The sequence below is a fragment of the Pelobates fuscus genome, chromosome 8, assembly GCF_036172605.1.
Source record: "Pelobates fuscus isolate aPelFus1 chromosome 8, aPelFus1.pri, whole genome shotgun sequence".
NCBI lineage: Eukaryota > Metazoa > Chordata > Amphibia > Anura > Pelobatidae > Pelobates > Pelobates fuscus.
The window spans coordinates 97,836,395-97,908,483 of NC_086324.1; positions in this window are offsets into that span (position 1 = coordinate 97,836,395).

Sequence of the window (72,089 nt, forward strand, 5' to 3'; positions counted from 1 at the left end):
CAAAACAGAAAGCAATCTCTGTATTATATGGTGCAGAATATGCCAAAAACCTGCACTCTCATAATACCGGAGGACAATCCGTTAGCCGTACCATCTCCAGGAGTGTGTGTAAATAAGTGGGAGACTACCCCTGTTATACCTCCGAGTATTTCTCGCGTGTTTTACAGTGGTCCGGATCCCGTAGATCCATTACAGGAGATAGAATAGAGGGATCTAGTCTAAACATGTAATTCTTGCATGACCAGGCAGTCCTTTAGAACGAAGTCAGTAGCGTGGATGTCAGCTCTAATTGAATGCAGGAGGGACGCCCCTCTATGTAGTCATCAATGTCTATCGCAGGTAAAAGCCTGTGTGATGAACAAATGGCCGGTACTGTAGAGCATCGAGTGTATGAGAGAGCCGCGCTCTCTACTACTGTGATCGCATACCGTGATAGCGTCCGGCTGCTAGCCTGAGCAGGCCACACCCGTTAGTAACCAACAGCAGAGTCTACATCCGTGACCGGTTCTCTCTATGAGAATGGGTCCTCCCAACCTGTCCTCTGTATCCAGCCCAGTATCTGGTTGAGGTCGAGTGAGGGGCTGCGCCCTCTAATAACAAAGTTCTGTATGAGAGGGGGTCGCCCTCTGTTCCTGAAAATAAATCTACTCGGATCGAGGTGATGGAGGGCCACACCCTCCTGTGGTGCAAACTAGAGTCCCTAGAGATTGAGGGTGACCAAACTGTAGGGCGCACCAATCATTAATGTCAGCATAAGGCTGAGGGCAATCTTCGGAAACAACGATGGAAAACTATCAACCGACTATCCGGATCCCGTGCGCGTGCGCGGGCTCCAGGTAGACCGTTGGTAGTCTGAGGAAAGCTGGATACGTTCTCCGCAATCCACGAGTGCCCGGGAGGTCGGAGGAGGTCAAGTCAGGCCTCACGACGACCCGAGCGAAAAGGAAAAGGAAGTCATGTCATGAAAAAAACAAAAATGCAACAATTAACGTAGATAAGAGAAAATACACCAATTCTATCTCAGATAGAATGCAAACCGCAGGCCGGAAGGTAAGAAAAGTAAGTCCCACTGGACAGGGCCAGAAGCTAACCTAACGCGGGAAAAAACTACCGAACCTATAAGGACTCCGGGAGGCAGATACGGAGTAGCTGGTAAAGACAAGGAAAAAACACCGCTTTCTCCTGTAGGAGTCTGAGTACCGGTCCTTGCCTGTGCGAAGTTCTCCTTGGAGATGTGCCGTCGCCGGTTTGGAGTAAACCGTGGATGTGTCCGGGGTCTTCATAAGAAACTTTGCCCTTCAGGCATGAGGTTTAGGGCCTTCACCCTTCCCACCATATTCAGATGGCCGTATACTGGTGTCCTCTTGAACACTATGGCAATGGTGTTTGTCTGGACACCTGCCTATCTCCATGTCACTGGTTGGCACTGGGTTTTCCTCAGTGATATTACCCCAGGCCTGCGGCCAAAAGGGGTTCGGTACCAATAGTGTAGGCCCGTCAGTAGGGCACAGGCCCAGCAGGCCAAACGAATGGACACAGAAATGTTAGCCAAGCAAATAGTCACAGACCTAGCAGGCCGTTCAAGAAGGCACCGACATAGCAGGCTATTCAATGGGGCACCGACATAGCAGGCCAATCAATGGGGCACAGACATAGCAGGCCGTATTAATGGACACAGACATAGTAGGCCGTTCGTATGGGCACAGACATAGCAGGCCATTCTTATGGGCACAGACATAGCAGGCCGTTCTTATGGGCACAGACATAGCAGGCCAATCAATGGGGCACAGACATAGCAGGCCAATCAATGGGTTGTGTATTACCATAATATGATTATTAACATGTATTATATAGCGCCTTCCAATTCCGTAGCGCTTTACAGTGGGTATTGAATGAGTAACGGGGACCTCTGAGTTCGGGTAGAGGTCCCTAAAAATTGTAGATCTTCAGGGCATCTTGTGACATAGGACCCTTAGACAAACAACCCTTTTAGACAGCGTAATGCTGTGTGAGTAACTTGAACCGGGACTGGCAGTCCCTAAGTGCCCAGCAGTCAAATAGTGGTATTCCAGTTGTATTGGGTATAAGCGGAAGTATTCCAGTGACCTTCATGTCCATGAATGTAAGGTACACTGAGCACTACTGTCCATGAACTGTGGATAGGTATGCGCATGCACACACGGATCTGTGAAATATCTTAGCATATTATAGATTACCATCCTCCTACCACCTGAAGGGTATCGTAATCACGGACACCTCAAGGAGTAGGGTTAAACGACAGCCAACACAATGAATTCCCCCAAGAACCTGATAAAATTGTGTCGTATCAGTGTAGACTGGTCTCCCATACCAGTTAGAGTCAGAGCCAAGTCTGTCAGCTTATATATATGCCATGGCCAGAGAATTCATACCAGAGTAGTCCCATCTGAGATCTCATAGCTGAACCAGAAAAAATATAAATATACTGAGAAAGGATATGATCCCTAGAGCTAACTGTCACTGCATACACCCTGTACAGAGCCTGTATAACCGAGTTCATATACACCTGTAATTCACAGTAAACTGATATACCCTGTCGGGAGAACTCACAGTAACCTGTGATATATCCTGCCAGTAGAACATACAGTAATCAGCGATATGCACTGTTCGCAAAACTCTCAGCAATCTGTGATATACACCGTCAGCAAAACTCTCAGAAATCCGTGACATACACTGTCAGTAAAACTAAATCCGTGACATACCCTGTCAGTAAAACTAAATCTGTGATATACACTGTCAGTAAGACTAAATTCAGAAGCACACAGTCAGTAAAATTAAATCTGAGCTATACACAGACAGTAAAAACACACAGCATCTGTGAAATACCCTGTTAGCAAAACCCAACAGTATGCTGTGATATACATTTGACAGCAAAAATTGTGGTGGAATCTCAGTAAAAATGAATTTAGAAGGCCGAGATTACCACGTGGCATGTGTACGTGCATATACTGGTGTATCGGTCGGTTGGTTGCACGTGGCAAAGATACAATCAGTAGTGTACGGAGCATGTGCGAGAATACCGGATGTAGTATTCCCCTCCTCCATTGTGCTGGGCAAGCCATGCGGTCAAACAGGAAGTTAGTTCTTGTTCGATTGATTGGGTAAGAGTATGTGTGGGTGGAGCTTATTATGGGAGGAGTTACATGTCTATATAAGGAACCTACACTATTGTCCGGGGCTCAGATCTTGTTGTATTTTGGTGACATTAGTCCCTCTGAGTCCCGTTCGGTGAATCGAATAAATAATCTCTTCCTTCCTGAAGAAACCTGTGTCCATCTCTCTATGCTTGGCTTCCGTCAGTTTCTCCGGTATCATTTGGTGCACTGGCCGGGAAGCTCATCGTTCAACGGTAGCTGAGAAGCAGAGGCGTGCGTTCTCTACGGCTGCACCCCTGAACTTCTGCGTGGACCTCCCTTCGTCTCAGCGCCACTGGTCTGTTGTCCAGGAGATCATCGGCCTCTACGTAGTAAGTGCTGGGGTGTCCCCGTCGATGAGTGTGAACTCAGGTTCAGGAACGAGGAGGTAAGACGACCGCTGTTTTAGACGGCGGACCCACTAGGGGTATTGGATACCGATTGTGCGGTAGGCCCATAAGGGGTTATTTGGAATCTGCCCCCTCCAGTGGAGGGAAGGAGCGAAGACGCACCGCTCAATTAAACGCCCTGTAGTCAGCCCGTTTAATTTTGGTTTGGAGTCAGGCGGGGTTCTGGTGTAAATAGCCCTAGCCGGACACCGGTGTCTTGTCTAGACTAGCGTTCTAGGGTGTATATTTTGTTCACTAGGTCGGAGGGACCGGGAGACTAAGCGGCGCCTGTGTAAATTCGGTTCGCTAGATCTCAACCTATCTTGGCTAAGTGGGAAGGTGTGTAAATTTGGAACCCACTAAACTATTGATAGAGTAGATAGACTAAGAGGGTACTGTTGTAAATTCCGCCCTCTAGTTCGCTATATGTGGTGCTTGGGCAGTGTGGCTAACCAAAACGTATGTAGATAGTTTTAGGTAGTCCATCAAGGTACTGGCCAATAGATTAGTTGGGAATTGTAAATGTGCTAAAGATTGTTGTAGTAGCATGTATATCTTGCTAGATAGCGTGAGCTCTGCCGTCTAGCGAGAGTGTGAATAGTGTGTAACTGTATTATAACGCACGGTACCATAACCATGTATAATTACTGACACTGTAAATAAGTACTAATAATTGTCGTCTACGTTGTATGTTTAACACCATAACCACTACTAATTGAACTGTGACTTTAAATTGTACTCTAACCACTGCTAACCGTACTATAACTACTGTTTGTAAAGACGATGTTACTGGGGTATGTTATAGACGGGTAATTCAGATATAGGGAATTATAGCGTGGGTGACCATATAGTTTCGCCAAAGGGCACAGTATTAGTTATTTAGTGACTGGTGTAACAGCTGTGTGTACGGGAATTCCCTGAGTGTTTTGTTGTGTGCGTTTCGCTTAGTAACTGTACCACGTGGTGCTGTTGCCAAGGGAACGGGTGTGACCGTTGGAAGAGTGTTTGTGTAGTTTCTGTTGGAGACGACGCTCCATTGTTAAGTATGGGCGCATCAGATTCAACGATTTTGGATCCCTTAGGATGTATGATAAAAAACTTTAAAAAGGGATATACGGCATGTGATTTTGGGGTAAAGATGTCTCCAGCACACCTGACTATAAAGGCAATCATTGGTTTAGTAACAGCCGCATGACTAAGTATCAAGCTATGTTGTGTGAAAACCCAAGAGTGCATCTAGAGACTGTTAACACCTTAAATCAAGCTACCCTTTTGCCACAACCTATTGAGAGTCAACATGATTGCCTGGAGGTGATGGATGAAGTGTTCTCAAGTAGACCAGATCTTCGTGACTTTCCCATCCAGAACCCTGATGTCCAGTACTATACGGACGGCAGTAGTTATGTGAAAGAAGGGATTCGCTATGCAGGATATGCAGTAACAACCCTAGACAAGGTGATAGAAGCTCGGCCATTGTCAAAAGGAACATCGGCACAGAAGGCAGAACTAATTGCACTAACACGAGCATTACAATTGGCAGAAGGTTTAAGAGTGAACATCTACACGGACTCCAAGTATGCGTTTTTAACCACTCATGCCCACGGAGCTTTGTATAAAGAAAGAGGATTATTGAATTCAGAGGGTAAAGAAATCAAGTACGCAGCTGAGATATTACAACTACTGGAAGCCGTGTGGGAACCAAAAGAAGTTGGTATTATACATTGTCGGGCGCATCTGAAAGGTGATGGTGATGTAACCAAAGGAAATCGGATGGCAGATAATGCAGCTAAGCGTGCCGCTGAATAAGGAAGACAGGAGTATGTGGAACATATAGCTGCTCTTATACCGACTCCATTGTCTCAATGGACTCCAGTTTATACAGCTCAAGAAGAAGAGTGGTTAAAGACTGAAGCTGGAAAGTACCTGGAGAACAAATGGTATCAGTTAGAAGATGGAAGAATAGTTATTCCAGCACCACTAGCTGTAGAAATTGTCCAGAACTATCACAACGGGACAAATTCTGGAAGAGATAGTATGGAAGAATCTCTCAGGAAACATTTCTACATACCAAGGTTGTCCAACTTGACTCAAGCCATTGTACGAAGATGTGTGATATGTGCCAAGAATAACGCAAGGCAAGGACCAGTGAAACCACCGGGAGTCCAGTATATGTGGGGAATCCCTATGTCTGATCTTCAAATAGACTATACAGTAATGCCTAAATCCGGTGGACATCGCTACCTACTAGTAGTTGTGTGTACCTACTCAGGTTGGGTAGAAGCATGTCCTACTCGTACAGAGAAAGCAGGAGAAGTTGTACGATTCCTGTTGCGAGAAATAATACCCCGATATGGACTACCATGCTCTATAGGATCGGATAATGGTCCAGCCTTTGTTCACCAGTGCCTACAACAACTGACTCATATGCTTGGTATTAAGTGGAAGCTTCATACGGCATATAGACCTCAGAGCTCTGGTAAAGTAGAAAGGATGAACAGAACTATTAAGAACCAATTGGCAAAGATGTGTCAAGAGACTCAGCTTAAGTGGAATGTTCTTTTGCCCATAGCTCTGTTGCGTATTCGTAGTACATCTACCAGAAGGATGGGTCTCTCACCTTTTGAAATCATGTATGGGCGTCCACCTCCCGTACTTGGTAACTTAAGGGGGGATTTGAGTCAGTTGGGAGAAGGAATTACCCGGCAGCAGGTTGTAGAGTTGGGTAAAACTATGGAGGAGGTACAGAAATGGGTACAAGATAGATTACCTGTGAATATTTATCCCCCTGTTCATAGTTATCATCCAGGAGATCAAGTATGGATAAAAGAGTGGAATAGTGTACCGTTAGGGCCTAAGTGGAGGGGTCCTTATGTTGTTCTTTTGTCTACCCCTACAGCTATAAAGGTGGCTGAAGTTACTCCGTGGATTCATCACTCCAGGCTTAAACCAGCAGCAGTAGATTCTTGGCAAGCCACACCAGATCCAGAGAATCCCTGCAAGATCCGGTTAAAGCCCAGACTCAGTCGGAGTGACGAGGAGATATCGGGATTTCAAGTGTGTTTAAAGAGATCAGCAAGTGAGTGTTTTGACGGCCATAATAAAGCCTGACCACTTACCCACGTGACATAGCCAGGGTGTCTTGAAGGGACCTCTGTGAAGGGAAGAACGGACCTGCAGAACTCCATTCCTTGCAGCCCTTACATCCTGGAAGCTGAGGTGCCATCGCAGGGACGAAGAATGAGGATGAAAACGTCGAAAGAAGTGCTCTCGATAATGTATATTTTTGTGATTTTAATTAGTCAGGAAGGTAGAGGTACCGACACGCCTAGCTGTGAGGTTTGCATTAAGACTACTAAAACAGGTAATCATATTTCCCAGACCTTATTTGGCATTCACAATATGAGTGTAAAGGATATGTATCTAGGTGTAGATACTTAGGTATAGATTATAGTGTATGCCATTTAGGAGTAGGAGAACCTAAGTGCTTCAATCCAGAGTATCAACCCCGTACAATTTGGTTGACCCTCCGGAATGGAGACCCACAGGGGATCCTAGTAAATAAGACAGTATTAGAAACCGTACATTCTTCGGGTGTTCTGCTATTTGATGCATGTAAGGCGATATCAAGTGGTAGAAAACCGTGGAATGTATGCGGGGATCTTAAGTGGGAGAGAACGTATGGGTCTAATGATAAGTATATTTGTCCCAGTAGTAAAAACAAGTATGTAAATCCAAAATGCCCAGATAGGGATTATAATTATTGTTCATATTGGTCTTGTGTGGGGTGGGCAACTTGGGGACAGACAGTAGATAGGGATATGATTGTTACTAAGTTGCCTACCAAACCATATTGTAAGTCTATGGAGTGTAACCCAGTCCATATACTTATTAATAATCCTGAACAATTTATAGATAGGTTCGGAAACTTATTTGGGTTTCAGATATATGGGACGGGTTTGGATCCTGGGACAATATTATTTATAGGGATAGAGACCGATACCGTAGCATCCCAAACTCATCAGGTTTTCCATTCTTTTTATGAAGAGATGAGTGTAGAAAATAAGATCCCCCATAATGCTAAAAACCTGTTTATTGATCTAGCTGAGAGTATTGCTGGTAGTCTTAATGTGACCAACTGCTATGTGTGTGGAGGTACTAACATGGGAGACCAATGGCCCTGGGAAGCAAAGGAGGTAATGTATTCTGGTTCTGAGACAATTGAACAAATAATATCTTCTCAAGCCGATTATCAAATGAGTGTTAGAGGTAAATCTGAGTGGCGATTAAAGACCTCCATTATAGGTTAGGTTTGCATAGCAAGGAAAGGAATAATGTTTAATACATCTGTAGGAGAATTGACTTGTCTAGGGCAAAAAGCTTATGATGATAATACAAAGAATACAACCTGGTGGTCGGCTTCAAATGTCTCAGAACCACCTAACCCGTTTGCAAGTTATACCAATTTAAAGGACGTGTGGTTTGATCTATCTATCACATCTAGTTGGAAAGCCCCAGCAAATTTGTACTGGATCTGTGGTAAGAAAGCCTATTCGGAGTTACCACAGGACTGGGAAGGGGCATGTGTGTTAGGTATGCTCAAACCATCCTTCTTCTTGTTGCCTATTGAAACAGGAGAGACTTTGGGAGTTAAAGTATATGATGTAAATCATAGGAAGAAAAGGGGACCCCTAGAGATAGGTACCTGGGAAGATAATGAATGGCCTCCCCAGCGTATTATAGATTATTATGGGCCAGCTACATGGGCAGAGGATGGTACTTTTGGATATAGAACCCCAATATATATGCTCAACCGTATTATAAGGTTACAGGCAGTGGTTGAGATAATTACCAATGAGACATCACAAGCGCTCAATCTCCTAGCGAAGCATAATACTAGGATGAGGACAGCCGTTTACCAAAATAGATTAGCTTTGGATTACCTATTGGCAGTAGAGGGAGGTGTATGTGGGAAGTTTAACCTAAGCAATTGCTGTCTTCAAATAGATGATGAAGGGCAAGCAATAGCTGAGCTTACTAGCCATATGGTTAAACTAGCGCATGTGCCTACTCAGGTATGGAAAGGGTATAATCCAAGTAGTTGGTTTGGTAATTGGTATGAGCAGTTTGGAGGACTTAAGGTGTGGTAGGTGGAGTCATGCTAATCTTAATGCTGTGACTTCTCCTGCCATGTCTTGTTCCTTTGGTAGTTAGGTCTGTGCAGGGCATTATAGAAAATATAGCAGAAAGAAAGGCTGCTGCACAGATAATGGCCATATATAGATATGAGGCTCTAAATCAGGGAGAACCAGTGCAGGAAGAGGAATGTTGAGGGATTCATGTCATTAATCGCAAAGTCTGGTCTGGTTCATGGCAACCTGAGGTATACGCAAACTATGGTTAAGTGATGCCTCCGGAATTGTGAAAAATATCAGAGGCATCAAAGGGGGGAATGTGGTGGAATCTCTGTAAAAATAAATTTAGTAGGCCGAGATTACCACGTGGCATGTGTACGTGCATATACTGGTGTATCGGTCGGTTGGATGCACGTGGCAAAGATACAATCAGTAGTGTACGGAGCATGTGCGAGAATACCGGATGTAGTATTCCCCTCCTCCATTGTGCTGGGCAAGCCATGCGGTCAAACAGGAAGTTAGTTCTTGTTCGATTGATTGGGTAAGAGTATGTGTGGGTGGAGCTTATTATGGGAGGAGTTACAAGCCTATATAAGGAACCTACACTATTGTCCGGGGCTCAGATCTTGTTGTATTTTGGTGACATTAGTCCCTCTGAGTCCCGTTCGGTGAATCGAATAAAGAATCTCTTCCTTCCTGAAGAAACCTGTGTCCATCTCTCTGTGCTTGGCTTCCGTCAGTTTCTCCGGTATCAAAATCACAGCACACTTAGGTATATATACCAACAAAAACTTTGTCATAGAAACTCAGAAACTGACAGGTAAAAAAACAGAGAGCTGTGAGACTTACCTGCAAGAAAAACTATTATACAGATCTTAAGGAAAAAACCTGACAAAAACTGAAGCACTCCGCCGGGGAATCCCAGCAGGGTGACATAGCCGATCTCCGAACCGTGGGCGGAGGAGGGGCCACGAGTAGGCGCACTCTCCTCCACCCGGTCGGCTGCCCGCAGCTCTGAGAAGAAGCTGAGCCCGGCGGGCGGCCATGTGGCGAGCGGGGCGGCCACGTGGGTGAGCGGAGCGGTCACCGGGTACTCGCGTCCGACCGCGAGTACCTCGGTTGCCGATAAAGTACAAGGGATTCGGGGAAATCAGGAGACAGCCAGAGGCTAGTCTCCTGAAACCCCAAAACAACTCCTGCAGCCCGCGGAAAGAAATGGCAGGACAAGGAGAGAGGGGTAGTGAAAGGAGGGGGCGGAAGGCATACTGAAAGGAAAAAACCCCAAGAACTCCCCTAAAACCACCACAGAAAGGAAAAGTCTCCCCAAGAAGACGGGGGGAAGCAAAAAATATAAAAGGCAGGAATCCCAATCATAAACAAATTATCCAAATACAATGCAAATAACATACATATAAATATAAATAAATATCTAGAAGTAGAAAATATGATGTTAAATAAATAACTAAGTAAATATATGAAGATATAAAAAATATAAATCCAAGAAATCATAAATAAATCCCAAAGAATGTAAGGAAAATGTCTTTTTTTTTTTTTCTCTCTTATTATTATTCTCGCTTGAACGCAAGGTAACTCGCAGATTTTTTATACGTTTGACAGAATTGTTAGTATATCCCATCATCTAACCATATAGGGTGGTTAATTTGTAAATTTCTTCCCTCCTGACACACAGGGGGAAGGAACGTAGGGATATTTATGGCTCCTATGGGAAAGGAACCATTTATTTTAATGTTAAATGTAGGGGTGCAATGTCTTGTATGTTATGTTATTTTTTGGTTGTCCAGACTGAGGGGAAAGGGGTCAGATAGAATTAAGTTATGCTTAGAATAGCATCTTTGAATGTAAGGGGGTTAAATACACCGCAGAAAAGAGTTATCCTCACCGATTTTATTAGGAAGGAGTCAATACACATATGTGGAATACAAGAGTCACACTGGCTAAAAAATGACAAAGATAGGTTTGGCTCAAAAGAATTTCCACATATTTTTAGGTCCTCTATGCCCAAGAACAAGAAAAGAGGGGTAGCAATTATAATTTCTGCGAAGATAGATTTTAAGTTAATACACCAAGTTTCAGATGACGAAGGAAGAACTCTCATAATAATTGGAGAGATAAACAATCAGATATACACAATTGTAAATCTATATGCGCCCAATAAAGCTCCCACAAGGTTCTTAAATAAACTGGTGAATAAAGTCGAAAAAATTAAACAAGGGAAAATAATATATATGGGCGATTTCAACTGTATATTAGACCCTGATATGGACAGAAATAAATTTTAAAAAAATGAGAACAAGAGACAGTTAGAACAATCCTCCCAAAAATTTAATGAGGCAATTAAAAAGGCAGGCCTAATGGATATTTGGCGCATATGGCATCCTATGGAAAGGGATTATACTTGTTTTTCCTTCCCGCATCAGGTATACTCAAGAATAGATTACATATTGACAGAAATAAACATTGTTAGAAGGGTAAAGAAAATTCTGATCACTAATATCCCATGGTCAGATCATAATGCTCTAATTCTAGAAATAAAAGAAGAATTTGTTAAAACTAGATCTAACTGGAGATTGAATGAATACTTGTTAAAAAAAAAAAAAATGTGGACACAATACAAAAAGCTATAGAAGATTATTTCAGAGAAAATAATAATTCTGAGATCTCCTCATCTACGCTCTGGTGTGCGTTTAAATGTACAATCAGGGGAAGTTTTATAAAAGTGGGCACAGAGGAAAAAAAAAGAAACTTACAAAACTTGGCACAACTTTATATAGATCATGATAGATTGGAAAAACAGAATAAAAAAAAAATATCGCTTGAAATAAGTAAAGAATTAAAAAAAATAAAAGAAAGTATTAATAATATTTTGATAAACAAATCTAACCTTGCGTTAGAACGTCTAAGAAGAAACTGGTACTATAAAGGGAATAAAGCGGTAAAACTACTAACAAATAGATTAAAAAAGGAAAAAACTAAAAAAATTATTTCTAAATTAAAAATAAACGGAGAAGAAGTAGTTTTGTCGCCAGAGAAGATCGGTAATGCATTTCGAAAGTATTACGCAGAACTATATAATCTACCCGGGGGAAATAGTACTGATGATATTTCCAAATTCTTTACAGAACTCAAACTCCCATGTATAACAGAGGCTCAACTGAAAGTATTAAATGAACCTATCTTACAAAATGAAGTAGAATCTGCAATTAAAAAATTAAAATCAAAAAAAGCACCAGGACCTGATGGGTTCAGTAATTGCTTTTATAGAACCTTTAGGGGTAATATAATAGAACCACTTACCAAACTATTTAATGACTTTATGTCATACGGAAATATCCCCAGCGAATTGTTAAAGGCCCACATAGTTCCACTTCCAAAGCCTGGGAGAAATTTGGAACTAGTAATAAATTATAGACCTATTTCATTACTTAACAGTGATATTAAAATCTACTCTTCTGTTCTAGCAGATAGGTTATCTAATGTAATAACAAGTATTATTCATCAGGACCAGGTGGGGTTTATACCCAGTAGAGCCCCAACTTCTAATATTAGGAGATTGATAGATGTGGTAGATCTGGCAACCAGACACAAGATCCCCCTCCTTGCCCTGTCATTAGATGCCGAAAAGGCCTTTGACAGGGTAAGGTGGGAGTTTCTGGAGAAAGCCCTATCTGGCTTTGGAATTCAAGGTAATATCACCAGGGCTATCATGGCTTTATATACAACTCCAACAGCTAGGGTAGTGGGAAGCGGATTTTCTTCCGAATGGTTCCAGTTAACAAATGGAACAAGACAGGGTTGTCCCCTGTCCCCACTCTTATACCTGATTAGTCTCGAACCATTAGCACACAAAATCAGAGCTGATGACTCTATAAAAGGAATAGAACTAGAGAAGGAATCATTAAAGCTCACAATGTATGCAGACGATGTGGTACTTACTCTAAGAGACCCCGTGAAATCCATGGAAAAGGTCATGGATTCTATAGAGGAATATTCATTCTATTCAGGATATAAATTAAACTTAAGTAAGTCTGCAGCACTTTCATTCAATCTCACGTTAAATATTAAGCAAAAGTTATTTGACAAATTCGGATTTAATTGTGAAAAAAATACCATGGAAGTTTTGGGCATAGAAATTACTAATGAACCGAATAATATGATGGAACAAAATTTTTTAAGGCTAATGAAAGATACAGCAAAAACCCTGAATAATTGGAAGGGAATTGAAGTATCATGGTGGGGAGAATAAATATTATAAAATTCTATATATACCCAAAGTGGGTGTATCTCTTCCGCATGCTACCCCTATACTGTTCAGAAAGCTGGCTATCTTTAGCACAATCAATTATTAATAAATTTATTTGGGGTCAAAAACGTCCTAGATTAAGTCGAAACCATTCAAGGTTAAAGATAAAATCGGGTGGACTGGGAATTCCACAATTAAATCATACTTGGAGAGTTTGTAATATAGCACAAGCAATAATAACCCAATCCGATTTAGCAAAAGAACAAATCTGGTTTAAAATGGAACAGAGTCTACTTAACGATGAAATAAAGGAGGATATATATTCTCTTTTCTGGAAGACAGATCATAGGAAAAACCTTAGACAGGGCAATTATGATAAGGGCTTGATCCTAAACAATATAATCCCCATATGGTATAAATTAAGAAAAGATCTAGACTTACAAGACAAACTGCTTACTAGCATTGATATTGGACAGCTACAAAAAAATATTATGGACCTGAACATCCAGAGCTGTATTAATGCAGGGGTTAACAAAATTAACAATATAATAGACAATGGTAAGATAAAAGATTTTAACACTTTAACAGACGAATATAAGCTGCATTCTAAAGAGATATTTACCTATATAAGAATAAAGGGGTATCTTAAAGAGCACTTATTAAAAAAATATTCAGCGAAACATTTAATACTGGAACAATTATTAAAAGACCATAATATTATTAAAAAGTTAGTTTCAAAGTGTTTTAATTTAATCGAAAGAGACCCGGAAGAAATTATTGGTCTAGTAATATCAAAATGGGAAAAGGAAATAGACAATAACATAAGATACGATGACTGGACGAAAGCATTGAATTTGATCATAAAAAAATGTACATTGTCTGAACCTAGTGGAACTCCAATACAAAATCATGAATAGATGGTATTTAACGCCAGATAAACTTGCTAAAATGTACCCGGATGCATCGGATAAATGCTGGCGCTGCGGGGAACACAAGGCAGGAATGCTACATATATGGTGGGAATGTGGTTTAATAAAAAGATTCTGGTCTATGGTAACTATGAATATTGAATCATGGACAGGAATTAATGTTGACAAGAAACCACAGTTATTTTTGTTACAACTATATATGTCTCAGATTTTTGATCAATATGTTGTCTTGATAATCCATATATTGTTAGCAGCTAAAATATCAATTGCTAGGAAATGGAAAACCAGAGAAACCCCAATATGGGAGGAAGTAAAATCACAATTAATCTATCAGTTGAAAATGGAGATAGGGCTAGTTAAAGAACCAAGTACTTTGAAAAACTGGCTAGGTATTATTCAGGAAAACTAGTCTATAGATAAACCCTGCTTACATTCGATATAAAGATAGCTTGATGCTATAATAGGAGTGTAAAATTACTAAATTAAAATCTATTCTGACTCAAGAGAGCCCTCAGTCTGGACTTTTTGTTAATTTTTGTTAATTTTTGTTAATGTATAGTTAATGTATTGTATGTCAGATATGTATACACTTGAAAATTGTATCACGCAATGCAACATGAGGAAATGGTAATGCATATGATGTTGTATATGTTTTATATAATAAGAAAAAGAATAAAATATTAAATAAGTAAAAAAATAAATAAATCCCAAAGCCACCCACTATAAGCAGGAGGCAGTGGTACTCTGACCTGTACTGTCTGCGGAGAAGCAAAGAAAGAGGAAATGATGCATGGGGAGGGGAGTTTTATAGTACCTAACTTTTTTCTCATTGGTTGTTTTTCTGTGCTGCTGTGGAGTTCTAGTATAGAGAGACTTAAGCAAATACGAAGCCTCCTGTCATGTTATAAAATTATAGCATGCAAAGTCTTTTCAGACACACCTCCTCTGGTATGGAAATGTTATACTTACAAATCATAGTTTCCCCCACATTACCTGTGACATATAAGAAACTTTGATATTGTGATGTAAAGGGAACTGTACACCTAACCACTCAGTCATGCAGGAGAAAAATGGAAACAGATGTTTTCATTGACTGGCGTCAATTGACTGGAGTGAGGAGTGATTATGATAAGTACGTTCATTTGGACATTACAGAGTAATAGCATTTGGCTTTTTAAAAAAAAGTGGAGTGTTTACAATTTCATCAGTCAAACTCTTAACCCCTTCAGGACGGGTGATGGACGAGGTCCGTCATCCAGGGAATACCCTTAACGACGGGTGACGGACCTCGTCCGTCACGCGATAAAATCAACCCCAGATCGCCGCAATCGCGGCGATCATGGGGTTAATGGTGCTCCGGTCTGCCTCTGTATTAGAGGCAGACCGGGAGCACCGGATCGGGCTGCCCCAGTACATGTGCATGTCAGAGCGAGCACATGTGCTCTGTATACTCACCTCCGCCTCCCTGCACTTCCGGGTTCAGTGTGAAGTGCAGGGAGACGGTTCTTCAGTGATCCTGCCCCCTGGTGTAAAAAAAAAAAAAAGTAAAATTAAAATCCCACCCCCCTTTACCCATTTTAATAAAAAATTAACCCCTTCCCTGCCAATTGATCACTGACTACAGTGATCAATTGGCAGGGATTACATTTTAATATGATCTGCTTTTTTTTTAACCCCTGAGGGTTAATTATTATTTTTTTTTTAACCCTCAGGGGTTAAATTTATTTTTGTAATTAATTTAAATATTTTAAAATTATAAATTTAGCTAGCTGGGGAGGGTGGAAGTTAGTGGGGAATTGGGGTATTTAGTGTTAGGCTAACTAGGGGTTAACGTTAAAAAAGTTTTAAAATAAGCTTTAAAAAGTTAAAAAATTAAGTTAAAAAAAAGTTTTAATAACGTTTAAGTAAAAAATGTAAAAAAATAAACCCTTTACCCAGTCCAAATAAAAATTAACCCCTTCCCTGCCAGTCTATCACTGCCTACAGTGATCAAAATACAGATCACAGTATTATACTGTGATCTAATTTTTTTTAACCCCTGACGATTAACTTTTATTTATTTTTTAACCCTCAGGGGTTAAATTTATTTAATTAATTAATTTAAATATTTTATAATTAAATATTTTGCTAGCTGGGGTGGGTGGGAGTTATGGGAAAATTGGTAATTTACTGTTAGTGCTGCTTACTGCTAGTTAGGGGTTAACGGTAAAAGAAAAAGCTTAGAAAAATTTTAAATCTGTAAAAAAAGTTTTACGAAAGTTTAGGAAACTTTAAAAAAATTAATAAGCAAAACAAAAGTTTAAAAAATAGTTTTAAAAAGTAAAAGAAGTTTTAAAAAGTAAAAAAATACATTTAATAACGCTCATTAACACTACACCTGGTACAAGCTAGCGGGAAAATGATCCCACGCTAAGGTTCAAAATATGCCTTTTGAAATACCCTGGGATGTCTTCTTTAAGAAATTGTATGGCTTTATGGGGTATTTGGATTATATAGCCTGGTAAAATACTCTAAAATGGGACATGGGCACAGCATAAAAATGTAAAGCTTGAAAAAAATGGAATGGCTGTGTCCCAAATGTGCCCCTCCGATGTCCACATATACCTGGCAAAGGTACATACGGGGGTATTTTTGTACTCAGCCGACATAGCTGAGCAGCATATAAAGTATTATAGAGTGGTGGTACACATAAGGTTTGCAAAATATACTGTGCAAACTCACTTTGTGTGTCAAAAAGGCAGAAAAAACGCTTATTACCACTACACCTGGTACAAGCTAGCGGAAAAATTATCCCATGCTAAGGTTCAAAATATGCCTTTTGAAATACCCTGGGATGTTTTCTTTAAGAAATGGTATGCCTTTGTGGGGTAGTTTGAATTATATAGCCTGGTAAAATACTCTAAAATGGGACATGGGCACAGCGTAAAAATTTAAAGTTTGAAAAAAAATTGAATGGCTGTGTCCCAAATGTGCCCCTCCGATGTCCACATATACCTGGCAAAGGTACATATGGACGTATTTTTGTACTCAGCTGACATAGCTGAGCAACATATGAAGTATTATACAGTCGTAGCACACATAAGGTTTGCAAAATATACTGTGCAAACTCACTTTGTGTGTCAAAAAGGCAGAAAAAACGCTTAATACCACTACACCTGGTACAAGCTAGCGGAAAAATTATCCCACGCTAAGGTTTAAAATATGCCTTTTGAAATACCCTGGGGTGTCTACTTTAAGAAATGGTAGGCCTTTGTGGGGTAGTTTGAATTTAAAACCTGCGAAGATGCTTGGAAATTGCACATAGACCCAGCGTCAAAATTCAAAGTTCTGTAAAAACTGATATGGCTTGGTCTCCAATATGGCACTGTAGCTTCACAAAATAGTGCCATAGACATACAATGGGGGTGTCCTTTTACTCAGAAGACTTAGCTGAGCATAAGTTGGGGGGTTTGAACTAAGTGGCACATATGAAATATACAAAATGCCCAGCAAAAATGCAATCCGTAAGTAAAAAATGCACAAAATTATTTTTTACTACATACTTTGGCATGTAATGGTAAAAAAATGGGGGCATGTTAAGGCACAATATGCACCTTATGAGATACCCTGGAGTGTCTACTTTTACAAATGGTAGGCCTTTGTGGTTTTTTTTTGAACAGTCAAACTGTTATAATAATGATGCAAAATAGAACAAAAAAAGGTTGCGCCTAAAATATACAGTTAAACATATAAGAGTGTATATAATAAATAATATAAAATAATACAATTTAATATTAAATATTAAATGAAATATAAATGGATAATTGGCAATAGTCCAAAACACTTATCATAAGTCCATAATGGTAGATACCATGTATAAGAACAGGGATCCTGAGGCGTAAAATGGGGTGTGTCTTCACAAAGGTGTCCTTGAAATCCAGTGAAGTAATATGTGGAGAAAAAAACAAGAGGAACTCCAATGGCACAGTATATAGATGAATAAAATGGTAAATAAAATAAAAGTAGTCTTACTCACACTTTTCAGAGCTAGAACCTAGCTCTGATATAACGCACGTGAAGTGGAATAATCCCCACTCAAGGATATGCGGAGTAATATTGATTGGCGAGTATCTGGCTCAGATTCAACGTCCAAGTTGGTATTATTCGACCCAGGGAGATAAAATAAAGTATATAGTGCTCTCTGTATAGTAATTAAAAGGTATAAAAAGAGAATAAATATACTACTCACAGTATATAGAGCAGGCTTGTACTGCTCAATGTAGGCGCTTGGGTGGTATCATCCCCACCTAAGGATTCTTTAGGCTTCTCGTCAGGTAGATAGTATATGTATAGTCAGGTGAAAAAGAAATCAAAATGGCTATAAAATGTTTTATGCCAAAGTATTTTCTTTATTGTAAAGTAATAAAATTAATATCTAAACGCGTTTCGCCGCAAGGGCTTCTTCAAGTAGATAATAGTAAAAGAAACTGTTTTAAAACTGTTATAATACCCCAAATGGAAGCATAGGCTCATTAAATCCGTCTCTCAAAATTCTACTGTGAATACTGAAAAGGACAGGTCTCCTATATGGCACTGTAGCTTCACAAAATAGTGCCAAAGACATACAATGGGGTACCGTTGTACTCAGCAGAAGTAACTGAACACATAATAAAACTTTGTACAGGAATAGCATACACCAATTTTACAAAATACACATAAGAAGTTATTTGTTATAAGTTTGTGTGCGAAAACCCCCAAAAAACACAATTTTACTCCAATATTTAGCAGAGGTTGGCCGGTAAAATGGCTAAGTAGAAAGTGTCAAAACAACCTTAGGTAAATAGCCTGTGGTGTCTACTTTATATAAATATATACTTTTGTGTGGCAATTTTGTTTTCTTTTATGGCTATTAAGCTTACAAGACAAACATACCAAATTCTAAAATCGCTCCACATTAAAAGTTTATTTTACTCCTTGTGCTTTGTGACCTGTAACTACCAAAAAAAAAACCTAAAATCCCAGACACATTATATATTCTGTAAATCAGAACAACTAAATGAATTTATTTTTAATTACTTTCCTTAACCTGCACTAATTTTATAACATGACAGGAGCCTTCGTATTTGCTTTAGTCTCTCTTTACTAGAACTCCACAGCAGCACAGAAAAACAATCAGAAAAAAGTTAGGTACTATAAATCCCCCTTCCCATTGCATAATTTCCTCTTTCTTTGCTGCTCCGCATCAGTACAGGTCAGAGTACCACTGCCTCCTGCTTATAGTGGGTGGCTTTGGGATTTAGTGTGATTTATTTATGATTGTTATGAACTCTGCTTGGTTGTGAGATTTATGTGCCTTTCTGGCTCTTTTATTTTCTTTGGGGAATGTTTCCTTTACATTACTGATAGTTTTTCATGTGTTTATTTATACAGATTACTGGTAGTTTGCTATGTGTTTATTTATACAGATTACTGACAGTTTGCCATGTGTTTATTTATACAGATTAATGACAGTTTGCCATGTGTTTATTTATACATATTACTGGTAGTTTACCATGTGTTAATTTATAGAGATTACTGGTAGTTTGCCATGTGTTTATTTATACAGATTACTGGTAGTTTGCTATGTGTTTATTTATACAGATTACTGATAGTTTGCCATGTGTTTATTTATACAGATTACTGGTAGTTTACCATGTGTTTATTTATACAGATTACTGGTAGTTTGCCATGTGTTTAGTTATACAGATTACTGGTAGTTTACCATGTGTTTATTTATACAGATTACTGGTAGTTTGCCATGTGTTTATTTATACAGATTACTGGTAGTTTACCATGTGTTTATTTATACAGATTACTGGTAGTTTGCCATGTGTTTAGTTATACAGATTACTGGTAGTTTGCCATGTGTTTAGTCATACAGATTACTGGTAGTTTGCCATGTGTTTAGTTATACAGATTACTGGTAGTTTGCCATGTGTTTAGTTATACAGATTACTGGTAGTTTGCCATGTGTTTAGTTATACAGATTACTGGTAGTTTGGCATATGTTTAGTTATACAGATTACTGGTAGTTTGCCACGTGTTTAGTTATACAGATTACTGGTAGTTTGCCATGTGTTTAGTTATACAGATTACTGGTAGTTTGCCATGTGTTTATTTACACAGATTACTGGTAGTTTGCCATGTGTTTATTTACACAGATTACTGATAGTTTACCATGTGTTTATTTATACAGATTACTGGTAGTTTGCCATGTGTTTATTTACACAGATTACTGATAGTTTACCATGTGTTTATTTATACAGATTACTGGTAGTTTTCCATGTGTTTATTTACACAGATTACTGGTAGTTTTCCATGTATTTAGTTATAGTTTTCTGTTAGCTTTCCATGTGTAAATGTCACAGATTTATGTGAGTTTCAGGTAGATATATCACAGATTACTGTGAGTTTCCATATGTATATTTATATCACAGACTACTGTGGGTTCTATGGCTATGTATATGTATACATCACTGATTACTGTGAGTTCTCAGATTCCTGTGAGTTCTAGGCCAGTGTATATATATATCACAGATTACTGTGGGGTCTATGACTATGTATATATCACAGATTTCTGTGAGTTCTATGTCAGTGTATATAGCACGGATTGCTGTGAGTCTTAGTGCTATAGATATCACGGATTGCTGTGAGTTTCACTGATGGTAGATGTCAGTCCTGTCTATGCCGATACTATTCTATCTTATCAGGCTTCTTGGGAAGATTCGTTGAGTTGAAGAGACCTCCTGAAGAGACCATGAGTACTATACCCTTCAGGCGGTACGATGATGATGATGACCTACAATAAAGATAAGATATATCATACAGATCTGTATGTACATGTGCATTACAATTTGCACTTTAAAGAAGGTATTGCTCAGCAGAGCTTGATTTTATGAACACTATATCACTGGAACATATCCAGTTTAAACCCAATATAACGGGTTTTACCTCTATGTTGCCTGCTGGGCACTTAGGGACCGCCAGTCCCGGTTACGGTTTATTCACACAGTAGTACGCTGTCTAAGATTAGTGTCTAAGGGTCCTAGGTCACAGGATACCCGGAGGATTTACAGACATTTAGGGGACTATGCCAAACTCAGAGGTCCCCATTACTCATTTAATATGTCTGTGTCTGACATTTAATATGTCTGTGCCCCATTGATTGGCCTGCTATGTCTGTGCCCCATTGATTGGCCTGCTATGTCTGTGCCCCATTGATTGGCCTACTATGTCTGTGCCCATTAGAACTGCCTGCTATGTCTGTGCCCATTAGAACGGCCTGCTATGTCTGTGCCCATTAGAACGGCCTGCTATGTCTGTGCCCATTAAAATGGCCTGCTATGTCTGTGCCCATTAAAATGGCCTGCTATGTCTGTGCCCCATTTATTGGCTTACTATGTCGGTGCCTATTTGAAGGGCCTGCTATGTCCGTGCCTATTTGCTTGGCCAACTATTCTGTGTCCATTCATTTGGCTTGCTGGGCCTGTGCCCTTCTGATGGGCCTGCTCTATTGGAGCCGAACCCCTTTTGGCCGCAGGCCTGGGGGAATATCACTGAGGAAAAACCAGTGCCCACCAGTGACATGGAAATAGGCAGGTGTCCAGACAAGTACCATTGCCATACTATCCAAGAGGACACCAATGTACGGCCATCTGAATATGGTGGGAAGGGTGAAGGCCCTAAACCTCATGCCTGAAGGGCAGGGTTTCGTATGAAGACCCCGGACACATCCACGGTTTACTCCAAACCGGCGACGGCACATCTCCAAGGAGAACTTCGCACAGGCAAGGACCGGTACTCAGACACCTGCAGGAGAAAGCGGTGTTTTTCCTTGTCTTTAACATCTACTGCGTACCTGCCTCCCAGAATCCTTATAGGTGTCGGTAGTTTTTTCCCGCGTTAGGTTAGCTCCTGGCCCTGTCCAGTGGGGCTTACTTTTATTACCTTCCGGCCTGCTATTTGCCTTCTATCTGAGATAGAATTGGTGTATTTACTCTTATCTACGTTAATTGTTGCTTTTTTGTTCTTTCATGACTTCCTTTTCCTTTTCGCTCGGGTCGTCGAGAGGCCTGACTTGACCTCCTCCGACCTCCCGGGCACTCGTGGATTGCGGAGAACGTCTCCAGCTTTCCTCAGACTACCAACGGTCTTCCTGGACCCCGGGCGCGCGCATGGGATCCGGATAGTCGGTTGATAGTTTTCCATCGTTGTTTCCAAAGATTGCCCTCAGCCTTATGCTGACAATAATAAGTGGTGTGCCCTGCAGTTGGTCACCCTGAGTCTCTAGGGACTCTAGTTTGGATCACAGGAGGGTGCGGCCCTCCATCACCTCGATCCGAGTATATTTATTTTCAGAAACAGAGGGCGAACCCCTCTCATATACAGAACCGGATACTGATTTGTTATTAGAGGGCGCAGCCCCTCCCTCGACCTCAACCAGATACTGGGCTGGATACAGAGGACAGGTTTGGAGGACACATTCTCATAGAGAGAACCGGTCACGGATGTAGACTCTGCTGTTGGTTATTAATGGGTGCGGCCCGCTCAGGCTAGCAGCCGGGAGCTATCACGGTATGCGATCACATTAGTAGAGAGCGCGGCTCTCTCATACACTCGACGCTCTACAGTACCGGCCATTTGTTCATCACACAGGCTTGTACCTGTGCAAGACATTGATGACTACATAGAGAGGCGTCCCTCCTGCATTCAATTAGAGCTGACGTCCATGCTACTGATTTCGTTATAGAGGTCTGCCTGGTCATGCAAGATATACATACTTAGACTGGATCCCTCTATTCTATCTACTGTAATGGATCTACGGGATCCGGACCGCTGTAACACACGTGAGAAATACTCATAGAGGTATAACGGGGGGAGACTCCCACTTATTTACACACACTCCCGGAGATGGTACGGCTCCGGTATTCCGAGAGTGCAGGTTTTGGTATATTCTACACCATATAATACAGAGAATTGCTTTCTGTTTTGGATATCCAGACCATTACGAACAAACTGCGCAGACAGTTTCTCCCATGTCAAGATATCAGGAGATACGGAGACCTTCATGGAGCAAACGGGCACTGCCTTGCTCGGATAACAAGATTAAGGAAGGCTTATTACCCGGTCTGAAGGTAAACCGTACGTATGGATCACATGGTAAGACCGGAAACCCCGGTTGTCTTGACTTCCCCGGTCATTAAGATCTTGGGATAAGATGGCAGGACTGCCCCGTCTCCTCGGAGCGCATACCTGGTGAACAGGGTTCGGAGATGGTGGACCCTCCATCTATACTCTATTTATCCCTCACGGGAGCCGTTTTGTTGGATTCTTGCTAACCTACTTTTCAACTACCGTCGAGGAGACCTACGAGACTTTATGGAGGTACCTGGTGTGCCCCTACTCCTACACAAATATCTTTCACTCTTAGACGAGGACAAATCCGCATGGAAATCTGCGCTCCAGTTTGCACTTCCCATCCCTTTGAATATTTCTGGGATTCACTATTCCCTGAATAGTCGACCACCGTTCCTCTACACAAGTTCAGTTCGGAACCCTGAATGGACGTCCTTTTGGAGTCTTTTCTCTACCACATCCGAGGATTACACAGTCCATTTGGAATATTGGAATCACTTAGGATACGGCTAGTCTGACCACACTCTTGCCTGCATTATAAATTTATTCTCGGATGAGACATCTCACCGGGTAGGCCAGGAGGGAACGAAAGATCCTACTCGGTTCTATTGCGACTTGGTGGTGGACTTGGGCGCATCCCTTGAGAGTGGAGGTCTACCTGCAAGGCCACATTGCCGGGTGCCCCTGGCACGATCGGTGGAGCAACCTTATACATCAAGAGTTGTGACATGGTGGCAGTGTCTTATCGCGACCCTAAGTCCGCAAATGACCTTCGACATTTTATAACTGCAGGGAAATGGCTCATAGGTCAGTTTGCCAGCTCATGGACCGGCTGGTAGGTAACAGGTCGCGACCCCACGTACATTGGATCTATCAGCGGAGGATGTTTTTTCCGTTTTTGGGATACTTCATCAACTGGCATCTCCATCGGTTGCTGTATTGTCATCTATCGCAGTTGGAAAGTCCATTTGGGTTTGCTCGGGTAGCTCAGAGAATGGGTACCAGCAAAACAAACAGCGTGGAATTTGTTGGCTGAGCGTTAAAACAGCAAATACGAAGCCTCCTGTCATGTTATACAATTGTAGATTATGCTAGCTTTAGTGTACCTATAATCTTAATTTTATTAATGACAGGAGGCGAGTATTTCCCACCCGTTCTTATCCCTGCCTTTAATTTTATAGTTTGGATTAATCAGGTACGTATACAACTCTGCTTGTTGTTTCTGCTACCTGTCACCTGTCCTTATGTCTGTTTTTCATAAGTAGGGTTGGGATATCTACATATTAAGGTAATTTTGTTTGCTACATTGGGTATCTACAAGCTTATTCAAAATACATTTCATTGGATAATCAACCTGTTCGATTCTGTTTTTCTCTCGTTTCAGTTTCCAGTCCTTCAGCGCTATCAGGTGTGGCACTTCTTCGTGGATGGTAGACATTGACTTATTTATTTTCAGTCCATCAACGCTATCTGGTTGACAGTTCTTCTCAGACGTTGGACATTGCTGTATTCTTCGTATCTGGACTTCGTGGCTTCCCATTATTTTTTCTGCCTTTGTTCTGTTTTGTCGCAGCTTGAAAGAGGAAATGATGCAATGGGAAGGGGGTTTTATAGTACCTAACTTTTTTCTGATTGGTTGTTTTTCTGTGCTGCTGTGGAGTTCTAGTAAAGAGAGACTAAAGCAAATACTCGCCTCCTGTCATTAATAAAATTAAGATTATAGGTACACTAAAGCTAGCATAATCTACAATTGTGCACACATTATTATTGCAAAAACTGTAAAACAAATCAAGATTTTTCATTTTTTTGCATTTTTCTGTATTTTTTAATAATAAATAAGCATTTATGTAAATATATGTTACATCAAATTAAAGCCCTTTCTGTCCTTTAAAAAACGGTATATAATATGCGTCGGTGCAATAAATTAGTAAAATGCAAATTGCAGTTGAACGCAAACAGCAAAAAATGCTTGTGTCATTAAGTGAAAGACAAGCTTCGGAAGCTGTGTCCTTAAGGGGTTAAAAGTAAAAAGTATAATGTGTACTACTGTTAGTCCATTACAGAAAGCTGGCATTATAAATCCAGAGGCCCTCTTTCCCAGTCAGATAGAGATGTGTCCACGGGAGTGGTGGGAGTAGGGCATTGAGGTGTCCTCAGATGTTAATGATCTGAAATAAAAAAAAAAAATAGGGGGCAATGGAGTACGTGGTGGAGTATATAATGTACAACAATAGGTAGAGAAAGAGATGCACTTATACTTTGTGGAGCTATAAACTAGCTTCAATGATTATACCGTCCATGCGAATAACAGCAGCGCTCTAAGTTAGCTCTATGAAATGTGAGTGTATCTTACACAAGTATTTAAGCACTTTACTTTTATACACCATATTATGCTGCACTAGTATTGTGTCTATTTCTGCTTTTTACTTTGAGATCAACCGTGTTGAATAACCCAAAGACCAATGTACCAATGTACCAATACTATTTGTACACTAAAATTGGGCGTGGTATATTATATAATTTTTTTTATCATCCTTTCTGGTGGCTAGAACTATCAATCCTTTTTATTTCTTCTTGTATGGAATGGATAGTTATTGATTTCCAGTGATTGGCAATACTGCATTTAGCTGCCAGCAGTAATTGTATGTTTACAGCTTTAGAAGGCAGGACTGAAAAAGTTACAGAAAACATTCTGGAAGGGAGAGTATCTGTATATCTGCCAATTCAGAGACCAGCTAGGAAGGATTTTTCTAATAGCTTCCTAAAGCAATAAGCTACTGGATGCATTTTTGGTTGTTTGTATCAAGTTTAACCAGGATGAAAGAGAGAAATCTTTGCTCAAGTCCCTCTCCCATCTCAGTTTTGATGTTGACATTGATTCAAGCTGCTGTACTAGGTAGGAAGGCAAGTACTGGCCACCCACATATTTGGGCAATAGAGATGTGTCCAAGGGAATGGTGGGAGTAGCACCTTGAGATGCTCTCAGATGTTAGTGATATAAAACAAAAAAGAGGAGACATTGGAGGAAGTTTATGGCGGAGTATATCACAGACAACAATAGGTAGAGAAAGAGACGCACCTATACTTTGTGGAGATATCAATTAGCTCTACTTCAATGAGCGTTACAATTCCCGCTTAGGGATATGAGGTGAATCTCTTGGTCCAGATTTAATGATACCAAGTATATAGAATAAAAACAGAGTAGGCACCTATGTAGTGTAGTATGTCAGACAGATATCGGTAAGTAAATTACCTTGAATTCACATGTTAGAGAGCCTACTAATAGCTCCTGTTTATTAGCGTGGAGTAGTATATCCCCACTCTAGGATTACGGGTTCTCTGTTAGAATATATAGAAGAAAACAGAAAAACAGCATATAGTGTTTATACAATCCTAGTCACACCTCCATGCATGTGACTTGACACTTAAACACTTCCTGTAAAGAATCATCTAATGTTTACACTACATTTATTGCAAATTCAGTTTTGTGACGGTAGTCACCATCACTGAGAAAAGAAGACCTACACTTTATGTAGATCCCCAGATTACTCTCATGTATTAGTCACCCTGTGCCCATTATAGGTGCAAGGTGTGTATATTGTATTTGTTTATTGTGAAATAGTTGTTTGCGCTGCTGTCCTGCTGATTCTTTCAACCAACTACGTGGATTTGGCTGTGGAGCTTGTGCAGCACCATCTGTTTGTTGTAATGATTTTGAAACATCTACATGCACTACCTGAATAGCAAGGCTTGTTAATTTGCTATGAGTCCCTGCATGTTTACCCATATGATTTGATTTGTCACCATAGGTTTTGTGTAAAGAACATATGGGCTAGTTCCGCATGAAAATAAAGCTGAATGTGTTAGTTCCTTTTATAACCGCGTGTCCTAGTTGATTTGTTGAGGGATCCCAGTAACAGAATTTTCAGACCTGTTTGCTGGCTGCTTGGTCCTTGTAGGCAGGGGCAAGTAAAAACAGGTAGGCCTGACATCCTTAGTAAAGGCACTAGCTGATCACAATATAGGCAGAGGTGTGGATGCCTGTCTGGGAAAGGAGCTAAAGAGGAAAAGGCAGAGGGGACAATACCTGCCTGGAAGAAGAGAGCTGCAGCCTGGTCAGATGGAAGATTTCCTGAGAGACCCTAGTCAATCTTCAGTGACTCGGGCTCAAGCGTTCAGGGTCCTGAAAGTGACTAGGAAGCAGACTGGGAAGAAAATTGAGAAGTGAGACTTTAGAGGCATGATCTATACTCCTAAACGTCTTTATTAAGTGAAAGATGCTTTGATGACTATAGTATCCCTTTAGGAACAATAAAAGAGAGTATGTTACACAAAACTGGTAGGGCTTTTTCAAAGATTTATAGTACCTGGATATATTCTCTATTTCTATCAAACAATGAAATTTCACATTTTGCAATTTATTTTACATTATAACCTCATCATCTGACCTTGAAATAATTAGCATAAAAGCATTTAAAATTCCACATACAATATAACTGGACAATAAAAACTAAAAAAAGAATACAATTGCAAATTAGTAATATAAGAGAAAATATTCTAAAAACATTTTAAATGATGAAAGAAATGTTAAAAGAAACACTAAAGGGTCAGGAACACAAACATGTATTCCTGACAATATAGTGTTAAAAACACCATCTAGGCCCCCTGCCCCCCCCCCCTCCCCTCCTTCCCCCTTGCCTTCTTAAATATAGTAAAACTTTACTTGTATTCACGTCTGCAGCTGCTGGCTCTGCCCCTGTCTGCCCCTGAACTGCCTCTGCCTGCTGACATCATCAGAAGTGGTGGTCTGAGCCAATCACAAAACTTCCCCATGGGATTGGATTAGACTGTCAAGTAGGCAGATCAGGGGCAGATTCAACACAAGTCAAACACAGCCCTGGCCAATCAGCATCACCTAATCTCTATGGGAAAAGCTCAGTGTCTGCATGCAGAGGGTGAAGACACTGAATGGCAGTGCTGCTTCCTCTGCATCACTGCCCAAGGAAGCAGCTTTAGCAGCCATCTGAGGAGTGGCCAGTGGAGTTATCCCTAAGCTGTAATGTAAACACTGCATTTTCTCTGAAAAGACAGTGTTTACTGAAAAAATCCTGATGGGAATAATTCTACTCACCAGAACAAATACAATAAGCTGTAGTTGGTCTGCTGACTATTGTGTCCCTTTAATAAAAGAGATGGAGCATCCTTAAAATTGCATTGAAATGCGGGCTACATGACTTGCAAAAAAATGCTTAAATAAATAAAGCCAGGGCTTAGGAAGCTATTCAACTAGAATGCTAATGGATGAGAGGGGTGAATTACTTTTAAAAATACTGGCAGCAAATTGCTCCTCCAAAATGGCACCGAAGACCCGAGTCACACTAAACGCAAAATTGGCAGACTGCACTATTATTTATAAAAATTACTGGTGGAGCTTCTGGGTGAAGGAGGGACTTCTTCCGCTGCTTTTTGGGAGCATTATTGATATTATTGTCTTTTATTGTATACTGGTCTCTGAGGAAGTCCCCTAGTGGACGAAACGCGTAAGACCAATCCTTTTTTTATTATTCCTTTTAAATCAATAAACCTCTTTTTCTACCTATCTACCTGTCGGAGTCCTACATGGTTCCTGATATTGGATGATACCTGATCCTATGAGGGAGATATTAGCCCCCCAAAACATGGGGGGAGGCACCAATAGAGCGCATACAATTTCAACATCCTGTGAGTGCAATCCATAACATTCTACTCTAGGCATGGATTCTCATCTCCTGTTAGCTGTTACCGCCAAAGAACACCCCTGTATGTGTTCAGCAACATCTCCTGAGTACAGTGTTAACACCTATGCATAGGTTTCTTGGGTTGTTTGGGGGCTGCAATGCCAAACTTCTCACATGTTTTTGAAATTTTACATATTTTCTTTGCCTATCTTCTTTTTGTGGGCCTTTTACATATCCCAATTTATTTTCTTGCCATGAGTGTGCATATATTTGAAAAGTTGACACCCCACGGCAGGGCCGGACTAGGAAAAAAATTTGGCCCGGGCATTTTTCAATCACCACGGCCCCCTGGGCGGGGCCAGAGAGGGTGTGTCTTGTAATGACTAATGACAAGCACGCCCCCTCTCAAAGTGAGCATGTTGGTTCAATGCGCAGAGCCCCGCTGAAGAGCTCTAGCATGAGAAAAAGGCCCTGTATTTGTTCTGCGCAGCACAAGCAAATTTAATAACATGCTTGCACTTTGTTTTGCTTTTAACTTGTCTCTGGTGTCTTCATAAGGGGGATACCAGAGGACAAAAGAGCCAGGAAAGTGTATGGTGCATGTGTTTGGAGCCTGCTTGTCGGATTGCGTGTGTGTAGAGTGGGCTGATTATGGTGTGGTATTGTGTAAATAGGTCGATTTCATTTGTGTTTGTGGTAAAATATGTGTGGCTAGGGGCTGTAGAGAGCAGGGGAGGGCTGGCAGCCTTAGGCCTGGGGGGCAAAACCAGTCAAGTGGCCCATTGCGCCACCAAATCAGTTCACCGTCCATGCCCACCTTTTTCTGGTTTTATAACGGATATTGATGTTATGCTAATCAGTAGCTCTTTGCCATACCCGCTCCTTCACGGCTCTGACTTTCAATGTTGTCAGAGCACAGGCTGAGAATCTCTGAGCCTGTGCTCTGACTCACTAACTGAGCGCCGGAACCACGAGGGAGAGGATATGATCTGACTGCACCTACTGCTGGTGCGCACCAGTGGACCACCAGCGAATCGTTTAAATTAAATATGCTGGTGTACCCAACTTGTGAGCTGTGTTGGCCGCCGGGCGCCTCTGTTGTCATGGCACCCTGCGTGACCGCACAGCTTGCCCACCCTAACGGCTGGCCCTGCTGACACACACTGATGTTACTACTTAGACATCCCTCAATATTAATACAGAGATGAGAGTAAACACCAATAAACTGTGGAAACAGAGCTGATCCCCCCCAAATTTATATAGGTTTGCTTAGAGGATTTATTCAAGATTAAATCATGCCTCCTCCTCTCTCCCCCATGCGCTGCTCTGTAGGCTGGGAGGAAGTGAAGAGTAATCACAGTCTCCCAGCACAACGCCACCTGTGGCTGCATGTGGAACAGCTGTTTAATGTAATGCTTGCAGGACGGCCAGCTGCCGCAGAACCTCTTTGTTTCCGTCTCTGCAAAGGGCTCTAGGCACTGCTTGTTGTGAGTGTGAGCCACTGTAAATTAGGGGCAGAGGGCACTTGCACTGCGGTCAAGACGGGTCTGGGCAGGAGGAGAGTGCAGTGCAATCAGTGCACTCCCCTCCTGTGGGTCACCAGTAGACTGGTGCACCTGCCCAGGATCAGAGCCGGTGCAAGGATTTTTGCCGCCCTAGACAAAATATAAATTTGCCGCCCCCCCATGTGACATCACAATGCCCCACGCATATGATCTGCCATATAAACTAACGCCAGTGCTGCACACAGTGTGTGTTTACATTAAAAAGCCTGCAGGGACCAGCTATAGACACCAGAACCACTTCATTAAGCTATAGTGTCCCTTTAATGTGAGGTAAATTATAGATTAGTGTCACTAATAATATACTAGATTGCCTACTTACAATTAGATGAGGATGATGATGGGCTGCAGTTTGGCTCCACTGGTCTGGTGTAGAACAGGACCTCTGGAGGCTGTTTGCAACTGTGGTCACAAAATTCAACGTTCTGGGATAATTGGAAGCAGCTCCATTTTTTGGGGGCCTCTTACACAGCTCAAGGTCTGGGCCCCAGTGCCTGACGGTGAGTGCATTGTATGTTTCTGTGTATGTGTGCAAATGATGCATTGTCTTTGTGTGTAAGGGTTGCATTGTGTGTGTGTAATGGATGCATTGTGTGTTTCTCTGTGTGTAAGGGACACATGTTCTGTTTCTGTGTATGTATAGGGATGCATTGTGTGTTTCTGTGTATGTATAGGGGTGCATTGTGTGTTTCTGTGTATGTATAGGGATGCATTGTGTGTGTGTGTGTGTGTGTGTGTGTGCGTGCGCGTAGTGTTAAAGAGCTCCCTGTCTTGCCCCCTGTCCTATAGAGCTGTCCCTTCTGTCCCTTAGAGCTCTCCCCTGCCCCTTAGTGGTCTCTCCTCTCCCCCACCCTCCCCTAGCGGTCTCTTCTCACACTCACCCACCCTCCCTTTGCTCTTCTCATCCCCCCTCCACCCTCCCTGTGTTCTTCTCACTCCTCCCTCTGTGTGTTCTCACCCCCCCTGTGTTTTTCTTACCCCCCCTCCTCCCTGTGTTCTTCTTACTACCCCCCTTGTTCTTCTTACCCCCTTCTTCTTATTACTCCCCCCTTCTTCTTCTTAACCCTCCTACTTCTTCTTACCCCCTCTTCTTCTTCTTCTTACCCCTTCCTTCTTCTTCTTACCCCATTCTTCTTCTTACCCCCTTCTTCTTCTTACCCCCTTCTTCTTCTTACTCCCCCCTCTTCTTCTTACTCCCCCCTCTTCTTCTTACTCCCCCCTCTTCTTCTTACTCCCCCTTCTTCTTCTTACCCCCCTCTTCTTCTTACCCCCTTCTTCTAATTACTCCCCACTCTTGTTCTTACTCCCCCCTTCTTCTTCTTACCCCCCTCTTTCTCTTATCTCCCCTCCTTCTTACTCCCCCCCTCTTATTATCCCCCCTCCCTCTCCTTACTCTCTCTCTTCCCTCTTCTTACTCCCTCTCTTCCCTCTTCTTACTCCCCCCTCCCCTCTTACTCCCCCCTCCCCTCTTCTTACTCTCCCCCCCTCTTCTTACTCTCCCCCCTCCCCTCTTCTAACCCCCCCTCTTCTTACTCTCCCCCCCTCCCCTCTTCTTACTCTCCCTGCTCCCCTCTTTTTACTCTCCCCCCTCCCCTCTTCTTACTCTCCCCCCTCCCCTCTTTTTACTCTCCCCCCCTCCCCTCTTTTTACTCTCCCCCCTCCCCTCTTTTTACTCTCCCCCTCCCCTCTTTTTACTCTCCCCCCTCCCCTCTTTTTACTCTCCCCCCTCCCCTCTTTTTACTCTCCCCCCTCCTCTCTTTTTACTCTCCCCCCTCCCCTCTTTTCACTCTCTCCCCCCTCTTTTTACTCTCCCCCTCCCCTCTTTTTACTCTCCCCCCTCCCCTCTTTTTACTCTCTCCCCCTCCCCTTTTTACTCTCCCCCCTTTTTACTCTCTCCCCCCTTTTTACTCTCTTCCCCCCTTTTTACTCTCTCCCCCCCTTTTTACTCTCTTTCCCCCCCTTTTACTCTCTTCCCCCTTCCCCCTCCCCCCCTCTTTTTACTCTCTCCCCCCTCCCCTGTAGGTGGCCGAGCTGCACTCCGGTCCGCGGTCCCGGCCGGAGTGATAGGAAGGTGCTCAGTGTGCACCTTCCTGTCAGTCCGGCCGGGTACAGGAAACAGAAACTCCTATTCCGCGCAGAACAGGAGTTTCTGTTTCCTGTACCCGGCCGGACTGACAGGAAGTGCACACTCAGTGTGCACCTTCCCATCACTCCGGCCGGGACCGCGGACCGGAGTGCCGTTCGGCCACCTACAGGGGAGGGGAGGGAGGCAAAAGCAGCTGCAGCCATCTGAGCGCTCTTTACAGAGCGCTCGGCGGCTGCAGCATTTAAAGGGCCGGCCCGCCGCGGCCGGTCCTAAAATAATTTTGGGCGGCCTGGGGGGCAATTGCCTCCCTGCCCCCCGGCCCAGCCCGCCCCTGGTAGAGAGTGTGTATAGGGGGCAAAGTGTGTATAGGGGATGTAGCAAGTGTGTGCATACGGGCTGTTGTGTTTGTGTGTATACAGGTGACATAGTGTGTGTAAGGGTTGTAGAGAGTGTGTGTTTAGAGAATGGTGTATGTGTTTGTGTACAAGGAATGTAGTGTGTGCATAGGGGATCTAGAGTTTGTATGTCAGGAATGTAGTGTGTTTATGTGGTGCAGTGTGTGTGTAGGAGATCTAGTGTGTAAAGGAGCCAGAGTGTGAATAGGAGATTGTGTGTCTGTGTGTGTGTGTATGTGTGTGTGTGTAGAGGATCCAGAGTGTATATTTTATATCTTTGGAAGTATTGTATGTGTGAGGGGTGCAGTGTGTTGGGTGTGCTGTGTGTATGTGTGAAGGGGTGCTGTGTGTGAGAGGGTATTCTTTCTGCTGTCACATTCTATGTTTCTAATTGTCTTTGTCTGTTAACTCATTGAGGGTTTATATATATATATATGTGTGTGTGTGTGTGTGTGTGTGCTGTATATGTGTGAGAGTGTGCTGTGTGTGTGTGTGAGGGTGCTGTGTGAGTGAGGATGCTGTCTGTGTCTGAGGGTGCTGTGTGTGCCTGAGGGTGCTGTGTGTGTCTGAGTGTGCTGTATGTTTGTGAGGGTGCTGTTAGTGTGAGTGTACTCTGTGTGTCTGAGGGTATTGTTTGCTTGTGATGGTGCTGTTAGTGTGAGTGTGATGTGTGTGTATGAGGGTGCTGTGTGTGTCTGAGGGTACTATGTGTGTATGAGCGTTCTGATAGGCCTATCTTTAGTTTGGGGCTTATCACGCACCAGTTTTATTTATTGCCATGAAAGTGCATATATTTGAAATGACACCCCAAGGTATTGTATATGGAGTGCTTTGATGCCTTTGATGCAACTGTATTAGCCAAAAAAATTGGAGAAAGTGTGTGGTGGTAATTTTTCAATTTTCATTTTTACACACACACTGTTTTTGACTGTGATTTAGGAGAGCCTGTTGTGGGTTATTGCTAGAAAACACTCCAGGTTGTTTTCTGCAAGGCCTCTGAGTACACCCATGTGTCTAGTGATGTATCTGAGCACCTGGCAGGGACAAAATCAGGGTAGGAGTCAGACATAGACGCGTCAAACTCTAAGACAAGGATAGCATATGCCTCCTCAGCGCTATACGACCTCTGTGACATGATCACAATCACTTTATTTAGTGATCTGTCACAAAAAAAAACACTAAAAAAAATGAACCCCTAAAAAAAATGCACAGACAGCAAAATTGTTGCTGCTGTGCAAGAGCCGGTGATCTATACAGTAATCACTGGCAGGATAGGCGTTAATAGCTCTGAAAATAGTTTTTATGTCTCACAATTTTACAAATCCCTAACTAAAACTTCGTAAATCTCTCTACCTAAAACACAGAACTCTCTCTCTCTTTTTACTAAAACACCAAAACACTCAATGATGAAGCAGGCTAGGGACACCCCCAAAAGCCCCATGATGCACTGCCTTTAGAAAGGCAGCGCCATCTTGGGAGCCACATGGCTGGGGGGGTTAATATACATATTTTATTTATTTATTTTTGCTTTGACCCCTCAAGGCACTCAGCCCAGGCAGAGTATCGGAAGCCTGCCCGATGGCTTCCGATGCTCTGCTTTACTGCCGGGCGCCTTGTGGAGCAACCCACGAGTGATCGCTCCGGGGGGAGATATCACCCGGTGCCCGGCAGTAAGGAGAGGTATTACAGGATGCCTCAACATCGAGGCATCGCTGTAATACCATCAGAGCGTCTGGAAGCGTTCATGATTACTTCCAGCGCTCAAATATGCCACGGATGTATCAGGTACGTCCGTGGTCCTTATGAACCTTTTTTTGTTGGATGTACCTGATACGTCCATGGTCGGGAAGGGGCTAGTTGACTTTATGAAAGCAGATGTGGACAGGGACAGCACTGGAGAGCTAACTTTTGGGTTAAACCATCCATTTAACCCCAAAGGGAAGGAAGCGCCAGGGACCTTCTTGCACCATAACAACTTAATTTCCATTAAAATGTTATTGTTCCTTGACTGTTCCATTGAACTTCTAAGATGGTATCAGCATGCATTTTTTCTTTCTAATTGTGTCAAGTGACTCATATGTGCAGGGCATAACACTGACAAAGGGTTATTTGAAATTTCAAACAACCAAACTGAAAATACGACTAGAATTTTATTTTTCCAATTCTTCTATAATGGCCTAAAATTTTAAATTCAATTCAAAATCACTTTCACACTTTAGTACTCAATCATGATTGTCATAATCAGGAGAAGAAGATATATCAGGGGCATTATTTATGTGTGGAAAATGTAAATTTTGGATGTCGAGATCCTGACCTAAAATGTATGTTCCCCAATGAAATGAAATCTTTATGTTCCCCAATAATTTAACTAGCAAAAACTATGGATGAACATATAAGCAGATAAAAACAGAACTGGTGTGTTATTTAAACCAATACGCATCAAAGTAATGATAATTTTAGTTTAAATATATTGTCAAAAAAGGGAAGATACCTGCACCTTAAAAAGAGGAAGTGAGTTGTTATGCGTATGATTCAATGAGATTCAAAATTCAAGTTGAGAACTGCTGAATCTGTTCCAGATATTTTTATGATGGATCGAACTGTATGACAAGCTAAAGTGCATTTTAGATATTACCTGGCAGGGCAGCTTACACAATGCCTAATACTGCTGACATGTAAGCAGATATTTCTCACCTGACAGGTATAGCATGACTAAGCCCTAAAAATGATTACATTCAACTTTTATGATGGAATGAAATGCCAAGCCCTTCATGACACAAGAAACTCACCTTTTCCTGCCTGATCAAAATTATCTAATTTGCATGTTTTTTGAGAGGGGAGGCAAAACAGAGAAACTTTGGGGACAGTAATTACGCAATGGCGCATCAGCACATGTAATAACCTGTTAATCAAGCATTTAACCATTATTGTAAGTTACGGATACACAATACTGTTTTATTTCCTAGGTTGTTAGCAGGGCCGGTGCAAGGATTTTTGCTGCCCTAGGCAAACTAAATTTGTCGCCCCCCCATATGCTCTGCCCACCATGTGACATCACAATGCCCCACCCACACAGTGTCTTTTCTCTGAAAAGGCAGTATGTTTACATTAAAAAGCCTGCAGGGACAGGCTATAGACACCAGAACCACTACATTAAGCTGTAGTGGTTCTGGTGACAACAGTGTCCCTTTAATGTGAGGCAAATTAGAGATTAGTGCCACTAATAATATACTGAATTGTCTACTTACCACGAGATGAGGACAAGAGGATGATGATGGGCTTAGGATGCAGTCTGGCTCCACTGGGCTGGTGTAGAACACGCTCTCTGGAGGCTGCTTGTAACAGTGCTCACAAAAATCAACGAACAGGAAGCAGCTCCATTTTTCAGGGCCCCTTACACAGCTCAATGTCTGAGCCCCCAGGGCCTGACCGTGAGTATGCGTACAAGGCGCGCCCATAAGTCCATCTACATGGCCCACCCATGACTTCACTCACAGGGAGTGAAGTGTATGTGTGTAGGGGATTTGTTATGTGTTATTGCAGAGGATGTAATGTGTGTGTGTTCTTATGGAATGTAGTGTATAGGGATCCCAATTTGTGTAATGGATGTAGTGTGTGTGTATAGGGGACGCAGTGTGTGTTTGTGTGTAAGGAATGCATTGTGTATTTCTGTGTGTGTGTGTGTGTGTGTGTGTGTATGGGATGCATTGTGTGTTTCTGGGTGTGTGTGTGTAAGGGATGCATTGCATGAAACTGTGTTTGTATATGTAAGGAATGCAAGGTGTGTTTCTGTGTATGTAATGTAATGCAGTGTATGTGTCTGTAAGGGGTGCATTGAGTGTGTGTAAGAGAAGCAGTGTTTGTGTGCGTAAGGGATGCATTGTATGTTTTTGTATGTAAGGGATGCATATTTTTGTGTGTGTGTGTGTAATGGATGCATTGTGTGTTTCTGTGTGAGTGTAGGATGCATTGTAGGTTTCGGTGTGTCTGTGTGTGAGTAAGGATGCATTGTATGTTTCTGTGTATATGTAAGGATGTATTGCGTATGTGTGTAGTGTGAAAGACTTGGTTTGTGGGGTAGGATAGCGGCTCAGAGGGGAGCAGCTATTTATTTTTATTATTATATTTATTTTGTTAATATACTTTTTTTGGTATATTTTTTTTCTTTAAGTTTTAAGTTTAAGTTAAGTTTACACCCCCATTTAGTTTATCTCTTACAAGCCCCTTGTGTGTCTCTTACCCCCCCAAATCCCTTTGTGTCTTAATCTTACCAGCACCTTTGTGTGTCACTTCCCCCCCCCCCAGGCTCCTCTGTATGTCTCCCTCACAAGTGACTTTGTACGTCTCTCTCCTGTGCCCCTCTGTGTGTCTGTCTCTCTTACCAGTCCCTCTGTGCTTCACTTTCACCCCTTCCTCAGCATCTCTGTTTGTCTTACACACTGCCCCATCCATTAATGATCTCTTTCACTGCCCCGTCCCTTAGTAGTCTCATCTCCTCTTCTCCCCCATTTCCCTTAATGCTCTCCCCTCCTGTCCATTAGTGATCTCCCCTGTCTCTTAGTGGTCTCCCCCCCGTTAGTGGTCCTCTCTCTCTCCCTCCCCCTTAGTGGTCCTCTCTCCCCAACCCTTCTTAGTGGTCCTGTCCCTCTCCCCTTTGGTGGTCCTGTCTCTCTCACTCTCACCCCACTCCCCTTTAGTGGTTCTGGCTCTCTCACCCCGCCTCCCCTTTAGTGGTCTTGTCTCTCTCCTCCCTATTCCCACTTTGTGGTTCTACCTCCCTCCCTCAGTGGTTCTCTCACCCCCCGTGCCTCCTACATATCTTTGTATCGTGGCCGAGCTGCATGGGCGGTGGACCGCGGTAAAGGAGCTTCTATTCCCTTTACCCGGCTGGACTGACAAGGAGTGCTCTCACTTTCTGTCAGTCCGGCCGGGTACAGGAAACAGATGCTCGTGTACCGCGGTCCGCCACCCACGCTGCCTGGCCACGCTACTCTGAGTGACAGGTAGGAGGGAGCGCTGTGCACTTCCCTCCTGCTGGGTCACTCAAATCTTGCGGCCTCCGGGCCGGTGTGCCCTAGGCGACTGCCTAAATCGCCTATAGGACACGCTGGCCCTGCTTGTTAGTAAAACTCTAACTTTTATTCATTGCAGGAGCTGTGATATTCTACTCATAAAATGAGTCTCTGAAAATGTGTGTACATAGATTGGCCTAAAATAACATTTCGGACAGATTAACCTTACAGTATGAAAATCTATTAATGCTTGTTTGGGCCTAAATGTCATAAGAAATTGTGTCATGTTTGTAATGTTTGTACTGTACTGTTTGTTCTAGAGGCTAGAAGTATATTGGTTTAACAAGAATAGGGCAGTCTGGAATGTTGGAGGGATATCAGAAAATTTCACAATTATGTAATACATTGTCTTTCAGCTTGATGTACTAAGAGGAAAATCCCAGGTGAAGAACGTGTCAGGAGCATAACTGCAATTTTATATTCTCAGAGGTTCTGTACCACACTGATAGAATCTGATAGAATCTTTGTAGGCTGTTTCATTTCCTTCATTCTGCTTGCAAGTGAGCATTGTTTCACTAAGTCACATATTCTATGCCATTGAGTAGGAGTCAAAACAATTCCCAAGGTTACCACTCACATGTCAAAAATCTTGCTAAGGAGCAGTATATTGAAAATAGATCATCTGTTCTAATGTGTCAGGTTTGGTTCTGTGCATGTCAGCTTATAAAAAGTCCGGTCTGAGAAAATATGGTGTCTTTTTCAGAAAGGTGATCTGATGATACAGAAATGTTTCATTAAAGTAATGGGTGGATTCCCTGTCAAGATAGGCAGAGGTGTGGGCAGGGACGTGTCTTCTGCGAGTCAAACAAGGCATCTACCTTGGGCGGCACTTTGCAGGGGGAGGCAAAAAAAAGCTGCCCCCAAACACCCAGGCAGATCTCTTCCTTGATTCGTGTCCTGGGGGGCACAAGGGCCTCTTTTTCAAGTTATAATAAGATGATACCATGAAAACATACCCTAGCCTTGCTCACTGAATGTATGCTTCGCTGCAAGCCAAACACCACCCCTATTGACATAAGCAACCATTTCGCAGGAACTGGTGCGCTACTGCTTTAGAAAGTATTCTGAAGCAGAGCCTCCTCCTCATGGTAACACAATTTTCTGATACTCCCTCTTCGATGATTTAGTTGCTGAATTAATGTGATATCACTTTTGTCCTACCCTAGATTAAATATCTAAGTTCAATACAATATCTATACCAATGATTCATCAAGCCATAAGGAGTTTTTTCTTCTTTTTTCAACTTCCACTTAATGAAAACAGAGCAATACGCTAGAATGTAAGGTAGACTGTATCGTTTTTCCTACCCTACTATAACATTAGCCCCTCTAATAAAGGGTCTAAAAAAATTAAAAAGCAGTAAGCAGGAAATGAACCACAAATATGGCTATTTTCAGATATATAATGAAAGGAAGGATACAAAAGAGACGGATGCGTTTTTAGCTGGAGCCATGAATGATTTGTCTTCATTGCTCTGACAAGTGAAGAATTGTCACAGGGTTTTGGGTAAGTACATTAGCAGAAATCATAATGATTCAATTGTTTAATGTTAGAAACTGCTGATTGTTAGTCGGGAATAGATTGCAACATCTATTCAACTACTTTAAAAGAAAAAAAATATTTAGGATTTTTACTTGAGTATGTTTTATTTGACAAAGAAAAGATACTACAGAAATATACAATACAATCATATCATCTTCCCTGTGAATTAAAGGTAATCTATTGAATGCAGGGATTATAGATAAAACTCTGCAGAGATAAAATTATCCTTTACATGGGAGTGCCCCCATAGAGGGCCATTACTGACTTTTTTTTAGCTTTTCCATCCATCTGAATGCCTGTCAAGGAATAGGCCAAACACCATAACTACTACAGCATGCTGTAATGATACCTAAAGTGACCTCCCATTGTAACTTGCCAAACCCTTTAAGGGCGGTATGACTTCTTACTGGGCATGCTGGCCAATGGTCCCTTCTTCCTCTACAGCTTAGTAAGAGTCCTAAGCTAATGCTTTCATTAGCTTTCCTGGGTTAAGCCCTAAGTTTCATCATCTCTGTATCTGAGAGAGAAAGAAAGGTAAAGAGAATATGTAGCGGCAAACCATGTGTTGAAAAATATTAGCATTGAGGAGTTCTGGAGACATCATGAACTACTTTTCTATTAAGAAGCAGAATGGTGGTGTAGCGCCAATAATATCTTAGAAGATATGTTGAAGAAATAAAAGGAGAAAATCGGTGTAGTATGTAAGTTATAGAGGTAAAAAGATTTAAAAAAGATGTTAACCACTCACACTTTTTTGAGACTTAAGTATAGCTACCAATTTAAGCAGCCTTGATCCATTTTATCTGTAAACACTTTTGATAAAGCCAGATTATTGGTGAAACGTGTCATTGTATTTTATATTGTTTCAAACTTGTTTTTTTTTTTTTTTTAATTGTTTTTTTTTGCTTTTACAAATAAAAGTATTTTTTTATGGGAAAACATTGATCACAGCTGCATTTATGAACACCCTGGTCTTTGTTGGGGACAAAAAAAAACTACACCTATTGGATTGAGCAATCTGTATTTGTTCCATCAAATGTGAGTACGTTTTCATTGTATTAATTTTATTTTAGCCTCACAGTTACACACTATTGTGATTTTTCCTTTTTCTCCTATGTTCATATACAGAGAGGCCCAAGCAACACGCATATCCTAGAGTGGGGATCATGCCACTCCAAGCCATATCCAGAGAGTCGCTGTTCTGGCTCCATAATATAGGAGGACCATCTGCTGACCTGTGAACCACAGTATATCCCTAGGCAGGGATTGTTTCAAGAGCAAAAGTTGGAGCTATACTTATGCCCCCAAAAAGTGTGAGTGGTTTACCTCTATTTTTAATTCTTTTTACCTCTATTACTTGCATACTACACCATAAATATTCTCCTTTTATTTCTTCCACATATCTTCAAGGACATTATTGGCGCTACACCACCCTTCTGCTTCTTCATTTTTTTACACCGGATAAGAGAGACTCTGGACTTGGTGTTTGAGCTGCCTCAGCCTCAGAACTTTTTACAGTATTATACAAGCGCTGAATCTCTTCTCTTCTTTAACTTTGCTATTAAATTTGTTTCTTCTGCTTTTACCGTACCTTTTATTTAGGTTGTTCTGTATTGTTATATTGAATAAAAATTACAGAAGATTATATTTTTATTGCGTTCTATTTGGAATGCCAGATAGTGTTCCAATCCAGCAGCTGTGGAATGCAATACACATACTCACACAATCACATACACAAATACACTGATACACTCATACACACAAAAGCACAAGCACATTTGCACACAAACAAATAAACATTAAGTTGTTTTTTTTACAACAGCAGGATTAAGGATTAATATGTGAAATACCAGCACATACAAATGTGCAGGACCAGCATACACAAAAATACAGTTTTCATTTGACAAGGCTATTCAAAATCATCTATATCAGCAAATAGGTAATTGATGGGAAAATAAGTCCAAACAGAGAGATTAGATAATGAATAAAACAAGTTTTACATGAAGAAGGAAAAAAATATATATTTATTAAAAAAAAGAAAAGAAAAGTGAAAGGAAAATAAAAAACAAAAACATTGTTATACAAAAAAATTAAATAATGATTGGGCCTATAATAAGGTATAAAGTAAAAGAGGGGTGTGGTTTAAATTACGGGGGTCCTGCATTGTCTCCAAATTTGGCTAATCGCTTTCCACTATGCTCAAAAGCACTTGAAGGTGGGCTCTCCGTAGTTCATATACCCTCAGCACGCTCTTCCCAAACGATAAGTGGGTCCCATATCCGAGTATCTTCTTAAACTGTGTACTTTGTCTTTAAGAGATATTGCAAACTGACAAGGTGTTAGAAATGGAATATATTGTTTTTCATAACTCCGAGTATTGCGTGGTATTACTCGAGATACTGTATGACAGGGAATTTTTGCCATACAAAACCTACTTTTTAGGTTGATTCTAAATTCTTGGAACAACCTGTTTTTCTATGTAAATACAAATAGTTTTCTTGTTTTTAGTTTCATGATAAATTTTGGAGAGAGAGAGAGAGCCCCAAGAACAAACAGCAAATTTTAAATTAAGTTAGTTTCAATAAATGCCTGTGAGATCAACACACCCGGAAAAAGATCAACAATATCAGATTTTTTAACAAAAAATAGGGTATAAATTTGCGCCCTACAATAATAAAAACACAATAGGATCATCAAGATAGCCCACTATTATCAGCGCTGCTATGGACAATAAACAAAAAAGAGGTGTCACCTTCCTGTTCGAATAAAATGTTTCCCTAGATATTAAATATGAAGAACTAGACCCAGAAGGCCGGTACGTTATCTTAGTATGTGAAATAAATAATAAGCTATTCAGAATAGTTAACATATACGTACTGAATAAATCTACAATACATTTTATCACAAAAGTCTTCAAGAAGATAGATCAGATTAAAGGAGCTCTATAGGATCAAGAACACAAACATGTATTTCTGACCCTATAGGGGTAAAACCACGATCTAGTCACCCTGGTCCCCTCATGCCTCCCTAAATATAGTAAATCTTACTTGTATTCAAGTCTGCAGCTGCATGCTTTGTGCCTGTTTCATTTGGACCTGCCCACTGCCTGCTGACATGATCAGAAGTGGTAGCCTGACCCAATCACAATGCTTCCCCATAGGATTGGCTGAGACTGACAAGGAAGCAGATCAGGGGCAGAGCCAGCAGAATTCAAACACAGCCCTGGCCAATCAGCATCTCCTCATAGAGATGAATTGAACCAACAAATCTCTATGAGGAAAGTTCAGTGCCTGCATGCAGATGGTGGAGACCTATTTGGATGCATTTTAGGCAGCCATGACCCAGGAAGGATCTCTAACAGCTATCTGAGGAGTGGCCAGTGAAGTCATCACTAGGCTGTAATGTAAACACTGCATTTTCTCTGAAAAGACAGTGTTTACAACAAAAAGGCTACTCACCAGAACAAATTCAATAAGCTGTAGTTGTTCTGGTGACTATAGTGTCCCTCTAAGCAAGGACTGGTATTATTAATGAGGGACTTAACTGTGTAATCGACCCAGTGAAAGATAGGAATAGTCAGAAGGCCAAAAGAGTAAGATAACAAGAGGAAATAGAATGCAAAATGTAATGAATAATTATAACTTGAGAGATATATGGAGAACATTTCACCCCTCAGATTACATATGCTACTCTAGAACATTTAACTCTTATTCTAGAATTGACCTTATGCTTGGAAATGTGACCATGCTTTATCTGGTTAAAAAAAAGAGATACATGATATAATGTTGTTATGGGCAAATGCAAATATTACAAGTTTTAGAATGAAATGTTGTATTTCTTAAACTGTGTACTTTGTCTTTAAGAGATATTGCAAACTGACAAGGTGTTAGAAATGGAATATATTGTTTTTCATAACTGTTTCTTTAACCTCCCTAGCGGTATGATTATGTCAGGAATTTTGTACCAAAAGCGGTACCATTTTTTTGCATTTGAATTACCCGCCCAGTTCCGCCCCCATGAGCCTCTGCGGCTCACAGATACGGAACCAGGAAGTCAGATGGAGGCATCCGCCGGGGCTCTCACCGGCAATCACAGCGCGGGGACATCGCTGGATCGCAAGGAGAAGTTAACCCCTTCAGGACGGAGTCAATAGTGCACGTTCTGATCAAAACAAAACGTAAACAAAAACTGGAATTTGCGCTATATGTCTGTTCACCCGTAGTTCCCCTCTTTCAAATTATATGCACCCACACTTATTATATATCATTTTGTTCAGGAGAAACAGGGCTTTAATCTATAATTAACTATTCATATATGGAACATCATTTATTATGAATAAAAGTAAAAAAAATGTGAGAAAATAAGATTTTTTTTTAAATTTGCATTTCTGTCTGACATTTTAACTGTGAATGTCATAATACTGTTAGGTTTTACTGCAAAAAAATGCACATATTTGTAATCAGAGATGTCTCACGAGTACAACAGTACCCCCATTAACAGGTTTTATGTTGTTTTGGAAAGTTACAGGGTCAAATATAGAACATTCCATTTTCAAATTGAAATTTGCCAGATTGGTAATGTTACCTTTGAGACGGTGTGGTAGCCCAGGAATGAGAATTACCCCCATAATGGCATACCATTTGAAAAAGTAGACAAGCCAAGGTATTGAAAGTGGGGTATGTTTAGTCTTTTTTAGTAGCCACTTAGTCACAAACACTGGCCAAAGTTAGCGTTCATATTTGTTTTTGTGTGAAAAAAGCAAAAAACGAATATTTGGCCAGTGTTTGTGACTAAGTGGCTACTAAGAATGACTGGACATACTCCGTGCAGCTCCCAGGTCAGCTTCCTCTGCAACTCTCGCGGCCGCGCGGAGCGTTGCCACGGTAACCCGTGGCAACGCTCTGACCCCGCGGCTCTCGCGAGAGTTGCAGAGGGAGCTGACCTGGGAGCTGCACGGACGGAGGAGAGAGAAGGGAGCTGACAGGAGCTGCTGTGAAGGTAAGTTACAGCTTCCTGACAGCCCCCGGTCCTTGTCTGTATTATGGCAATGAAAATTGCCATAATACAGACAACTGACTCGAGTATAAGACGAGTGAGTGTTTTTCAGCACAAAAAATTTGCTGAAAAACTCGTCTTATACTCGAGTATATACGGTATATATATTAATAACAAAATACAGTTAGAATGAAATTACATATGCATATATAATTTATATTAAATTTTGTTTCAATATTTTATTTATTTATTTTATTATTTTATTTATTTATTATTTGAATTATACGTATTTATATATAATATATATATGTACATCTATTATATATATAATATATATATACATATTATATATATGTAACGTCATTCTAAGTGTATTTTAGTATTAATATATACTTATATTAATATTAAAATACACTTTGTATGACGTTCCATATATATAATATGTATATATATTATATATATAATATATATACATATTATATATATATAAAAATATATTTAATTTATTTTTACACTTGTCTTTTATTTATTTTTTTTATACTTCCCACCAGCAGGGGGACTGTCTGATATTTCAAACAGTCCCCCTGCTGGCAGATCCACAGCCAGCTATAGAGGGCCATGTGATCGCTCTTTGAGAGCAATAACATGGCCCCCGGGGGCCTGATTTGCCGTGGGAGGGCTGCCTGGGCTGTGAGGCAGTCCTCCCGAAGCGGATCGCAGCGGAGGTAAGTACATCTTACTTCCGGGGGCTGGAAGCTGCCAGCTCTGTTCTCTACCCCGAGTGTGACTCGGGGTTACCGCTTCTGGCAGCGAAAATTAACCCCGAGTCACGCTCGGGAATACCGCCAGGGAGGTTAAGCAATAACCTCTTACCTACCTTCAGTGCATAATATGTTTACGCCATTTTGTCCCAGACGAATTACAATAACATTAATGCATAAACAAGCTTCAAGGCTATGCTACGACTCTTTCAGTACACAATATACTGTGGTAACCCTAAGTAGATAAAGATGTTCAGACTGTAAGATGCCATCTTGAACTAAGTCAGGAAAATTTCCATGACGTATACACCCTTTAGTTATGAACTTGTATTTTTGCCAAGTTAAGGGAGGTCCTAAAATGAATAAAGTAAAAAAGTTTATTTTTCATATATGAACTACGGTGACACTAAAATGACGACACCTAAGGTATAAATAGGTGTACTTTTAAATGTTAAGGAACGGAAGAGAGACCTGGAGACAGACGCTGCTCCATCTTAAAATGACAGAGAGGCTGACATGATGACATGTTCAGGAGGGTATGTTAACCTAGTAATGATATTTGAAAGCATTTAGTTTAATCTTATAAACTTTGCTATATGGATTGTATATGTCTATATTTATATTTTTATATAATAAAGATCTAAAAAGACAAAACTTTATTGCTTCCAAGACAATCCTTATTTTATATTGTATTCTCAATTATTTATATATATTAAATAGAGGATCTCTTACACTAACTATATAAAATGATGGCTAAGATATCTGTATGGTTAGCCCTACTAAGTTCTATGCTTTAAGACGTTATAGTGGTAAATAAGGGAACCAGCCGCGCTTACAACGTGGTCAGACCACATCCTATTATATTAGAATATAAGGATACCTTTGATAACTTTCACAAAGATTGGCGCTTAAAAGATTATATACTACACAATAAGAATCATGTGGATGAGATTTAAAAAATAATTCATCTTTTTTTCTTAGAAAATAAAAAGGCACACCAGACATCACGGTCTGGTGTGCATACAAAAGCGGAGGTCATATAATAAAAACGGTATCCATCGCAAAAAAGAAAGGAACACTCCCTTTAGCTAAGTTATATTTAACACTAAGCGATTATAAAAAACTAAATAAAACATCACCCTCCATACAAATAGCAAGAAAAATTGTAGAAATAGAATAATCAGTTAATGGACAAGGCAGTCAAGCAGTTAGAATCTCTACAATCAAATTGTATCTGAAGGGCAATAAGCCAGAAGCACTAATGACCAATAAACTAAAAAAGAAAAACACAAAAGAGCAATAAACAAAATAAAGGACCACAAAACTTATCTATTGGCCACAGAAAAAATAGGAAAAGCGTTTGGAAAATTCTATCAGGATTTATATAATTTACCAGAAGAAATATACGGTATGGAAGAGGAGATTGATAAATTCTTCCAATATATATATGCCAAAAATCCTACCTGACCAACTACAAAAGATAAATCAACCTATAACAGAAATAGAGATCAGCAGATCAATTGACGAGCTTAAATTAAAGATTGCCCAGGTCCAGGTGGTTTTACTAATACATTTTATAAACTAATGAAAGAGCAGCTAAAAGAACTCGCTAACATTTGTAACTATATAATGAGAACAGGACACTGTCCTGAAGAGTTGCTAAGAGCAAACATAGTCCCCATTCCAAAAATAGACTCAGAATTAATCGGTAACTATAGACCGATTTCGCTAATTAATACCGATATTAGAATCCTCTCTGCTATCCTGAAAATAGTTATACCACAACTAATTAACAACGAGCAAGTGGGTTTTATAACAGAGAGGTATTCTATCAACAATCTCAGAAAAATAATAAATATATTAGAAGAAACAGATAACAATAAAACTACTTTAATGTTACTATCAATAGACGCGGAAAAAGCGTTTGATAGGGTGGGTTGGGATTTTATGTTTGAGATACTAAAACAATTTGGAATCACTGGTTCAATACTACAAGCGATATCAGCCCTCTATACAGACCCATCAGCAAAGGTCACAGGGTCTTGATTTACATCACTAAACTTCAATATAAAAAATGGGACAAGACAGGGATGCCCGCTTTCCCCTTGATTGTACATAATGGTTTTAGAACCTCTAGCGAACTCAATAAGACAAAACAAAAAAATTAAAGGCTTTATGTCTGGACAAACAAAGCTAAATATATACGCAGATGATATGTTATTAACACTAGTAGATCCAGAAATTTCGGTCCTAAAGTTATTTAAGGAAATAAACAAATATCCTAAAGCATTCTAAACATTCATAAAATGAACTCAATCAATATACATTGTTAAAAATATGGATAAAAGAGTAACCAACTTTCTTGTATAAAATATAGGGTTCCCTGGCAATAAGGACAGACTAAGTTATTGAGGTATAACCATAACTCTAGATTTCAAAGACCTAATTGAGGCTAACTTCTTACGCTTATTAAAACAAACTAATAAAAAAAATGAGGACTGGAAAGGACTAGGCTTTTCTTGGTTGGGTAGTATTAACATTCTAAAAACATACATTCTACCAAAATGGCTATACTTAAGGAGAACGATCCCTCTCAACTACCCAGAAAATTGTCTAATGTTACTTCATTCATTATTTTGCATATTTGTATGGGGTGGCAAAAAAGCAAGGGTGAAAATTAAAAATCTGGCTAGGTCAAGGCAAGATAGAGGACTGGGTGTCCAGAAATTTTTCAATGGTACCTGGCTAGCAGACTTTTTCACATATTGCTCTCCCAAAATATTGCGGCAACCAAAGAAACTTGGTACAATATGGAAAAAACTAAAAAGGGTTTTAGACTTGCATAAAAAAGCGATTGTAGATACACGGAGCAAATCACAGATACTTAAAGAATTAACGAGTTGGTGGGATAAAATCACATTCAATATAGGACTTATAAATAAAATAATAGAGGTGTTTCCATTCTCCACAATTTCAATATATAAAAATAGACACCTGGAAAACCGGGGGGATTTGGGAATTCAAAAATATAGTAATGGAGAATAAAATTAAACCCTTTAGGCAAATTATGGAGGAATTTTATGTTTCCAGGAATTAAACTTTTAATTATCTGAGAATCAAGGGCCTTATTTCAGAAAATCTATCCAAGAATAAGGAGGAGAAAAATATAAAACTCAGACACCTTCTGGAACTAGAGAACTATAAAAATCTATTAGCAAAGTGAGCGAAAGCTATATACGGATGGAGAAATGATAAACCAATAGGTTTAATCAAAAAATGGGAAAAATAACTACAAGTTTCCATAAAAGAAGAAGAGTGAATAATCTCCCTAAACAAAGTATACAAACATATACATTGTCTAAACCTCACAGAAACACAATTTAAACTTGCTAATAGATGGTATTTGACACCTAAACATTTAAAAAAAAATTCCTAGAGGCATCATATAGGTGTTGGAAATGCAATGTTAATGAAGGCAATCTGATTCACAGTTGGTGGGAATGTTGGAAGGATGTAATGAAAGTAATATATCTAATAACTGAAATGAAAATAGAATTCAAGCCTGAAGTAGTCTTATTAAATCTAAATTGGCCCAAAATTCCAAAAAAAGCATAAATGGTAACAGTACACATCATTATGGCAGCTAAACTTCTTTTAGCACGCAATTGGAAAACAGTGACAATCCCACACACTCAAGAATTAATAGCTCAAGTTGTATGGCAGGCAAAAATAGAAAGGGGTACATTGACGGACATAGGAAATAGATACACTCAGATAGAGGACTAGGACACATGGATAAACAAATTGGAAGTTATAATTTAACAACCACCACACCCGTGTAAAAGCTCCTATGCTCCCCCCTCACCCCCCCCCCCCCCCGCCAAAAAAAAAAAGTTCTCATGAAAGAGGCATATAAAAAAGAATGGAAACATTAACCACCTTACATCACACACAATGATGTGTGCTCTCTCTCCAATGATAGGCAGTAAGGATACATTTATAACTAAGAACCTATAACAGGAAGCTAGATAGGGTAGGGGGGGATAGGGGTGGGAAGGATTAGAGTTTAAGCATACTACCTCCTCTGTTACCTTCTCCTCTTTTTCTCATAGATCTATTAAATAAAGAAGGGAATGTATTAAATAAAGAAACTAGGGCTGGAGGAGAAAGAATAAGGGTACTTAGGCTCAAAATAAGGAGCACCAGATAAAACATATAAGCCAAGTACATGTCTGAAATATAAAAAAAAAAAAAAATATTTTTTAAAAATCATCTATCTCAGCAAACAAATATTAATTAATTTGCACCATATGGCCATATCATGTTAAGTCCACCCCTACGGCACAGTACCCCAATATCGGGGTGGCCACAGGAACGTATACATTTAAGGAGGTTGTGGACGGCAATATCACTTTAATAATATTTTTTTTCATATAGAGCAGATATATGAAATATGGCATTGTAAGTATATAAATCAAAGCAATATGACTTAAAATGTTTCGTTTTGACACTGTATTTTTCATTGTTTTTTATCACATGCGTTTTGCATTATATATATTCACAATGTTCTTACAACAGATTAATTAAATATACTTTAGTTCATTTAGCAGTAGAACTATTTAATTTGTCTCCCATTATAAATTACTGAAGGATTAACCGATAAAGGGGTACTGTTGGGCTTAACACAATATGGCCATATGATGGAACTGATTCCCCATATTTGTTTGCTGAGAAAGGTGATTTTAAGTAGCCTTGTAAAATGTAAAACTGTATTTATTTGTGTGCTGTTCTTTAATTTGTATTTTGTATAAAGATTGATCTCTATGATAGCACCACTGATGAGAGATGCATGTTCTGGGTGTGCCCCCAATTTCATTTTTTTCAGGATTAATATGTGGTAATTGTCATCCCTGCACTTTTTCAAACAGTTGTATAAATTAAACAATGGACAAGTAGTATCTATCTCCCACCTCCTCCATAGATGATTAAAACAGATATTCTCTGGTCCCATTCATCATCTGACCTCATCCATAGGCTTTTCTAGCAAGTGCAAGTGGAAAATAATCATTGTGAGAATCTTGTGTCAGAATTCCAAAACAGTGGCGACATGAGAGCAGTAAATGTAAAGGTGTAATGGTGCCTGTGAAGTGTTATGGTACCCTTCCTTCTTGGAAAACCCGTAAGTTACCCTGAAATAGCCATACATGGTCATGGTTGCTGCAGAGTGTTTCCATCTGAGCAAAAACTGGTGTTTAGAGGGATCATATAGTGCCAGGAAAACAAACCTGTTTTCCTTGCACTATAGGCTCCTGGAGTGCCCCCCTCCCGCAGGGCTCCCGATGTCCCTCGGTGCTGGTCAGGCTCCACCCACGCTCCTCCCCCGCCGATGTCAGCATTGGCCGCGTGCATTAGACCATTAGACAGGAAATCTGACACTGGAGGTCCATCAGATAACGGACCAAAAGTCTGTTTGGATTCCAGAAGCCCTCCAGTGGCTGTCTGTTAGACAGCCACATAAGGCAGACTTATAGCTACAAAGGAAAAATGTAAAAAAATGTTTAACATTGCAGCACTAAGTGCAAAAGGGTCACAGCACCTAGACTACTTCAATTAGCTGAAGTGGTCTGAGTGCCTACATTGTCCCTTTAATGAATAGCCCTGTATATTTAATTTTACATTACTTTGCAATATGAAATACAATCTAACTTCTGTAATCATAAGCTTGGGAGGAAAGGGTTGGTTGAGAACCATTGTTATCATAAACTGGAACAGCAAAGCTGACATTTTTTTCATGTACTATTATACAGCCCCTGTCATGTAACTTGATCATTTTAATAATAAAAGAAATCTGACTCTCATGTGAGTCTTGGATTGAATGAAAAGACATACCTTCTTTGAAGTCTCATTTATTACTGCCAAAGCAATCTAATAGTTCAGAAACACCATCCGTTATAGGCGTTACTCAAAACTATATAGTCTTTTTATAGCGTTGTAACCTGTCCATTATGTACTAGGGAGAGGATTCATTTACCCTATTTTAAATATTAAAACAGGTAATTTATTATAATAGAAATCTAAAATTAGTAGTTAGATTGAAAACGTACCTACCGAAACATATCAGCTTGAAGCTTCTGGATTTTCTTTGCTCTAACCGAATAATATATACTTGTCATTTGAAACTACAGAATGTTGTGCATCACTTTTTTATTCTCTGATTGTCTCTACAACATTTCTGTGATTTCTACGTCTTGGTTACCATGTTTCTGTTTAGTTTTTTTGCCTTGGGACATATTCTCATGATGTGTTTTGTTTTTGCTTTTAAATTGCTCAAAATAATCTTAAAAAAGACAAATAAAACAAAATATAATAGTATCAAGATGGCCACATAGCAATAGTTTGTGTAAAAGGAAAATAAACTATTTTTTAAAAATTAATTTTAGGATGCCATCTCCTATAAAAGGGTGAGAACACGGTAAAAATTCATTCACAACACTGCACACTTTAGTGAATAATGCTGAAAGTGGTTATTTTTGTTGTTGTTGGAAGCAGATCTGCCCTGTAGCCCTGCCAAATGTAACCACAGTACATTGTTTCCCATTGTGTGGATTTCATTATTTGGTTTGGCCATTATTTCAGTTCTAAAAATAGTTTTATAATATGCTATCACTTATGCCTTCAATAAACCACTAAAAAAATAATTTTGCCTTTCTTTATAAAATCCAAAGTTATCCCAAGATTTTAAGAAAGCCAAGGAAATCTTGAGAAATAAAAATGGGAAAATGGAATTTCAATTTGCAAGCAAGTTACTTTTCTGACATGGTCTGTTTGTCTCAAACTAAAGCAAGGAAATCCATGGGATGAAAATGTATTCCTCCCCCCATTTCACAGCTAACGCTCGCTCTACCATCCCTTTGGTATGAGTACTCTCCGATCCTTCCCTTTTTCTGGGCGGCCTCAGCATTCAGAGCTCTCCCTCGAGCTACAGGAACCGTCTCACTGAAGGCCTGCTGGCTTGCGGTCTCCAGCGCAACTGGAACTGCTCACACGTGCACAGTTCGCGGCTGAGCATCGTGGCGCCTATCTTGCCGTGCTTTTTTCTATGCCTTGCAATACTTGTTTGTGGGCGTGCATGAGCTGATTGTGGCCAGTGTTGCTGGGCAGCTTATGTATGTGTGTGTGTGTGTTTGTGTGTGTGTGTGTGTCCAAAATACCAGAGTATTGCAGTATGCAATGATACCTTTTTTATTAGACTAACATAATATTAAAAAAAAAAAGATTTCTAGAGTTTTCCTCTCTTCCTCAGGTATGAAGCAATAATGATCATTATTATTATTATTTTATTATTTATAAAGTGCCATCAGATTCCGTAGCGCTGTACAATGGGTTGCTTCAGACCTGAGGACCTCTTCCTTTATAAACTCACATGTAACAAATGACTAATTTGTTCTTTTTCCCAACTGAGGCCCCTTTTCTTCATTTTCATCTGTAAATACTGAACAAAAATATTCATTAAGGCAATCAGCTAGGCCTTTATCCTCTTCTACATACATTCCTTCTTTTATTTTTAATCTAACAAATCCTTGTTTTACTTTCCTTTTCTCATTTATGTATCTAAAATAATTTGTATCCCCCTTTTTTACTGACTGTGCTATTTTCTCTTCTGTGGGTGCTTTGGAGGCTCTTATAACTTGCTTAGCCTCTTTCTGCCTAATCTTATAGATCTGTCAGTCTTCCTCACTCTGGGTTTTTTATAATTGCTAAATGCTAACTTTTTGTATTTTTCTATTTTGGCCACATCTGTGGAGTACCACAGTGGTTTCTTAAATCTTTTGCTTTTACTGACAAGCCTAATGCAAGTTTCTGTTGTCTTCAGTAGTGCAACTTTTAAATAATCCCATTTCTCCTGGACTCCATTTAAACTGCTCCAGTCTGACAAGGACTCATTTACGTATATTCTAATTTTAGAAAAATACATTTTTCTTAAGTCTAAAACTTTTGTTTTTGTGTGGTGTGACTCAGTCGCTGTTCTTATATTAAACCACACTGACTGATGATCACTGGATCCTAAACTTTCACCTACAGTAATATCTGATACCAAATCTCCATTTGTAAACACTAAATGTAGTATGGCCTCCTTACGAGTTGGTTCAGAGACAATCCCAGTAGGGAGTTTAGAATATGTGTGCTCCTGGCACAAACAGCTTTTTTAGATTTCCTGTTAACATAAGGAAGATTAAAGTCACCCATGATGATAACTTCCCCCTTCATTGTCATTTTAGCTATTTCCTCAACTAGTAGATTATCTAACTCTTCTTTTTGTCCATTGGGCCTATAAATCACACCTGCACGAGTTACTTTGTGATTATTACCAAATTCTAACGTAACTCAAACGGACTCTATGTTCAAAATAAATAAAGTGAAAGGTGGGTGGAGTGCAGTGAGAAGACCGAGTGCAGGCAAGCCTCTGTGAGGAGGTCACTCCAACCACAAATATATACACCAAAAGACAGAAAATCCCATTTTACTGCAGATTGCTATTTTTTATCTTTGTTCCCATATCCCTTTTTTTACCCCCATTTTATATTACCCATATAGTGATTGTGGCGCCCTGTGTTTTTCTGTCTTTCGGACTCACTAACTTTTATTAGGCTAGATTTTATGCTATCCTTCACATACAGGACCACCCTCCCCCTTTCTCGCCTTCTCTGTCTTTTTTCTTTTATTTTTTTACATTTATACTCTTTATTGAAAAAATTTCCAACAGTACAATAAATAGACATAACACAATGGATGTACCGGTGCAGCGCTTATGTGAATAAAGGAAGGTAAAAAATAGAGTAAAATGTTGGAGTCTGTACCTTAGACTTTAAAATCCTCTTATTAGTATTATTGGCCTTCCTGTGTGTGCCCTTAAATAAAGCATAAAAAAATGCACAACATAGTGCAACCTATATAATAAAATTAAATAGATGTAGAACAAATGCCAAATGGCAACTTACACTTTTCTGAGCTAACAAATTTAGCTCAGATTCTTGCGCTTTGGGGTCCGTTAAGGCGACCCTTTCCCTTCTTTATTATCCAGTGGTCCAGTCCTAGATAGGCATAGAAGGTGGCATATAGTGTAATAAGGTTCTAAATTGAATGATCAAATAAATGTAGTGAATTGGTACTCACAAACCCAGAGCCAGAATTTAGGCTCACTTTGCTTCGTATATGTGGTTAAGGACCACACTCCTTCTTTCAGTATAAGCAGGAAAAGTGCTGTAAGTGTATATAAAAAGTATTTTCTTAACTCTATAAAAATTATATAACATAAAAATCTTTAAAATATAACACTTATTCAGCTAAAAGTCCAAGTTAAAAAGTCTCTTTGCTCACTTCTTTCCCTCCAGAACGCGTTTCACCAACAGGCTTCTTCGGCTGGAAAAGTTTTTTCATGATGTTGCTCTGGACCCTTTTCCTGCTTTAAGTATCCTTGTAATCCATGGGATCAGCTGTGTGGGCTTGTAAAATCGCGGGTTTTCTCCATGGTAACGGAGAAACCCTGTGTTTCAAGCCTCTTTCTGATCTGATCTTTGTCCATTTGAACTTGCAATACGTCACTTCCGGTTTCGGCTATGTGTTCCACAGTGCGTTCCACTGCGGATTTCAACTTGCGGTTAGCTTCTCCCCAACTTCATGGGCGGAATTCGTATTGGAGACCCGAAAAACATTATAAAAAACATTTATGGATTATTCCATTATTCCAAATAGTCTTTCTTAAATCATATTAACTTGATTCTAATAGACCTCCTTGTCTCTAATATTGGTTTATTAAATGGCAATAAAAACGTTTGTATAAAGGTAAAGCTCTAATGTATCTTTATTATGACATCCAATTATGATTCATTAAAGAGTTCTCACTTAATATAAATAAATAAAATTCTCTTATTTGATATATTCATAATAATGAAATTATAGAGTGAATAAATTAATTCTAAATAATATCAAATATACATATTCATATAAAATCAATAAAGGGTTAAGATCAAATTATACCAAATATGTTTATACATATAAAATCCCTAACAAATGTACACAGAAATCTTAATTAATTCATCTCAGATTAGAATGTATATATACAATAGATAAAAAGTATAAAAAATATAAAATGTGTAAACATAAGAATTTCTATATAAGGAAATTACACATTTCAAAATCTGAGTTAAGACCATTAGGAACCAGACAGTTAAGTTTGAATACACAAATACAAATTTAGACCACCCAGGTGCAGTGTAAAACAAGAATAAAAAGAATAGTTACTTCCTTTTATGGTCAGATATAACAAAAGGATTCCTCTCAATCCTCACAGTACATATAGGATAAAACAGAATATATCTAGACCTATAAAGAAATAAAAGAAAGCGCTCATAGGGGATTAACGTTAAACCATAGGTGTCCCCTTGAGTTTATATCGCACTTACAGAATATCTGTAGTTTTCAAGCTCATCAAATTGATGGATATCCCCAGATTCCTCGAAATTAGGATGGTAGATTAAGCATGCAAAAGATAAAAAATATCATAGTGCAACACCGTTTGAAAAGTAAAATCACAGCTTTTAATGGTTACACTTACAATATAGTAGTGGTAAAAAGGCTCATCAAAATTATTCTGTTTTCTTCCATCAGTGTGGGGCCAAAACGTCCTTATAAAGAGGTCAGGCAGGCAAAACAGATACACATTTATAAAATAATAAAATGCCAATAAAATAAAAGTCTCAAGTCTCTACGCGTTTCGTCTGGGTCACCAGACTTCCTCAGGAGTAGTGCTTCAATTCCTCTGGGGGCTTCAACTTCCTTTTATAGGTCTCACCGGTATTTCAATCCAATTTTCAAAAGAACGATCAGCTGTGTGTCGGTTTAATCATTCACTCCATATATGGAGTTCCGGATCCTGCTTGTGGAACGCACATGCGTTCCATAGACCCGGAAACATCCACTTCTTCCCCATCTGAGCGGACGTGCGTCGCTGGAACGCACGTGCGTTCCACTTCGTCCGATTTTCATATCGACATCAGAAGTGGGGACCTTCTTTTGTGGGGACCTTCTGATGTCGATATGAAAATCGGACGAAGTGGAACGCACGTGCGTTCCAGCGACGCACGTCCGCTCAGATGGGGAAGAAGTGGATGTTTCCGGGTCTATGGAACGCATGTGCGTTCCACAAGCAGGATCCGGAACTCCATATATGGAGTGAATGATTAAACCGACACACAGCTGATCGTTCTTTTGAAAATTGGATTGAAATACCGGTGAGACCTATAAAAGGAAGTTGAAGCCCCCAGAGGAATTGAAGCACTACTCCTGAGGAAGTCTGGTGACCCAGACGAAACGCGTAGAGACTTGAGACTTTTATTTTATTGGCATTTTATTATTTTATAAATGTGTATCTGTTTTGCCTGCCTGACCTCTTTATAAGGACGTTTTGGCCCCACACTGATGGAAGAAAACAGAATAATTTTGATGAGCCTTTTTACCACTACTATATTGTAAGTGTAACCATTAAAAGCTGTGATTTTACTTTTCAAACGGTGTTGCACTATGATATTTTTTATCTTTTGCATGCTTAATCTACCATCCTAATTTCGAGGAATCTGGGGATATCCATCAATTTGATGAGCTTGAAAACTACAGATATTCTGTAAGTGCGATATAAACTCAAGGGGACACCTATGGTTTAACGTTAATCCCCTATGAGCGCTTTCTTTTATTTCTTTATAGGTCTAGATATATTCTGTTTTATCCTATAGTTAAGTTTGAATATCCACTCCATTTCTATTTTGCTTAATTTTAAATTAACATTTCCTCCTCTCCAATCTTTAGTTATTTTATTAATTCCTACAAAGGTAGTACCTTTTAAATCGCAATTATGGTGGATTTTGCAGTGTAACGACACACTGTGGTTTTCAAAACCTTTACTGATATTTCTCCCATGTTCCTCTATTCTTACATGTAGAGGTCTAGTGGTTTTTCCTATATAATTTAATCCACAGGGACATTGTATAAGATAAATCCAATTTTTTGAATAACAAGTAATACATTCTTTAATTTGGTATTCAGTACCTTCCTTGGTTTTAAACGTCTTTACGTGTCTTTTTTTATGATTAGTTCTTTTGCATGCAAGACATTGTCCGCATCCAAAAAACCCTTTTTCTGTATTTAGAAAAGTAAGATTATTCTTGGGTTTTTCCTTTATATAATTTGAGGTCAGTGAGTGTTTCAGATTTTTTACTCCCCTGTGTATAAAACGAGGTCTATCTGGTAGAAAAGTTTTCAGTATAGGGTCTTGTAGGAGCATGGGCCAGTATTTAGACACAGTTTTTCTTACTTCAAAATTATCAGAACTAAAATTACATATAAAAGGGATTTTATTCGTTTCTTCATTTTTTCTTTCTTTATATTGTATAAGAGCTCCTCTTTCCCTTTCTTTAATTTCTAATCTTGATTTCTCTAACTTCTCTTCTTCATATCCCTTTTACAAAAAAATCTTTTTAACACAATGTTTAAGATTTGTCTAACAGAAAATCTATCAATTCATTAGTATTTCTTATTCGTCAGGATTAACATAATATATCTGAACACAGCTTCTTCCTTCATTATTATCTTTAGACTTGTCTCAAACATAACATAAGACATGAACAATAGTGTTGTCGCGAACCCGGAATTTTCGGTTCGCAAACGGCGAACGCGAACTTCCGCAAATGTTTGCGAACCGGCGAACCACGCGAACCGCCATTGACTTCAATGGGCAGGCGAATTTTAAAAACAACAGGGACTCTTTCTGGCCACAATAGTGATGGAAAAGTTGTTTCAAGGGGACTAACACCTGGACTGTGGCATGCCAGAGGGGGATCCATGGCAAAACTCCCATGGAAAATTGCACAGTTGATGCAGAGTCTGCTTTTAATCCATAAAGGGCAGAAATCACCTAACATTGACACCTGTCCTCAAAGCCCAGCCCTGATACACACTGACACAGAGCAGAATAGAGACTGTTCCCCCTACATAGGGTCACTTGGCAGATATGGATTGACACCTGTCCTCAAAACCCCTGATACACACTGACACAGAGCAGAATAGGGACTGTTCCCCCTACATAGGGTCACTTGGCAGATATGGATTGACACCTGCCCTCAAAACCCCTGATACACACTGACACAGAGCAGAATAGAGACTGTTCCCTGTCCACAGAGACCATGATACACACTGACACAGAGCAGAATAGGGACTGTTCCCCCTACATAGGGTCACTTGGCAGATATGGATTGACACCTGTCCTCAAAACCCCTGATACACACTGACACAGAGCAGAATAGAGACTGTTCCCTGTCCACAGAGACCATGATACACACTGACACAGAGCAGAATAGGGACTGTTCCCCCTACATAGGGTCACTTGGCAGATATGGATTGACACCTGTCCTCAAAACCCCTGATACACACTGACACAGAGCAGAATAGGGACTGTTCCCCCTACATAGGGTCACTTGGCAGATATGGATTGACACCTGTCCTCAAAACCCCTGATACACACTGACACAGAGCAGAATAGAGACTGTTCCCTGTCCACAGAGACCATGATACACACTGACACAGAGCAGAATAGGGACTGTTCCCCCTACATAGGGTCACTTGGCAGATATGGATTGACACCTGTCCTCAAAACCCCTGATACACACTGACACAGAGCAGAATAGGGACTGTTCCCCCTACATAGGGTCACTTGGCAGATATGGATTGACACCTGTCCTCAAAACCCCTGATACACACTGACACAGAGCAGAATAGAGACTGTTCCCTGTCCACAGAGACCATGATACACACTGACACAGAGCAGAATAGAGACTGTTCACCGTCCACAGAGACCATGATACACACTGACACAGAGCAGAATAGGGACTGTACCCCCTACATAGGGTCACTTGGCAGATATGGATTGACACCTGTCCTCAAAACCCCTGATACACACTGACACAGAGCAGAATAGAGACTGTTCCCTGTCCACAGAGACCATGATACACACTGACACAGAGCAGAATAGGGACTGTTCCCCCTACATAGGGTCACTTGGCAGATATGGATTGACACCTGTCCTCAAAACCCCTGATACACACTGACACAGAGCAGAATAGAGACTGTTCCCTGTCCACAGAGACCATGATACACACTGACACAGAGCAGAATAGGGACTGTTCCCCCTACATAGGGTCACTTGGCAGATATGGATTGACACCTGTCCTCAAAACCCCTGATACACACTGACACAGAGCAGAATAGGGACTGTTCCCCCTACATAGGGTCACTTGGCAGATATGGATTGACACCTGTCCTCAAAACCCCTGATACACACTGACACAGAGCAGAATAGAGACTGTTCCCTGTCCACAGAGACCATGATACACACTGACACAGAGCAGAATAGAGACTGTTCACCGTCCACAGAGACCATGATACACACTGACACAGAGCAGAATAGGGACTGTACCCCCTACATAGGGTCACTTGGCAGATATGGATTGACACCTGTCCTCAAAACCCCTGATACACACTGACACAGAGCAGAATAGAGACTGTTCCCTGTCCACAGAGACCATGATACACACTGACACAGAGCAGAATAGGGACTGTTCCCCCTTACATAGGGTCACTTGGCAGATATGGATTGACACCTGTCCTCAAAACCCCTGATACACACTGACACAGAGCAGAATAGGGGCTGTTCCCCCTACATAGGGTCACTTGGCAGATATGGATTGACACCTGTCCTCAAAACCCCTGATACACACTGACACAGAGCAGAATAGAGACTGTTCCCTGTCCACAGAGACCATGATACACACTGACACAGAGCAGAATAGAGACTGTTCACCGTCCACAGAGACCATGATACACACTGACACAGAGCAGAATAGGGACTGTACCCCCTACATAGGGTCACTTGGCAGATATGGATTGACACCTGTCCTCAAAACCCCTGATACACACTGACACAGAGCAGAATAGAGACTGTTCCCTGTCCACAGAGACCATGATACACACTGACACAGAGCAGAATAGGGACTGTTCCCCCTTACATAGGGTCACTTGGCAGATATGGATTGACACCTGTCCTCAAAACCCCTGATACACACTGACACAGAGCAGAATAGAGACTGTTCACCGTCCACAGAGACCATGATACACACTGACACAGAGCAGAATAGGGACTGTACCCCCTACATAGGGTCACTTGGCAGATATGGATTGACACCTGTCCTCAAAACCCCTGATACACACTGACACAGAGCAGAATAGGGGCTGTTCCCCCTACATAGGGTCACTTGGCAGATATGGATTGACACCTGTCCTCAAAACCCCTGATACACACTGACACAGAGCAGAATAGAGACTGTTCCCTGTCCACAGAGACCATGATACACACTGACACAGAGTGTCCGCGTGAAATAGGGCCGTGAGTAATGACGTCACGGGTAGCCTGCCCATAGTATCGCATAGGGTGGAAGAGCTGATAGGACATCTGAAACGTATTGGGATGGAGATGCTTAATTGTTCTCCAAAATGCTTGACACCACCCCATAGTGAATCTCTGCAAACTTTAATACCATTAGAGGAGGAAGAATGTGGCAGCCCACTGGGATTATTCGAAAAATTTCAAATTGATGATTTTCCAGACCCTGGGGTTGACATTAGTCCAGATTTACATCTTGTGACCCATGAGGATGTTCCAGGCACTACTTGTGAAATAAAGACAGATAATAAAGTGAATGATCCTTCTCCTTGGGACTTGCACCCTGTCGTTGAAGGTGGAGTAGGCAATGGCAAGAGCATGCTGTGGGTAGTCAGTGCAAACACTCTCTTTCCGGTGAATAATGAGGAGACTAACTATGATGACGTTATTTGCGTTGAAAGTAATGATGCCAGAGATCTTTTGAAACCATATGGAAGGAACGAATTGGTTAAAAGAAAGGCAAGAGACCACCTGCATATAGACAAGAATACGCATAAGAGAAAGAAGAGAACAGGTGAAAAAGAGAAGCTGCAGACTGCCTATCTGCAAATAGTTGAGTTATGTCCTGAAGATGTCCGTGTTACCACAGTGCAGACTCTGTTTGATACACTACTGAGGAGAGTCAGAGAAACCCCAGATCTTCACGTATTGGATGAGTCGGTGCGTGGAGTTGCAGAGAACGTAGAACAAGAAATATTTAAACTTTTCCTGTGTACTGACAGCAGATATAAGAATAAATACCGGATCCTGCTTTTCAATTTGAAGGACCCTAAAAATCAGATCCTGTTCCGTCGTGTGGTCCTTGGTGAAATCACCCCACAGTGTTTGGTTCTAATGAGTGCAACGTAAATTGGCAACGTGCACTGGAACGGTTCTGCAGAGCACACGCTGAAGGAAGGACTGACAGAGCCGCTTGAAGACAAGTAACTGCTATTCAATCTATAACAGTGAAAAACAAATTTTGGTTTTAAAAGCACGCTATAGAGACACCAGATATGAGTGGCAACTGTCAAAGTACGCTGGCAGGGTTGTGCAGGGCACACGCTGAAGGAAGGCCTGACAGAGCCGCTTGAAGGACACTGACTGTCTGCTATTAGCTTACACTGGAAACCTTTTTTCTTTGTAAAAGCACGCTAAAGAGACACCAGATATGATTGGCAACTGTCAAAGCACGCTGGCACAGGTCTGCAGAGCACACGCTGAAGTAGGCCTGACACCCAGATGCTTGCAGACAACTAACTGATCTTCTATTACAGTGAAAAAAAATGATTTCTTTAAAATCTAAAGCTTAAGCTATTGTTAAAACAGATATGAGAGGTGGCACTGACTGTGCAAATGGGCAAGGCATCCAACCTGACACAGAAGCTGGCAGGCAGGCAACTGCTCTTCTATTACAGTGAAAAAAAAATATTTATTTTAAATCTAAAGCTTAACCAATTGTTAAAACAGATATGAGTGGTGGCACTGGGCTAGTGGGCACAGTATCCAATGTGAACCTCACACAGAAGCTGGCAGGCAGGCAACTGCTCTTCTATTACAGTGGAAACAAAATTTTGGTTGTAAAAGCACGCTATAGAGACCCAAGATATGAGTGACAACTGTCAAAGCACGCTGACACAGGTCTGCAGAGCACACGCTGAAGTAGGCCTGAAACACAGACGCTTGCAGACAACTAACTGCTCTTCTATTACAGTGAAAAAAAATTATTCCTTTTAAATGTAAAGCTTAACCAATTGTTAAAACAGATATGAGTGGTGGCACTGGGCAAATAGGCACAGTATCCAATGTGAACCTCACACAGAAGCTGGCAGGCAGGCAACTGCTCTTCTATTACAGTGGAAACAAAATTTTGGTTGTAAAAGCACGCTAAAGAGGCACCAGATATGATTGGCAACTGTCAAAGCACGCTGGCACAGGTCTGCAGAGCACACGCTGAAGTAGGCCTGAAACACAGACGCTTGCAGACAACTAACTGCTCTTCTATTACAGTGAAAAAAAATTATTTCTTTTAAATCGAAAGCTTAACCAATTGTTAAAACAGATATGAGTGGTGGCACTGGGCAAATAGGCACAGTATCCAATGTGAACCTCACACAGAAGCTGGCAGGCAGGCAACTGCTCTTCTATTACAGTGGAAACAAAATTTTGGTTGTAAAAGCACGCTAAAGAGACACCAGATATGATTGGCAACTGTCAAAGCACGCTGGCACAGGTCTGCAGAGCACACGCTGAAGTAGGCCTGAAACACAGACGCTTGCAGACAACTAACTGCTCTTCTATTACAGTGAAAAAAAATTATTTCTTTTAAATCGAAAGCTTAACCAATTGTTAAAACAGATATGAGTGGTGGCACTGGGCAAATAGGCACAGTATCCAATGTGAACCTCACACAGAAGCTGGCAGGCAGGCAACTGCTCTTCTATTACAGTGGAAACAAAATTTTGGTTGTAAAAGCACGCTATAGAGACACCAGATATGATTGGCAACTGTCAAAGCACGCTTGCACAGGTCTGCAGAGCACACGCTGAAGTAGGCCTGAAACACAGACGCTTGCAGACAACTAACTGCTCTTCTATTACAGTGAAAAAAAAATATTTATTTTAAATGTAAAGCTTAACCTATTGTTAAAACAGATATGAGTGGTGGCACTGGGGAAATAGGCACAGTATCCAATGTGAACCTCACACAGAAGCTGGCAGGCAGGCAACTGCTCTTCTATTACAGTGAAAAAAAAAATATTTATTTTAAATGTAAAGCTTAACCTATTGTTAAAACAGATATGAGTGGTGGCACTGGGCAAATAGGCACAGTATCCAATGTGAACCTCACACAGAAGCTGGCAGGCAGGCAACTGCTCTTCTATTACAGTGGAAACAAAATTTTGGTTGTAAAAGCACGCTAAAGAGGCACCAGATATGATTGGCAACTGTCAAAGCACGCTGGCACAGGTCTGCAGAGCACACGCTGAAGTAGGCCTGAAACACAGACGCTTGCAGACAACTAACTGCTCTTCTATTACAGTGAAAAAAAATTATTTCTTTTAAATCGAAAGCTTAACCAATTGTTAAAACAGATATGAGTGGTGGCACTGGGCAAATAGGCACAGTATCCAATGTGAACCTCACACAGAAGCTGGCAGGCAGGCAACTGCTCTTCTATTACAGTGGAAACAAAATTTTGGTTGTAAAAGCACGCTAAAGAGACACCAGATATGATTGGCAACTGTCAAAGCACGCTGGCACAGGTCTGCAGAGCACACGCTGATGTAGGCCTGAAACACAGACGCTTGCAGACAACTAACTGCTCTTCTATTACAGTGAAAAAAAATTATTTCTTTTAAATCGAAAGCTTAACCAATTGTTAAAACAGATATGAGTGGTGGCACTGGGCAAATAGGCACAGTATCCAATGTGAACCTCACACAGAAGCTGGCAGGCAGGCAACTGCTCTTCTATTACAGTGAAAAAAAATATTTATTTTAAATGTAAAGCTTAACCTATTGTTAAAACAGATATGAGTGGTGGCACTGGGCAAATAGGCACAGTATCCAATGTGAACCTCACACAGAAGCTGGCAGGCAGGCAACTGCTCTTCTATTACAGTGGAAACAAAATTTTGGTTGTAAAAGCACTCTATAGAGACACCACATATGATTGGCAACTGTCAAAGCACGCTGGCACAGGTCTGCAGAGCACACGCTGAAGTAGGCCTGAAACACAGACGCTTGCAGACAACTAACTGCTCTTCTATTACAGTGAAAAAAAAATATTTATTTTAAATGTAAAGCTTAACCTATTGTTAAAACAGATATGAGTGGTGGCACTGGGCAAATAGGCACAGTATCCAATGTGAACCTCACACAGAAGCTGGCAGGCAGGCAACTGCTCTTCTATTACAGTGAAAAAAAAATATTTATTTTAAATGTAAAGCTTAACCTATTGTTAAAACAGATATGAGTGGTGGCACTGGGCAAATAGGCACAGTATCCAATGTGAACCTCACACAGAAGCTGGCAGGCAGGCAACTGCTCTTCTATTACAGTGAAAAAAAAATATTTATTTTAAATGTAAAGCTTAACCTATTGTTAAAACAGATATGAGTGGTGGCACTGGGCAAATAGGCACAGTATCCAATGTGAACCTCACACAGAAGCTGGCAGGCAGGCAACTGCTCTTCTATTACAGTGAAAAAAAAATATTTATTTTAAATGTAAAGCTTAACCTATTGTTAAAACAGATATGAGTGGTGGCACTGGGCAAATAGGCACAGTATCCAATGGGAACCTCACACAGAAGCTGGCAGGCAGGCACCTGCAATTACATTACACAGGAAAAAAAAAACAGCAGCCTGATGTTATAGCCCTAAAAAGGGCTTTTTGGGGTGCTGTCCTTACAGCAGAGATCAGATGAGTCCTTCAGGATTGTAGTGGACACTGAATACCCTAGCCTAGCTATCAATTTCCTTATGTAATCAGCAGCAGCTAAACTTTCCCTCCTCTCACTAAGCATGCATCTTCCGAATGAATCGAAAATGGATGCTGGGAGGGAGGTTGGAGGGTGTGGAAGGGAGGGAGTGCTGCTGATTGGCTGTAATGTGTCTGCTGACCGAGAGGCACAGGGTCAAAGTTTGCCCAATGATGACGAATAGGGGGCGGATCGAACTGCGCATGTGTCCGCCCGCCGCGGCGAACGGGAACACGATAATTTCGCCGGGAACTGTTCGCCGGCGGACAGTTCGGTACATCACTAATGAACAAACATAAAATACTCATGGTCATATTGCAAACGAATAAATAAAAAAAACAAAAAAACTCACTGGAGCTCTGGAGGAGTTCCTCATGTAAAGTTGAGAAATATCGCATTTACTTAGCTGCTCCTATTTAAATAGAAGCTTTCGCTGCAAGTAGACCTGTGGTAGAGGGGAAAGAGTTTAACTATTCCCTATCTTAATAAGCCATAAGTTATGTATATCTTGTTGGCCTCTGACAAGACCACTTTCCATTTTTAATTGGAATATCAGTTGTTCTTCAACTATACGACCATGTTGGAACTAGAGTCAACCTCCAATATCTTGCAAAAACCATTTTTGCGACCATCAATACGTGAATTATCAAGGGGTAGAGATGTCCCGAACGGTTCGCTGGCGAATAGTTCCTGGCGAACATAGCGTGTTCGTGTTCGCCACAGATGGCGAACATATGCGATGTTCGGTCTGCCCCCTATTCGTCATCATTGAGTAAACTTTGACCCTGTACCTCACAGTCAGCAGACACATTCCAGCCAATCAGCAGCAGACCCTCCCTCCCAGACCCTTCCACCTCTTGGACAGAATTTATTTTAGATTCATTCGGAAGCTGCATACATTTTTTTTTATTATTCTTTATTTTTATAGTGCATGGAGGTATAACAAATGAGCATGTGGTACCCCAACGGCATTCCTCATGCTTTTCAAGTAACAATTGTAACAATAGGGTATATGTTAATACGTGCACATTTTATATGTTAAATTATTATGAGGTTTGTCAGTCAGATTCAACAACTTGGTAGTGTTTAGACAGGCTTAGGCAATTTAAGAACATCTTTGAATTTAAACAGGCTTAAGCTTACGTCATAGTGAATACGTTATATTAAGCAGTGCGTGAGTATATATATCTACATTTAGATAATTTAAGAACATCTTTGAATTTAAAGCGGCACTGTCATGCCGAATCCCGTTTTTTTTAACCCCCCTCCCGCCTCCACTACATCCAATTGACCCCTTAGTCACCCCCATATGCCCCTAAGCCCCCCAGATTACCTATTTATTAATCTGTATTTTCTGCCCCGATCTATATTTAGTAACCAGACGAAGCACAGACGTTTTAAACAAGCAAAGAAATGAATGCTTGTTTAAAACGGACGTTTTAAACAAGCAAAGAAATGAATGGCTCAGCAGTACCGACAGCTTAAGAGAACCACGCTTAAGGATTTATTGGAAGCTCAAGGCGTAATAGCAAGCAACAAAACAAAAGCCATGTTAATTGCAGAGCTGTTACAGAGCGACAGATCCAGCACTACAGAAATGGAGTGTGAGGATGAAACTGAAATGCAGAAAGACATCAGATGGATGCTCAGTTTATTGGGACCTAACCCAGCAATAGAAGCGGTTCTGCAGGTCATGGCACAAGCCAGGCAATCGCAGAAGGAGCGAGATGACCGTGACAGTCTGCTACAGGGGGATCTGCTGCACTCCCCGGGAAGTACAAATGACCTACCAAAGAAGGTAAATTATGCTGCATTTAAAACCTTTAATGACAATGAAATGGAGATTGATAATTATCTGCAGGATTTTGAAAGGCAATGTGCACTGGAGGGATTAGACTCCACCAAATGGGTCGCAGTACTGAGCAGCAAGTTATCAGGCAGAGCAGCAGAAGCGGCACAAGCAGTACCTGATGAGGACATTCACAATTATGGGAAAATAAAAGACATTTTGTTGGCTAGATATGCAGTTACCCCTGAGGCATACAGGAAGAAATTCAGGGAACTGAGGAAAACAGGGAAGGATACCCATACTGAATGGGCATTCCGGCTACACAGGGCAGCCCAAAATTGGATGAAGGGCTGCCAAGCAACCACTCTGGAGGATGCTTTACAACTCATGACAGTCTCAAGAGGCCATACTAGATTTAGTGTTTACAAATGGAGATTTGGTATCAGATATTACTGTAGGTGAAAGTTTAGGATCCAGTGATCATCAGTCAGTGTGGTTTAATATAAGAACAGTGACTGAGTCACACCACACAAAAACAAAAGTTTTAGACTTTAGAAAAACAGACTTTTCTAAAATTAGAATATGTGTAAAGGAGTCATTATCAGACTGGAGCAATTTAAATGGAGTCCAAAATAAATGGGATTATTTAAAAGCTGCACTACTGAAGGCAACAGAAAATTGCATTAGGCTTGTCAGTAAAAGCAAAAAATTCAAGAAACCACTGTGGTACTCCGCAGATGTGGCCAAAATAGTAAAAAACAAAAAGTTAGCATTTAGTAATTATAAAAAAACCCAGAGTGAGGAAGACAGACTGACCTATAAGATTAGGCAGAAAGAGGCTAAGCAAGTTATAAGAGCTTCCAAATCACACACAGAAGAGAAAATAGCACAGTCAGTAAAAAAGGGGGACAAAACTTTTTTTAGATACATAAATGAGAAAAGAAAAGTAAAACAAGGATTAGTTAGATTAAAAACAAAAGAAGGAAGGTATGTAGATGAGGATAAAGGTCTAGCTGACTGCCTCAATGAATATTTTTGTTCGGTATTTACAGCTGAAAATGAAGGAAAGGGACCTCTGTTAAAAAAAAAGGATAAATGAGTCATATATTACACGTGAGTTTACAGAGGAAGAGGTTCTATTTCAACTGTCAAAAGTAAAGACAAATAAGTCAATGGGACCTGATGGAATACACCCAAAGCTATTAAAAGAGCTTAGTGGTGTACTAGCAAAACCATTAACAGATTTATTTAACCAATCATTGTTAACAGGAGTAGTCCCAGAAGATTGGAAGTTAGCGAATGTTGTGCCCATTCACAAGAAAGGTAATAGGGAGGAGTCGGGCAACTATAGGCCAGTAAGCCTTACTTCAGTAGTGGGGAAAGTGATGGAAACCATGTTAAAGGATAGGATTGTTGAACATCTAAAAACACATGGATTTCAAGATCAGAGACAACATGGGTTTACTTCAGGGAGATCATGCCAAACTAATCTTGATTTTTTTGATTGGGTAACTAAAATTATAGATCAGGGTGGTGCAGTAGACATTGCTTACCTAGATTTCAGTAAGGCTTTTGACACTGTTGCACATAGAAGGCTTATCAATAAACTGCAATCTTTGAGTTTGGATTCCAATATTGTTGAATGGGTAAGGCAGTGGCTGAGTGACAGGCAACAGAGGGTTGTAGTCAATGGAGTATATTCGAAGCTTGGGCTTGTCACCAGTGGGGTACCTCAGGGATCTGTACTTGGACCCATTCTCTTTAATATTTTTATTAGTGATATTGCAGAAGGTCTTGATGGTAAGGTGTGTCTTTTTGCGGATGATACTAAGATATGTAACAGGGTTGATGTTCCAGGAGGGATAAGCCAAATGGCAAATGATTTAGGTAAACTAGAAAAATGGTCAGAGTTGTGGCAACTGACATTTAATGTGGATAAGTGCAAGATAATGCATCTTGGACGTAAAAACCCAAGGGCAGAGTACAGAATATTTGATAGAGTCCTAACCTCAACATCTGAGGAAAGGGATTAGGGGTGATTATTTCTGAGGACTTAAAGGTAGGCAGACAATGTAATAGAGCAGTAGGAAATGCTAGCAGAATGCTTGGTTGTATAGGGAGAGGTATTAGCAGTAGAAAGTAGGAAGTGCTCATGCCATTGTACAGAACACTGGTGAGACCTCACTTGGAGTACTGTACACAGTACTGGAGACCATATCTTCAGAAGGATATTGATACCTTAGAGAGAGTTCAAAGAAGGGCTACTAAACTGGTTCATGGATTGCAGGATAAAACTTACCAGGAAAGGTTAAAGGATCTTAACATGTATAGCTTGGTGGAAAGACGAGACAGGGGGGATATGATAGAAACATTTAAATACATAAAGGGAATCAACACAGTAAAGGAGGAGACTATATTTAAAAGAAGAAAAACTACCACAACCAGAGGACATAGTCTAAAATTAGAAGGACAAAGGTTTAAAAATAATATCAGGAAGTATTACTTTACTTAGAGGGTAGTGGATGCATGGAATAGCCTTCCAGCTGAAGTGGTAGAGGTTAACACAGTAAAGGAGTTTAAGCATGCGTGGGATAGGCATAAGGCTATCCTAACTATAAGATAATGCCAGGGACTAATGAAAGTATTTAGAAAACTGGGCAGACTAGATGGGCCGAATGGTTCTTATCTGCCGTCACATTCTATGTTTCTATGTTTCTATGTTTCATCCTATTAGAACAATTTTTTAACCATACAGCAGAGGACATTAAGGACTGGGTAAAAGACAGGAAGCCTAAATCTGTGGAGGAGGCTGCAAGACTAGCAGATGAATACCAGGACAACCGGAGGCGAGAACAAGGGGTGAGCCGACCTGCGTTTAGGCAGCCGTATTCAGCCGCAACCACGGCTGCACCACCCAGAGGCCCTCTGAGTAATCCGCCGCCCAGCTCAACAGCAGCACCACGGCAACCTGCAGTGTGTCACTACTGCAAACAGCCGGGACACTATAAAAACCAGTGCCCACGTTTAAACCGAGGAAGCTGGGAGAGGCCGCCACCACAGGGCCCAACCCAGGGCCGCTACTCATTGTGTACAGCAGGAGAGTACACCAGTGTTCCCTACCCACGAGGAACAATGGAGTGTGTTGCACGAAGTTAACCCCGTGCAAGCAGGAGGCGATAACCGGGACCACCACCGTCAGTGGATTACAGTAGATGGGGTAGGGGCCCGCGCTTTAAGAGACTCTGGGGCCACGTTAACTGTGGTTCAACCCCACACTGTCAAGGCCCAAGCTCACACGGGCCGCACTGTGGCAGTAAGGGTAGCCGGGGGTGCCATTCACAAACTACCCACGGCTAAAGTCCTTGTGGATTGGGGCTCGGGATCTAAACAATTGGAGGTTGGCATTATGCAGGGACTACCAGCCGAAGTACTGTTGGGGAATGATGTGGGCTGTTTAACTTCCCAACTAGCCCGAGATCCTGCGTCCGAAGCCTACCCGGTTACCAGCCGAGCTCAAGCCAGACTGGAAGCACCGCCGCACTCTGAGGAGACCCAGGTAGGAGTTGAAATACCCCCTTTACCCGACCCCCCTTCCCCGTTCTGGGATACTCCCCAGGGGTTTGAGCAGGAACAGAGGACGGACCCCACACTGGAAGGGTATATAAAAGTGGTAGGGAATAATAGGGGCGACAACCCACACGAAAGGTTTGAGTGGCACAAGGGACTGTTGTATAGGGTGACAGATGGGGCAGGACACGGGACCGCCCAGGGGTAATAGAACCCTCTCAGAGCCCTTGGGCATCTCCGGTAGTACTAGTACCGAAGCGTGACGGCACCACACGCTTCTGTGTAGACTACCGGAGGCTCAACGACCACACCATAACGGATGCCTATCCCATGCCCAGAATAGATAAGATGCTGGACCGTATTGCTGGGGGTAGTTACTTGACCACCCTGGATCTGTGCAAAGGATACTGGCAGAACCCCTTGGAGGCGGCGCCCATCCCCAAGTCGGCATTCGTCACTCCTTTCGGGCTCAACCAGTTCAAGGTTATGCCCTTTGGAATGAGGAATGCCCCCGCTACCTTTCAGCGGATGGCTGAAGAGGCTCCTGGAGGGACTCCAGGACTTTGCATGTGCGTATTTAGACGATATTGCTGTCTACAGCCGCACATGGGGAGACCACCTAGGGCACGTGTCCAGGGAGCTCGAGAGAATTCACCAAGCAGGGCTTACGTTAAAACCGGACAAATGTCACGTTGGTATGGCTGAGGTACAGTACCTCGGCCACAGGGTAAGGTCAGGTAAACAGCGGCCTGAGCCTGCCAAAATAGAAGCCATAGCTAATTGGCCCCAACCCCGGACTAAGATCCAGGTCTTAGCCTTCTTAGGAACAGCCGGCTATTACCGGAAATTCGTCCCCGACTATAGCGCCCTGGCCAAACCTCCCACTGACCTCACCAAAAAGGGCCTTTCCAAACAGGTTACCTGGACCCCAGAGTGCGCGGCAGCCTTCCAGAAACTGAAAGCAGCATTGAGTGAGGCTCCTGTGTTGGCAGCACCCGAATACTGTAAACAATTTCTCGTCCACACAGATGCCTCCATGTTTGGGCTGGGAGCCGTGTTAAGCCAGGTGGGAGACGACGGCATGGAACACCCAGTGGCCTATCTCAGCCGTAAACTTTTGCCCCGGGAGGTCAGCTATGCCACCATGGAGAAGGAGTGCCTAGCCCTGGTGTGGGCGCTTAAGAAACTCCAACCTTATTTGTACGGCCGGCCATTTACTCTGATGACCGACCACAACCCGTTGGTGTGGTTAAACCGGGTAGCTGGCGACAACCCCAGACTCTTACGGTGGAGCCTAGCCCTTCAACCGTACAACTTCACAATGCAGTACCGTCCGGGCAAACAAAATGGTAATGCAGATGGTTTGTCCCGCCAAATGGAACTGGATGTTTAACTTAGACCTTTCTTTTTTTTTTGTTTTTTTCTCGGACATCCCCAAGCCAACCCGTCAGGGTCTTGGCGGGTATGCTGACCTATGGACATATAGGGGAGCAGTGTGGAGGAGTTCCCCTGTTTGGCGTTGGGGTGACAGTTTGTATTCCCTTGTTTCATGTTGG